Consider the following 72089-nt stretch of genomic DNA (forward strand, 5'->3'; position numbering starts at 1 on the left):
GATGTGGGAAGAACAAGCCAGTCACGTGTGGTGCTCCTCAGAGTGAGGCAATGTTCTGTGTGAGTTTGTGGCTAAGGATGGCAATGCAAGTAGAGGGCTAGGTCCACAATTCAGTTCTAAGGTCATTAATACAACACTTACCGTGTGCAGACATTGGTTAAGCTCTTTACATAGATTGTCTCATTTGATGCTCACAATGCCCCAATGAGGTGCATACTATTATTATTCCCACTTTACAGATAAGGAAACTGAAGCACAGAGAGATCAAATAACTTGTCCAAGAAGACTGGCTGAGGAAGAGACTTTTATCCCTAATTCAGAAAACTTTAGAAACCTATCTTTTGGTTGGTTCAATCTATGCAGCACTGGGACACTGCTACAGCCCCCACCTCCTTGAAAATTGCCCTTTTCTCATGCTACTGGTCACTGGCATTTTCAACTTACACAGAATCAACATTCCCTCCACATCTCAGGTAACATATGTGTATAACAAATGGCAATCAACAAAGCTCTAGTCTTTGGTATTCAATGTCAAGAATAATCGGTACTTTAGTTCTTTGAATAGGTGGCCAAACTTTCATTGTAGCCCAACTTCCTCCTGCTCTTCCTAGTGTTTACCTATTAGACTGATTTCTTGGTTTTGTACCTTAGATTCCATGTAGGTTAGGGGCTCCATCAGTTAGAAGTACATGTGGCTGTAGGTATAGAAAGCCACCTTAGGAAGGCTTAATCAAATAGAGGTTTATTTTTCTCACACAAGAAGTCTGGTGGTAGGTGGCTGCTGGCAATGGTTCACTGATGCCACTGTGATTCTCTTGGCTACCTTCTCATGGTTTCCCTAGATTTAGGCATCACGTTCACAATCAAGGCAGGCGTTAAATAGGCAGATGCAATATCAGCCAAATTTGTCCCCTTTTCTCAAAAAAGCAAAAGTTTTCACAGAAGCTTCCCAATAAACCTATGTTTGCATCTTATTTACAAAAAAATATTTCCAGTGGCCATTCTAGCTGCTGCAGGGTGGTGGGACACATGCATATTTAGGTTTTCCAGCCTCTAGAGTACAGGCAGGCAAGGGAGACTGAGGCTGGGAATGGAAGTGAAGTTAGCTAGCCAACCCAGTGTCTGCCACAGATTGCATGGTTATTTGTTTGCAATGGATAAAGAGAAAAATAATGTGATTATCTCATAATGAAGTAGATACTGAACTGACCCTGAAAGTTAATACTCCTACTTGTGCAAGCTTATGGGTGACGTTTGGGCTATGAATATGAGTCTTGACACTTAACCCCAAGATACAAGAGAAATTCCAACTCAAATGTCTAATATTGAGCTCTGACATGGAGAACCCTTTGAAGTTGTCACTCCCAGGCTTTCAACAAGAAAAATATTGAGCAAACAGTAAAGCAATGAATTTTCTTACACCCAGAGAACTGAGGTCATAGGGCAAACTATCAGCCCAAAATGTGGAGAGACAGGTGAATACAGAGAATGACAGCAGAGCTCAGATTACCTGAGGCAGAAGCTGCTGGAGCCAATTATTGGTAGAAACACCTAAATGGTGGTTTTGATGAATTACTTGACGCTGGGTGTGGACTAGGTTGAGAGTTGAAAACTCCTGGGGGACCAATCTTTGGTGGAGGCCTACACTTTCTTGGGTTTTGCCTCCAGGAACCCCACCAGGTTCTCACAGTGCAGATCAGAGAAAAATGCCTTCCTGTTTCCCCCAGAAGGAAGGGAAAAGCAACCCTTCTGAAATACACCCAGTGTTCTCCATAACAAAGGCCTGCCCTCCAAGGGAAATTACCTCACCAGAGTCCTTCCTGACCTGTTAAAGGGGCTATTCACCAGTGCTAGTTGCCTCTAACCTTCCTCTATCACCTTAAGGGGGTAAAAAAAAGCTAAGAAGTGTTTCTGAAGATCACAGCCCAGGGACTCAGGCCCACTAAAAATCTGGGATTTAGTTAATCATAAGATGATAGAATGCTTTCCCTCCCTAACACCTTGCCACCACACCAACAGGGCTCTAGTATAATGGTGGATCGGAACTAAGAGAGCTGAGACACAGACTATGTAAGAAGGAATTCTTAGGGAAACCCAAAGATCACAAAGGGGAAAAAAATAAGGATACTAGAGAAAACTAAAGCATCTGGCAACTACAGCTGCAGCAAACACTAAACACAGCTCAGCTCCTAGCCAGATTAGCATAAAACTTCAAACTAAAAGCCTAATTAACTCAGTTCCTATCACCCAATACATCATGCCAAAATTTCAAGAAAAAATTGCAAGTCATGCTAAAAAGCAAGAAAAAACATATTCTGAACAGCCAAAGCAAGCATAGAAATGAGACTTGAATATGACAGTGATTTTGGAATTATCAGATAGGGAATTTAACTATGATTAATATGTTAAAGATTCTAATGGAAAAAGCAGACAATATTCAAGAACAAATCAGTAGTCAAAATCAGATACCATACGCACAACTGGCTTCCAGCTTCCAATTGTTGCTATTGTCTCTAATCCTGTTTTTCCTGCCCTTGTACCTTAAAATTTTCAGCATTGTAGTTTTAGCGGAAATTTGAGGAGGAAAAATATTTGCATGAACATTAGCGGTAAAGGGACAAGTTGAAACAGGATGCAATAAGAAAAGCACAGCATCATTTTTCCAACATTACTGCTAAAGATGTATAAACTGAATCTAATATTGAAAAAATATAAGATAAAATCATATCCAGGGACATTTTATAAAATAACTATCCTATAATCTTGAAATATATGAAGGGCATGAAAATCAAGGTAAAATCAAGGAATTGTTTTAGATACATGGCAATTAACTGTAAAAATATTATTCTACACTGGATCCATTTGCTATAAATGGCTTTACCAGGATAATTGGGCAAACTTTACTAGAGTATCAGAATTAGAAGGTAGTATTTTATTGATCTTAATTTCCTGATTTTGATGATAGTATTGTCATTATGCAGGAGAATGTCCTTGTGTGTAGGAAATATGCACTGAAGTATTTGGAACCAATGGGCATCAAGTCAGCGACTTGCTTCCTAATAGTTCAGGGAAAAAAAACAATCTCTGTATTGTGCTTAAAATTATTCTATAAATTTGATATTGTTTAATAACAGAAATAATAAAAAATGTATATGTATAAAAAAAGAACAAATCAGTAGTGTAAGCAGAGAGATGAAATCTCTAAGAAAGAATCAAAAAGATATGATAGAAATTAATAAAACCACACTGTAACAGAAACAAAGACTGCCTTAGATAGGCTCATCAGTATACTGGACACAGCTGAGGAAATAATCAGTGAGCTGGAAGATATGTCAATGGAAACTTCCCAAACAGATATGCAAAAAGAAAAAAATAATAAAAAAAGAAAAAAATGAAAGAGAATATCCAAGAACTGTGGAACAATCACAAAAAGTGTAACAGGTGCATAACGGGAATACCAGAAGAAGACAGACATAAAGGAGCGAAGAAATATTTGAAGTATTAAAGGCCGAGAATTTTCCAAAATTAATGACAGACACCAAACCACAGCTCCAGAAACCTCAGAGGACATCAAGCATGTTACATACCAAACAATCCACACCTAGGCATATCATGTTCAACATGAAGAAAACTAAACACAAAGAGAAAACTTGGAAGTAGCCAGGGGTTGGTGGGGGAGAGTTACCCGTAGAAGAATAAGGATAAGAATTACCTCAGACTTCTCATCAGAAACCATGCAAGCAAGAAGAGAGTGGAGTAAAATATTTAAAGTGTTGAAAGGGAGGGAAAAAAAAAAACTAGAATTCTGTATCCAGTGAAATTATCCTTCAAAAGTGAAGAGGAAATAAAGACGTTCTCAGCCAAAGATTGAGAGACTTTGTAACTAGTAGATCTACCTTGCAAGAAATGTTAAAATTCTTCAGAGAGAAGGAAAATTACACAAGTCAGAAACTCAAATCTATATCAAGAAAGGAAGAGATTTTGAGAAGGAATAAAGGAAGGTAAAATAAACTCTTATTTTTCTTAATCTTCATTGATCTAATAGATATAACTGTCTTTTCAAACCAATAATAGCAACAATGTATTGGTGATTATAGTTTAGTCATGCATCACTTAATGACGGGGATACATTCTGAGAAATGCATTGTTAGGTGATTTTGTCATGTGAACGTCATAGAGTGTACTTACACAAACCTAGATGTTATAGCCTACTATACACCTAGGCTCTATGGTACTAATCTTATGGGACCACCATCACATAAGCAGTCTGTCATTGACCAAAACATCGTTATGTGGCACATGACTGTATATGGATAAACGAAATTAAATGACAGGAGGGACATGAGAGAAGAATTGAGAATACTCTATAATGAAGTACCTGTACTACTCATGAAATGGTATGGTGTTATTTGAAAGTAAACTTAAATTAGCTGTAAATATATCTTTCAAATTCTAGGGAAACCACTAAAATTTTTTTTAAAGAAGAATAATTGATGTCATAAGAGAGGAAAGAACATAGAATCATAAAATGCTCAATGAAAAAACAAAAGGCAGAAAAAAGAGAGGAAGATAAAAAAAGAGACAAAGAACAAGTGCAACGAATGGAAAACAGTTACAAACATGGTATATTAATCCAACTATATCAATAATCACTTTAAACGTGAATGGTCTAAATACATGAATTAAAAGATGGAGACTCTCAAAATGGATTAAAAAAGAAGATGCAGCTATATGTTGTCTACAAGAAACCCACTTTAAATATAAAGATGCAGCTAGACTAAAAGCAAAGGGATGGAGAGAGATATACTATGCTAACACTGATCAAAAGAAAGCTGGAGTAGCTACATTAATTTCAGATAAGGCAGACTTCAGAGCAAAGAACATTATCAGGGATAAAGAGGGGCATTACACAATGATAAAGAGGCCGATTCTCCAAGAAGACATAAAAATCCTTAATGTATATTCAGCCAACATACATGAGGCAAAAGCTGATAGAAGTACAGGAGAAATAGACAAATCCATTGTTATGTTTGGAGACGTCAACATCCCTCTGTCAGTAATTAGTAGATTGAGCAGGCAAAAAATCAGTACTGATATAGTTGAACTGAACAGCTCCATCAATCAACTTGATCCAATTAACATCTATAGACTACTTCATCTAACAACAGCAGGATAGACATTCTTCTCAAGTTCACATGGAACATTCACCATGACAGACCACACTCTCATCCATAAAACATACCTTAACAAATTTGAAAGACTAGAAATTATACAATGTCTGCTCTCAAACCACAATGGGATTAAAGTAGAAACCAATAACAGAAAGATAACTGGAAAAATCTCCAAATATTTGGAAATTAAATAATGCACTTCTAAATAACACGTGGGTCAAAGGAGAAGTTTCAAGAGAAATTTAAAAATATTTTGAACTAAATGAAAAAAATTACAACTTATCAAAATTTATGGGATGCAGCAAAAGCAGTGGTTACAAGGAGATTTATATACCAGCAATGAACAATTGGAATTTGAAATTGAAAACAATACCATTTATATCAGCACCAAAAAATGAGATACTTAGTCATAAATCTCACAAAATGTGTACAGTATCTATATGAGGAACACTACAAGACCTTGATGAAAGAAATCAAAGAAAATCTAAATGGAGAGATATTCCATGTTCATGGATAGGAAGAGTCAATATTGTTAAGATGTCAGTTCTTCCCAAATTGATCTATAGATTCAATGCAATCTCAATCAAAATCCCAGCAATTTCTTTTGTGGATATTGACAAACTAATTATAAAGTTTATATGGAAAGGCAAAAGACTCAGAATAGCCAACACAAAAGTGAAGAAGAAGAACAAAGTCAGAGGACTGACACTACCTGGCTTTGACCTACTTTAAAGCTACAGTAATCAAGATAGTGTGGTACTGATGAAAGAATAGACAAATACATCAATGAACAAAATAAAGAGACCAAAATTAGACCATACAAATACAACCAACTGTTCATTTCCAAACGAGCAAAGGCAATTCAATGTAGAAACAATAGTCTTTTCAAAAAATGGTGCTGAAATGATTGGACATCCATATGCAAAAAAAAAATGAATCTAGACACAAACCTATACCTTTTACAAAAATTAACTCGAAATGGATCAAAGACCTAAATGTAAAATGTAGAACTATAAACTTCTAGAGGATAATATAGGAGAAAATCTAGGTGAACTTAGGTTTGGTGATGACTTTTTGGATATAATGCCAAAAGCACAATCCATGAAAGAAAAATTTCATAAGTTGTACTTTTTTTTTCAATTAAAAACCTCTGCCCTGTGAAAGACACTGTTACATGAAGGAAAAGACAAGCCACAGACTGGGAGAAAATATTTGCAAAACATAATCTGATAAAGGGCTGGTATCCAAAATATAGAAAGAACTATTAAAACTCATCAATAAGAAAACACCCCAATTAAAAAATGGGCAAAAGATCTGAGCAGAGACCTTATCAAAGAAGATATACAGATGGCAAATAAGCATATAAAAAGATGCTCAATGCCATAAGTCAGTAGGGAATTGCAAATTAAAACAACACTGAGATTCCACTACACACCTGTTAGACTGGTCAAAATTCAAAACACTGATAACACCAAACGCATGTGAGGATGTGGAGTAACAGGAACACTCATTCATTGCTGGTGGGAACGCAAAACGGTACAGCCACTTTGGAAGACAGTTGCAGCTTCTTACAAAGCCAAATATAGTCACTATATGACCCAGCAATCTCACTCCTAGGTATTTACCCAAATGAGTTGAACGCTTATGTCCACACAAACCTGCAAACGAATATTTACAGCAGCTTTATTTATAATCGACAAAAACTGGAAGCAACCAAAATGTCCTTCAGTAGGTGAATGGATAAATAAATTGTGGTACATCCACACAATATAACAGAATAGACAACAGAATATTATTCAGCGCTAAAAATAAATGAGCTATCAAGCCATGAAAAGACATGGAGGAACCTTAAATGCATATTGCTAAGTGAAAGAAGTCAATCTGAAAAGGCTACATACTGTATAACTCCAACTATATGACACTCTGGAAAAGGAAAATCTATGGAGACAGTAAAAACATCAGTAGTTACCAAGGGTTAGGAGGTTGAGCTGATGAATAAAGAGGTGGAGCACAGGGGATTTTTAGAGTGGTGGAACTATTCTACATGATACTCTAATGGTGGATGCATGATATTACGCATTTGTCAAAATGCATACACAAAGAGTGAACCTTAATGTGAACTATGAACTTTAGTTAATAATAAGGTATCAATATTGGCTCATCAACGAAAGCAAATATACCCCAGTAATGTAAGATGTTAATAATAGAGGAAACTGGGAGGGAGGTATCAGGGAACTGATATGGGAACTCGCTACTATCTGCTCAATTTTCCTGTAAATCTAAAACTATCCTAAAACATAAAGACTATTAATTTTTTTTTGTAATATCTACTTCAAAGGGGAAGTCAAAGTGAGGTGAAATTGTCAGAGAAAGTGTCATGAAAGAAGTGAGGTTTTAGCTGGGTCCTAGAGGGTACACAGGATTTCTAGAATTGGAAAGGACAAAGGGCATTTCAGCTGGGATTGAGGCAGGAAAAAGACTTAAAGGGCTCAAATTGCAAAGGAGCAGGAAGCAACACAGAATAAATCGATGCAAAGACAAGAGGCAGCAATTTAATGGAAGCGAAGGGCCAAGGCAAGGCTAGAAGTGCTGAAGCATCATTCCAATATCAGGTAAATATAGGCCATGGGAGCAGACTTGACCCAAGCTGGGTCCTCAACACATTCATTCATTCAATAAATATTTAGTAAGCACCTGCTGTGTTCTAAACATTGTGGTAGGCACTGGGGACGTACAGGTAATAAAAGAAACAAAAAAACCTCTGTTCCCACTGAACTTACATTCTAGGGAGAGGAGACAGACAGAACCTGACTGGTATTTTCAAGAAGTAGCAAAGAAGCCAGTATGGCTGGAATGGAGTGAAGCAGGGAGGTAAAAGGTGAGATAGAGGAGATAACAGAGGCGAATGTGGGTAGGACAGTGAGGCCAGAATAAATAAGGACTTTGGCTTTTACCCGGAGGCATTTAGGGAACAATTGGAGGGTTCTGAGTGGAGAGTGACTTGACTGACACCTGAATAGGGTCACTCTCTCTTCTGTGTTGAGACTAGACAGAGGATAAGAGTGGCTGCAGGGAGACCAGCGAAGTTGTTGCAATAATCCAGGTGAGAGAGAATAGGGGCTTGGACCATGGTTTTAGCAGTGCAAGCGGTGAGAAATACATTATGGTCTCCGAAAGAATTTGCTGATGGATTAGATGTGTGCAAGAAAGAGAGGGTCAAAATGACTCAGTTTTAGGCTTGAGCAACTAACTCTGTGCCAGGGACACAAAGATAAATAAGACATCTTTCCTGCCTGGAAGGAACTCAAAGTCCAGTGAGGGAAACAGAAATATAAATAAGTGATTCTAGTACATTAAGCATCATAGTAGAGGTATTTAACATTTACTGAGTCCCTGCTATATGCCAAGCAGTGTGGTGAGGAAGCAGGAGGTATGTAGAAGGTTCTATAAGAGCACAAAAGAAATTCTTGCTAAGGTTCGTAAAGACATTCACAAGGGTTTTCACCACAGTGTGACAACAGGGAATTGGCAGTAACCTAGATGCCCATCAGTGGGGAAATGTATCAGTAAAATCTCTTGAATACTCAGCAGCAGTTAGAAGCCAAAAACTAGGTGTACACACAGTAATGTGGATATAGCTCAAGAACGTAGTGTTGAATGAAAACAGTGCAAAACAGATGTACAGTCCAATACCATCTCTGTAAATGTAAAAGGCATACACAAAACACTGCATGTCTTAAATTGTCAAGGATCTATATCAAACGGATTGCAGGTGTCTAGAAAGAGAATGAGAGTGAGGATTGAGAAAGACGAGGAAAATATTATAAACAATATAAAATAATATAAATAAGAGAAGGGTCTTGCAGGGACTGATGACGGCAATGTATTGAGAATTGAGGAGCAAAGTTAACTCAACTCTCTGCAGCTGAGGTAAAACAACTAGCTAATAGGAATCCAGGTGATGACCCTAAGGAGAAGGGTATTTCTGGGGGCCAGGAAGCATGTGTAGAGACATGAAGGCATGAAAGTGCATCACAGGTTCAGGGAACAGCACCAGTTTAGTGTGGCTTGTACTGGTTGTAAAGAGCTGATAATATTTGAAAGCCCTGGGTAAACTGAACAACATCCCACACGTGGAAGGTATAATCATTCTAACAAATCTGTGCCCTTTTACTACATTGGGGTTAAAGATCACGCTCTGTTCCCATCTAGCATATGGTGAAATTCTCTTTCAGCCCTATTGGGGTCTTTGTATCTTGTGACTACTCCAGAAACCCCGGTCCAATGGGTCATTCCTGTTGACTGTGGCCTCAAGGAAGGTGGCCCTTGATCCACTGCTTTAAAATTGGAGCTCCATCAGCAACAACACTGCTGCTCTGGCTAGGAGTGGGGTGGGAAGGGAACTGGAGGTCCAGGAATGCCTCACGTTCTGGGGCACCTGCCTGGGTCAGTTCACCCCACCTCCACCAACTTAGTGCTGCTAGTTAACTCATACTGGTGGCACTCCAGCTGGAGTCATTTCCCAGCTCTGACTTCTCCTCCCCTACCCCAGACTGGGTCCTGTCCTACTATCATAGCTGTACCTATTCATCACAGCTCTTACTACAGTTGCAACTCCCCATTTACTTTTCTGATAATTTATGTCCATCTATGCATCTAGGTTCCAAGTTCTATGCTGGCTGTCTTTTCTTTCTTTCTCTTTTCTTGCTTTATTTTTCTTTCCCAATGTCTCACTAGCACTTAGCACAGTGCCTGGTATCTGGTAGGGGGTCAATAAGCTTCTCAGTTGGATACAAGCCTTACAAAAGAAACCTAGGTCAAGGTGGATACAAGCACAGTGCAGAAGGAGGAATGAGCAAGAGTTGCAACTTGTTCTCCTGTGAAGAGCAAAGGGGGAGAGCTGCAAGGAAACAGGTGCAGGACCCCTGTAGATAGGTCACCGGAGTACTCTACACATGCCCACCCACGCTTTGGTAGAGGGTGGGCATACAGAAGGAGCAAAATAGTAGGGAAATAAACTGTAAAGGAACTAAAAAGTGTTTAACTTTTTTTTACGTATGTCAAGTAAAAGTATGAAACCGAATCGAAAGGGAAGTATATGGATCAGTGCTGGATCTGAGGAAAGACTAACATTTTCAGAGGTCCTGACACAATCCATTGCCCCTCAGAGGCACAGGACATGTCAAAATACAGCCCAAAATCTCTTGGGGGTGGGGGCGGTGTTACTCTCACCTCCTGCCTCTAAGGGTCACACAAACCTGGGTCACCGTGGTTGCTACTATTACTAGTTCAAAGTCTTCAATCTAATTTTTCACCTTTACTCTTGTCCCCTACTCCACCTCCAGCTCAATCAGATCCTGCCCCACTTCAAAAAAAAAAAAAAAAACCTTCCAACCCAAGCCAGCCAGCCGGACTCGGATAAGTGAATCCACTCGATCGCTACGGGAGGCTCTTTCCCACGCCTCCGATTGCCCCTTTACAGGAACGGGCGCTCTGGCGCTCGCTGGGCAACGCGAAGCAGCGCGACCTCGGCCAGCGCTGCGACCCGTCGCCGCCCTTCCTGCATTCCCGCCCTCTGCCGAGCCCGCGCGCCTTACGTTGGGCCCGGCCTCCACGGCCGGGTCCCAGCAGAGCGCATGCGCGCGCTCCTGGGCCCGCGAGGAGAAAGAGGGCGGAGCCGAGGGGGCTGAGCCCGCGGGGGGAGGGGCGGCGCCGGTCACGTGATGCGGTTTCACTGTTTACACGCGGAACGGCCAGAGCGTTCGGCCTCAGTCAGGCGCTCGGCTCCGTTTCGGTTTCACTTCCGGTGAGGGTCCGCCTCTGAGCGGGCGGTGAGCCGACGGCGAGCGCGGGCGGCGGTGACGGCGGTGCCGCTGCCGGGGGGCGTGCGGCAGCGCGGCGGCGGCGGCGGCGGCGGCGGCGGCGGCTGGGCCTCGAGCGCCCGCAGCCCACCTCTCGGGGGCGGGCTCCCGGCGCGAGCAGGGCCGACGAGAAGATGGAGGAGCTGGTGGTGGAAGTGCGGGGCTCCAATGGCGCTTTCTACAAGGTACTTGGCTCCAAGGCAGGCCCCATCTTCGCCCTTCTTTCCCTCCCTTTTCTTCTTGGCTTCGGCGGGAGGCAGGCCTGGGGCCCTCTTGCCGAGCGCCGCGCCCAGGGGCCAGGGCGCGCTCGGCGGGATGTTGTTTGGGAGGGAAGAGCGGACTTGGGGCCTGTGGGAAGCCCCTCGAGCCCCGCTGCCTCGCCTACGAGAGGCCCCGGCGCCTATAGGAATGAGAAGTGGGCAAGGAGAAGCGGGTGCCCTTTCGGGGGCCGAACCCCGCCAGGGAGAGCTGCGGATGGGCGAGGGCCGGCGGCAGGTACGAGATCCTGGCGAGAAGGGCGGGTATCCGCGCGGAGTGACGGCGACGGCTTATTTCTCTTTTCCTAAATATCCTCTCCAAGTGGGATCCGGGCCTGACGTGTGGGTAGTTGCTGAGGAGCTGGGGGCGCTTCCGTCGAGCCGCCGCCTCCTGCCTTGTAAAGAGGATTTGAGATCTCCTTTGGCTTCTCTTTTCCTGTCCAGCATTGGGACTTCGGAGAGCTCCACTGCTCTGGGCGAGGGGTGTGAAGAAAGAATAGTAAGAAGCTGTAGTCAGTACCAAATCACAATGGCAACTGATTTTTAGTGGCCTCTCTTTGTGGATTTCAGAAGAGATTTTAGATCCAAAAGTTTCAGGAATACCTTGACATATCCGAGTAATGCATTAAAGAAGTTGGTAATCTTGAATATTCGCAGCCTCCCTCCCTGTTATGAATGTGGGCAAAGTCAGGAATACAGATGCTTCAGCATCTAAAAACATTAGCAAATCTGTTGCTTGAGAAAAAAAAAAATTTTAACCCTCCAAAACCCTGAATATATGCCGTGAAACTTCAGGAAATTAACAGAGTATTTTATTACTAGGGAACTTGAAAAAGTGAGTGGAAATAATTGTTTTGTGCTCCAAATACATGACTATGTTTTCTGTGTGTAATGTTGTAGTGGACTGTATTGTTGAGGTTTTAAATAGGCATGTATGGTTTTACTGTGGGTTTTTGTTTTTTAAGTTACACCATTGCAGATCGGCTGATACCTTACATTTTCAAAAGGAGGATTGAAAATATTTTGGTGTATTGATGTACTGGTAGTGCGTCTGTTGGTACGTACTTACTGTAGCTCTAGTAATCTATAAATTCTCCTTTTCTCTTGAATGTCCCTCTATAGCTTCTGTAAGTAACATCCCACTTTACTACAGTGTTTTGGCAATAGAAGGTGGTGGGTATGGAAGCAGGCATGGAAATTAGCTATTGCCATTGTCCAACACAATTCTTCAGTTTATTATGGGATAACTTAAACGTTTCAAATGGGACTCGTTTGGCTATAGGAAAATAAACAGTTGACTTAACTATATGTGTGTTTACTAATTTTATGGAGATATTTGGAGATCGGTATATTTCATAAGTGAGTAAAGTATGTAAACTGTCCCATACTTTTAGCAAAAAGATGAAACCTTTAGCTGTAAAAGGATGAAAAAATAACCCAGCAGTTATGTTCTTAACAGTTTCAGTTGACTCTGCAGTCAGAATTTTGGTTGTATGTATTTCAGTGATGCATAATTTCTGCTGGTTTGTGTAGAATCGTTCTGGTTCCTAGATTGATAGTTTTACTCACTAGATTTGTGGCGCTAACTATAATAAATATGAGCAGAGGCTAATGGTTGAGCAGTATTCTAATAGATCTGTGATATTAGCTCAGATTGGACGCCACTCTTACTGTCTTTAGTGTAGTTTGCTTGCTATGGAGGGCAAGTAGCACATCCTGGTCTTGAAGGATTTATTGTTCTCTTCCAGCAACCTATGATTTGCTTCTGTGATTTTGCTTGCAAACTGATTGGAATATAAGAAATTCCCTCTATCTTTGCTGTTAATCCCGCCTGTTTTTGTTTTTTAACCAAGTTGCTTAATATGGAGGTGAATAAAAAGAGTGGTTGTCCCTTAGTTACTTGAGGGGAAATGTGAAACTTAAACAAATGTATGTAGAGAAATTGCTGTTATGTTTATTTAATTAAGGTTTATTTTTAAGAATATCTCAAATGGTCTGTATTGGTGGAAAAATAGTTTCTGTAATGGAAAAGCCTTAATTTTTTTTATAGGACTCAATATTGCTTTGAGTTATGAAAGTAAAGCAAAAGTAAACTGAGTTGCTTGTCCAGTGGGATGGGCAGAAAAGATGGGAAATAAAGACCAATAAAAAATGAACTATTATGGAGAAATGTTACATTTATGAAAAAATCAGACGCTGGTTCATCAAATTGATAGAAAAACCTTTACAAACTAAACAACTCAAACGACTTCAGTATAATTGAATTCAGACTTTGATTTGCCTAACAGAACCACCATATTACAAGGGACAGTTCTCCATCTTCTGAGTGCATGGTCCAAGTTTGCAATATAAACTGGATAGAGTATATGCTGTGAACATTTGGATTCTTTCTCTATAAAGTAACTCAAAATTACTTTACAAAGTCTGTGTAAAGTAACTCTCAGGATTCAGAATTTACAGAACCATGAAACCTAAACCCTGAGATTGTAACAGCTCATTTCTATTTTTCCCTTTGGTGTTTATTCTTAAACACTTGACAATTAGATTTAGTAGTTGTCAGAGCCACTACTTTTATGCTTAGGTATTTCTTTGACTTAGAAATAAGTCACATGTGCAATTTATAGAGCCTAATGTTATTTAAGACATGAAGACACTTGAATTATACCTCACAAGATCTTTACAAAACATTTCCTAAACGAATAATGTTGAAATAAGGTGTTTTTTCTAGGGACATCTGCCTAAAATAGTATAGTAAATTTTTTTCTGACTAAAGAGTTTTGATTTATTGAGAATGGAAATGAATTAACTCCATTTTAGATGTAGAATGTATGTCATGCCAATATGAATGTATGTACTAATGTATCCTAAGATTCCTAGGTTTTGTATACTAGTATGAATTACCAAAGATGGATAAATTGTATGTTGGAAACATAAGATACAACACCTTTTCGTTTTCTGAAAATATAGTGACTGTTATCTGATTCATTATTGTAATATGGTGTAAATATGCTAAATTGCATTCTTATTGTTAGATTATACTTTATTATATCTTACGTTGTTAAGTTTGGTATCTGAGGACAGACTTTGTTGAGTAGTGTTATGGAGCTAGCAGCTAAATATGACAAAATGTACAGTCAAGAGGAAATTTTTTTAATGACATTAGTAGCCTAACATGTCATATTACCTACATAGCCTGTTAGAAATCACTGTTCTACTACAAATAAACTTGCATAAGGCACTTTTTATGTTTTCTCTGAAGTCTCTAGATCTAACTTTGTGTACAGGTGTTATTCTCTACTTCGAGGAAGTGTAGTATTCAGGTCAACCACATTTTTTTTTTCTTTACAGGGTCTAAATAACCTTTTTAGCGTTTAGTATCTTTGTGGTAGCATCGTTTTCCCCCTTTTGAACTGTGCGTTTTCCGACTTCGTACTCACACATTCTGAAAACTTCCAAATTATTAATTAAATGCAGAAATCAGTGGTATAATAATTGGGTTTCTGATTCCTGCCCACTATGGGAATGTGCTTCCTGCTATGACTGCGATCGTGGTTATGATAACTGTTAATAGGTGCTGAGAGCTTTCCAGGGGCCAGGCATTGTTCTAGGTGCTTTACCTCTGTTAATTTATTTCATCCTCTCCCACAATCCTGAGGTACTGTTGTTATTCTCATTTTATAGATGAGGACATAGCTGTACAGAGAGAGATTAGGTAAGTGACTTACTACTAAGTGTTAGAGCTAGTAAGGGTCTGATCTGGGATTTGAGATAAGGTAGTCTGACTTCCTGAAGTGATGAAATTTAGCTTGAGGAAATGACTTGGATTCGATTTTCTGCTTATTTTTCAGTTTCGTTGTCATCTTTGATTGTGTTTGTTACTATAACACTGCCTTAGCATTCTATAAGTACAGTTGTAAGGTTATGTTAACCATTTTTTACTGTTGATGCAAAGATGTCATAAAATATTCAGCTTATGTATGGGCTTCCTTTTTATTAACTCTTGTACCTTGATGTATCACACTGTAATTCTTCATATGAAAGCCTACTAAGGAAAGGTAAATAAAATTAGAAATCTTTGACCCTGCTATGAAATTTGCTGTTGTTAATTGGGAACACATAAGAACTGAAGTCAAAAGTTAGAATACATGCACACAGGAAAATTAATAGCTCATTTAATACTATTCTTTCTGTACCTGTGTGTTGTCTTTGGGTCAGGGTGAACCAGAAAGAATGCATTTTTCTCAGAATTTGTGGAAAATGCCCAAGTGAAGTCTAATATTCCTAGATATGCACTGTGGTTGGCAGGGCTGTTGATGAGGTGTGTTGTACTTTTCCCTTTCCGTTGTTCATTCCCTTATGTTGTTAGTGCCCACATACAAAGGGTGACAAAGCAGTAACTCGCTTTATATATGAAGCCTTGAATCATATTTTATCACAATTCATATGTCCCTATCCTCTATCTCCTACAGGTTTTCTTTAAGAGGGGTATTTTGCAATGCTCTTAAGTTTTCTCTGATGAGGATTATCATTGCACTATATTTGCTGTCTTCAATAATGTAGTAGTTGTGTTCAGTGGATTACATTGAAATTTCTCTACACAATAACCTGTATATAGGTTAGCGACTCAGATTTGTGAGAGAGTTTACTAAGTTAAGGGGTGTGAGGTGTAGTGGGGGAGTAAGAGTTCACTCAGATAGGGATGGACTTTCTTCTTACTTAGATCAATCCTGGTAATGTAAAGTTTGAATTGGATATCTCTAGTCATTACATACTTGGGTAAGTATGTAATGATTGCCTCTTTGGCCCAGTTGCTGCTAAGTTGGGGATCCCATAATGATTTTTTGATTTCCTGTTTATTCCCCCTGATGAGGAGTCTGTGTCTGTCTTTAACTGCACTTTAGCACCTTTCTCAAACCCCAAAGATTTTCATCACATTTTTTTCTTCTCAGAGTCTAAATAACCTTTTAGTATTTAGTATCTTTGAGGAAACAACCTTTTCTTTTTCTGTCCCAATTTTTAAATCTTTTTTTAAGTGTGCTTTTGTTGAGATGTAACTTTCTCAAATGCAAGAGCATTTATGATTCTGCATCTTTTTAAAATATGCCCCTCTCTGCTTTACCTCTCATTTATTTAGTGCCAGTTATGTGTCAGGCATTGTGCTAGGCACTAAACATGTGTAATTTCATTATTCTCAACAACCTTAGAAGGCAGGTCCAGTTCCCATGTATCCGTTCCTTCCTAAGACCCAGAGACCACTTCTTGGAGAGTCCCACAGCTGTAATGTGGTAGCACAAAGATTTTGAACCTAGGTCTCACTCACAACAAAATTCTTGACCACTAAGGTTACTGGCTCTTATAAGATCCCTAGCTCTCATTCAGTACACTGCAGTTCCCTTTGTGTATTCGTTCAAACCCATTCAGTCTGCCTTCTTTGTCAACCTCTCAGGAATCCCTGAACCTCTCTCCCCAAACACTGGCTTTGCTTGATGTAGATAGGTAGGGATCACAACAAAGTGTAGTTTTCCAAGTTGGTGGTGGGTGGGGTGATGGTGCTCTAGAGGTGACCAGGGAAGGAGGAGATGAGTGTTGGGGTGAGGGAGGGGCAGGGCCAAAAGGAAGGTTATTGGAGAAAGTGTGATGAGAAGCAGGAAGATGGGACCCTCATTGGAAGTGACAGTTTAGTAAAAGGCCTTAGATAGAAGTCACAGGAGGTGTTTGTACTGGGTGTGAGTGCAGGCCAGAGGCAACCAATGAGTTTCTTTTATTGCACTTATTATAGCAGCAACGAAGAAGGTATTGTATGCCTTCTGTATTCATTTAATATGCAAACAGTGACAAAAACTGAGTGGTTTTGGAACAATCATGCAAACATCCATATACAGATAAGCCTCATTAATGAAGGCAGTGGCCCTGGTGTAGGCTGTGATGATTACTCAAACCGTTTCTGACACTCTACATCCGGAATTTCTCTCAGAGCCTTTAAAAGCTTTTTTTTTTTTTTTTAATAGCCACAACAGTTGCAGATCTTTTGAGGGAGAGCTTGATTTTAGGAAATAGGCAAATGTGGTGAATGAGTATGATTAAACTGTGCAATGACTTTTTGGCAAATAGAAAAAAATCAAAATATAACAATGAAGTAATGATACAGACTTTTAGAGTGCTTTTAAGGTGAGTTTGAAAACAGTCTCCAACATTGTTAACTGTTTTAAATTGGCACCATCCAATGAAACTTTCTGTGATGATGGAAATGGTTTCTACCTCTGCTGTCCGCTACAGTAGGCACTAAGCTCTGTGTGACTATTGAGCACTTTCGGAAATGTGGCAAGTGTGACTGGGAGACGGATTTTTAATTTTATTTAATTGTAAGTAATATAAATAGTCACATAAGACCAGTGGCTGCTATGGTGGACAGCACAGTTTTAGACACGGCCAGTAGTATTGGAAAGACACCTGATTTAGTGAGGACAGTTCTTCACCCAGCTGTGACAAGATTCTCTTAGCTGATTAAAGGACTTAACATTTTCAGCATATAATATATAGTAAGGAACTAATATTACTGCCAAGACATGCTAACATAAAACTTTTTAGACAAGGATGAAGACAGAAGCAATGGCCCTTCTGGGTAAATAAGAGATCACCTCCTAATAGGAGTCTTGATTTTAGTCCTTAATCTAATCCCACCCCCAAAAAGCAGATTGTTAATTGGATATTAGCCATCATGTAGAGACTAGGGAGAAATAAGGTGGGGTCTGCGGTGGGGCCCAGGTCCCATGCTCCATAATTTTGGGGACTTACTTTGTAAAACTAAGCGTGACCAATTCTTGCAACTTTAACTCAAAATCAAGCCTTTCTGTTTCTGAAATAATAGTGAGGCAAACAACCCCTTAGCACACTGATGGCATGCGCCCTTATGAAATCTAGTATATTCTAAAATATTGTGATCAGTATTAAGCTAGAGTTCTTAAAATATGCTGTAGAAAATGTTCATGATTTAAATATAGCTGAGGACAGATAAGCAAGAGCAAAATGATAGGAAGAAAATATGGGATTTCTCCCTTTTAAACCAGCAACTATGCAGCTATAGACACATGCTTAACTTAGAAATCATGATTTAGCCATCTTGGGTATAGGAGAACACCTGGATTCCATTATAGTCCACCTTGATCTTACAAGGAAACTTTTAGTATAGCTTTGCTTTTGTTTTTCTAAGCGTAATTGCAGAAGTTTGGCGTCTTTGTTTATGTAGCTTCCAAATAAATGTTTACCAGGGCCCTGCCTCACCTGCCATTGTTTTTCTTAGGAACAGCTAATTAATACTTGACTGATATGTTTTAATTTGATATTTTGAGGAGTTCCAGTTTTTAAAAAATCCTGTAACTTCAGGCCTTTAAAGGCATATTCATTTACAAATACATTTGCATTGAATCATTTGTTTGTTTAAGACATTTATTGGGCGCCTACTATATACCAGATTGTGCCAGTTACTGAGGATACAGGAGTTAAAGAATAGTCTTAATCTGAACTAGTTATCTTTCCAATATCCAAAGTCATGAGGCTTTACTACTATGTTTTCTTCTAAGAGTTTTATAGTTCTAGCTCTTACATTTAGGTCTCTGACGCATTTTCAGTTGATTTTTATATATGGTATGAGGCGAGGGTCAAAATTTATTCTTTTGCACATGGATATCCAGTTGTCTCAGCACCAGTTGTTGAAAACACAATTCTTTTTCTCCATTGAATTGTCTTGGCTTCCTATCCACAAAGCTTTTATTTCTACCACACCTCAAGTGTTTCTCCAGGTTTAAAGCCTTTGTTCCTGCTGCCCCTTAAGCCTGGCGTGCCTCCCCATCCTCCACTCCCTTTTGTTTGGCTAATTCTTCCTCAACCTTTCAAGTTTGATAGGAACCTCACCTTCTTCCGTATGTCTTCCCTGATCAACATTCCACCTCCCTCACCACCCACATACTTTTCCTCCAAGGCTAGGATAGGAACCCCTTAGGCAATGATCCACTTAACTATTCATTGAGTTCTTTGTAGGTACTCTGAAGTCCAACAGTAAATAAAATAAGACCTATCACCCACCCTCAGGAAGCTTACTGGTAGTGGAAAATGGGCAATAATACTATAGTGAGGTAAGCTTATGGTAGGGATAAGTATAGGATGCTATAGGAATGCAGAGGATGAAATTTAACCTAGTCTTCTGGGTTTTCCCATACGAGGTAACATCTGAACTGAAACTTAAAAGACCATAGAAGGTAGCTAGGTGAAACGAGGGGAAGGGCAGTAGGAAAGAAGGAACAACATTTATGGAGAGAGGCCCAGGTAGATTAGGGTTGCTGAATCACAACCTCCAAGGATGTGAGAGATGAAGCTTGGAGAGGTGAGCAGCGGGGCCAGGTCATGAAGGGCCTTTTACAGCCGTAGAAGGAGTTTGGCCGTAACCCTGCAGGCAGGGAGAAACCACAGGAGAGAAACATGTATAGAACAAATTTGAGTAGGAAGCTTAAATCTCTCAAGCCATTTTAAAATGAATTAAGATAGAAAGCCCCTTGGGTTTCTTTATGCTTTATCCTACTCCGCTAATTGTCAAAACAAAAACAAAACCTCCTTTCCTACACCTATTAAAAACCTAATTTTATAAAATTATAGACAGCATGCTGATTAAAGAATTCTTGATAATTAGTTAGCTATTACTTTTATGTCACTTTATAGAATTACAGACAGCATGCTGATTAAAGAATTCTTGATAATTAGTTAGCTATTTTGTTATGTCTTTCTGCAGATTACTAGCAATTGCGTCATCAGATTTAAAAGATTTAAACCTCTGTACTTCATATTACTGTTGTTTTCTCCAAGTGCCTGTGAGATTCAGAATTTAATTAAACTCTGGTAATTGGACTTTTTAGTGGTATTAGCCGCATATTGTTGTTAAGGAAAATTAAGTGTACTTGCGTGTACATAGATTTGAGATTATATTTATTTATTATTGTTTTCCTAAAATTTTATTAAGGAGAAAAAGATTGGTTGCAACAGATCTATACTGGCTGGCATATGGCTCTGGAACAAGTTTTAGTTTCCAATAGTTCTAGCCTAAAATATACCTCTGGCTTTGCGCTTACCACCTGCGTTGTAATTTTCAATTTACTTCTCTTTCTCCCTCTCTCTGTCTCTCTCTCTCCTATTAGATGCTGAATTCTAGAGCAATTTTTTCATGTTTCGCTTTAACTAATCCGTATTCCTAGGGCCTAGCACATAGCAGGTGGCTAAATATACATGTGGTTCATGAATGAGTGATCCTCACAAACTGACAAACTTTCCTTTGAAGCTCCATTTTATTCTTAAACATAAAATGTTTTGGTATGTTTGTAAAATGTAACTAAAAACAAACCTGATATTTAAGCTTAGAAGTTAATTTAACTGTGGTGTTTTTCTTACAGGCATTTGTAAAGGATGTTCATGAAGATTCAATAACAGTTGCATTTGAAAACAAGTAAGTGTCTTGATATAATTTTAATGTTCAGGTTCCTTATTATTTTATGCTAATTATTATTTTTACTCCTCGTTTTAAAAATTCAATCTAGTTTGAGTGTTTTTCAGGAATGGATCTTCATGTTACTGACCACAAAGTTCCTGAACAACTCAGTATTAAACCAATGGAATGACTGTTCCTGCTCATGCCCTTAGAGATCCCTTTTACATAATCTTGATACTTACATCTATCTCAGTCCCCTTGAATGTGAAGAAAGAAACCAAATTTTTCTGTATTAGTAACTGAGAGTTTGGATAGGAATATTTGTAATTGTTAAAAGATGAAAATGAATGAATTCGTGGGTATTGGTAAAATCAATGTGAGTTTTGTAATGTTAAATCTAAAATCGATGGTGTTAGTTGTCTAGTTATTGGAAATAGTCATGTTTACCCATTAACTTAATTTTTATCTGTTTCCTATATTTATAATCAATAATAGTGGTAACTGATCTTTTCTGCTTTCTTCTGCTGGATGAGTAGATAAAATTACTTACAGGCCCAGGAATATTAGCTTTATGAAGGCATCAATAGCACAGATGTTAACATTTTATTGGGGGAGACAAGTCTCTTGACTAAATTTTCTGAATGCTAATAAAGGCATTTTTCAGAGTAGCTGTTCCAGATTCTAAAGTATGTGTGAACTCCTTAGCCAAAGTGTAGGTGTGGTCGTGATCTTAGGATTTTACTAAACTCTGAAGAGTGGTCAACAACTATAACGTATTGGCTTTTATGTACCAAGAGGATTAACAGTATCTCAAAAGCAGATTGCTAATCTATAGAGAGAAGAAATAGATTAGTGGTTGTTTAGGGAAGAGTACAAGATTTCATTTTGAGGTGATGAAAATGTTCTAAAATTGACTGGTAATGGTTGCACATATCTGTGAATATACTAAAAACCACTGAATTGTACATACACTTAAGTGGATGGCTTATATGGTATGTGAAGTATATCTCAATAAGTCTGTTAAAATATAGTATCTGACCCAGACATACTGTAATGAGACTGTCAGCAAATTCTTTTAGCTAACAACAGGACATAGTATTCTCGGATACCTGAAACACATTTAGGGTGACAGAGATAAAAGGATTTAGAGTATCTGACCCTATTCTCAGCTCTAGACTAATAATCTCAGTCCAAAATACAAGTTTGAATAATAGAATACCATTCTCTGAATACATAGAACCACAAGTTCCAGAATCTGCCTCTTTGCTGTTTCAAATATCCATGGTTATACACTAGACAACAGTGTTACACCTCTAACGGAGGAATCTTTGATAACTTGGAGAGTAACTTTTTTCTTATAATTACACTGTTATCTGCTTGCTCCCATCACTACGTAAACACAATTTCCCATAAAAGGAGAGTTATCTTTATTTGCCACTCTTTTAGTTTCTTCCGTAGTCCTTAATCTAAAATATTAAGCAAACACTCGTTTCCTCTATGCATTTTAGAATGTGTCTAGTTTATACATGAATTTATCAGATTAGTTCTCTTTTGTTTTCAATCAGATTTCTACTATAAACTTAAAAACTATTCTATCTTTGGACCTCCTAATTCCCTCCTGTACCATAGCTGCATAAAAGTTTCTCTTCAAGCTGTCTGTCATGCTGGGAATTTGAAATAGATCAACTGTTGTTCCTGTGTTTGCGATTCAGCACGGGGTTTGAGCACATCACCAGGATTTGATAGGCCCCTCCCATAGTAGTCTTTTTGCCCATCCTTCTGTGTTTCTTTTTTGTTTTTCTGTTAAAAAAAAAAACAACTGATGTTTCATAGAACTTCAGACTATATATACCTTTTCTTTCCTTTCAATCATAAAGAAACTCCTATTACTATGATACCAGGTTATTTTAGATGCTTTGTTTTTACCTTCCATATTTCACGTTTTTGAATGAAGAATTTGAATTTTTATCTCTACACACTTAAGACTTAATTCTTCCTTCTTTGGAACCAAGAAAATTATGTATTTTTGTTACGCTTTACAAATCAAATTTAGCAATGAATTTGTAACGTGTTAAAAGTCACTAATTTTCGGTAAGTATAAAAAGGCTTTTCTGAAGTAAAGACAATTTTTTTAAGTTGTATAATTTTTAAATGTGTATAATAATTCGGAGAAAGGGTTTGGTCTACTATAGGCCCTAATCACATTTCCACAAATTCTGACTTAATTACCTACCCTCCTATCTTATATAATAGCTCTTCTTTTAAAAAAGCAGTTTTATCAATAAGATTTTACTAAGAAAGCCCTTTAGCAAAAAACCCAGAAATGACTGCTCCAGCAGTTGAACCCTCCAGTGTTTTTGCAAAGTTTGTCTTTTAATATTTTATATCATGTGGATATAAAATAATAATTTGGTGTTTTTCAAAGTTGTTCCATATCGTTTTAAATTAAAAAAACATAGGCAACTTACTGAACTCCTATAGGCTGTCTCCATCGGGTTTCTGTGGTTTAGGAGACCCCACCAGGCCAGTGCATGCTGGTACGTCATTCTGATCAGCAGCCAGCTATCCATGGCAAGAATTGACCACCTCGCGGGATCTAAAATTTAAAGGGGGAAAAGTGAGTTATGAATTGCTAATGTGCTGACTGCCCCATTTTGCTTGGGATTTAGAGGGCATTTAGGACCAGTTTCTGTGGTCATTGGAATGTGGTTAAAATTCCTTTGCAAGTATAAATATGGTGATGATATTACTAACACTTACTGATACTAACATTTAATTTAAGCATCAAAGGAAATTGCTGTTGTGGCCTTATGTTTAGAATTCTTAGAGGTTGAAATTATTGGAGGAAAGACTTGTTTGGAAATTATAATGTTGATCTATTGTGTTTAGAGAAGTATTCCAAAGAGGACTACAAGGGTGCTGTGCTGCATGCAGACTTTGTTGAAATGTCTCTGTAGTGCCATTATGCCCCACTCAGCAAAACACTGACAGTTTTAAAGCATTTGCTTCTTTCAACTAGGGAAAGAGAGTCACACTTAACCAAAAGTTGATGGCAGTGTGGTCATTGTGGTCATTGTTTCTGTTAAACTGAAAAGCATGTTAAATAATTGTGTGTGTGCTTATTTTCAGCTGGCAGCCAGAGAGGCAGATTCCATTCCATGATGTGAGATTCCCACCACCTGTAGGTTATAATAAAGATATAAATGAAAGTGATGAAGTTGAGGTAAGTTTTCCTGCCATCAAGTTATTTAGCACTGAAGGAGTGGGAGCATTTAATTTGCCTCTGCCTTTTGTACCCATTGTCTTTAACACTGTTTATACTACCTTGAGAATTATAGCTGTGATGGACATGTGCTTTTGACTGAGCTGTCTTAATAATGATTTGAAATAATACATGCTGCTTAAATGTGGTTGCCTCGGGGCACATCTTTGAAAGTTACCACTGATTTCTTTTGCCCACTAGTACTTCTTTTCCCCCTTCCCTGAATCTCTGAATCTTTGTTTGAATAATATATTGTTAGTTTACAACTGTGTCCCCATTTTAAGCGAAATGGATTAGAAAAATTAGTCTTACAAATGAAAAAAATCATGCCTTAAAATAGAGCAGCATCCTAGAATTTTTTTAAGTAGCAGTGAATCCTCCTGGTATATTTTTAAAAACCTGTCTACGAGTTTCAGTATATACACATATAGGTAAAACATCCTTTCACAGGGCGTGCTGTAAACTGCCTGCTCATGTGCCATTGATGTCAGTGACCAAAAGGTGCTGTGGAGATGTAACACATTAACGTTGTGTTTGCGATTTCTCTAACCACCGAAATTGTTTTGAGACTTAAGGCATTTGGAGTCGGCTTTGTGTTTCAGTTTGTCTGTGTAGTATCCTCTCCTTCCTGCCCTTTTACACACTCCGTTTTAAGCTTCTCTTCTTTCTCTACAATGCCTTGTTCATAGTTGCAACGTCATGAATATTTGTGGTATGAAGGAAGCAGCTAAGTAGACGTTTGTACAGGTAAAGTGTAGTAGGTCCTTGAATTCTTATTTTCTGTGCTAGGTACAGATGGTGCAGTGCAACAGAAGAGTCCCTTGCCTTTGATGAGGTCTCATTCTAGTGAGGGTAGCTAATACTATGGCAAGTGTGAGTGTAAGTCCTAGGAAGAGAAAAAGTAAGAGGATGGAAGGGATGTAGGGGCAGGAGTGCTCTTTTAGAGAGTGCTCAGGAAAGGTCTCTGAATGTCCAGGCCTGTGTTCTTTTCTCTACCGTTTTAAAGTAGAGATAGGATAAAGTACTATTTGTTTACCAAAAATGTACTCAGTACCTACTAGGTGTAAGGAACTGGGCTTGGTTTTGTGAGAGATCCCATTAGGGAACACACACACACTGTCTGGACTTGAGGACTGTTAGCTGTCGACTTCCCTAGGAGACTGCAAGCTTCCTGAAGGCAAGGGCCAGGACTTTTGGTCTGTCTATATCAGGAGTGTTCATAATAGTGTTTGGATGGGTAAAGGGGACTTTTTTACGACTAAATTACAGGACAGGTGGTGACCAATGAGATACTGTTGCTAAGGTGACCTCACTGTATTGCTTAACAGTAATACATAACTGAAGTTACTGCTCTGGCCAGAGCGGAGTTGAAAGGGATTAATGGTGGCAAGAGGGAAAGGTAGGTTAAATTAAGTTGTATTTAGTCACGGTATTGTATAACTATTAACGTAACGTTGTAAAAGGGAGGCAAGATACCAGGTCTTTTGGTCTGTCTATATTAGGAATGCTCATAATAGTGATGGATAAAGGGGACTTTTTTCCCAGCTTACTCATGTGACAGGGACCAATGAGACGCTGTTGGCGGGATGACCTCATTGTGTTACATAACAGTTAACTGAGGTTATTTCTCTGGCTATAGCGAAGTTGGGAGGAAGTGATGGGGGCAAGAGGGAAAGGTAGGTTGAGTTACGTTGTATTTGGTCGCTGTATTGTATAACTGTTACCTTCAGTTGTAAAAGGGAGACAAGAGTTGGAGCCTTGAGTTGCTTGTCAGCCTTAGGCTCTGTACCTCTCTCTCATCTCCTATCCTCTCCGTCCCCCTCGTCTTCCCTGCTGCTGCTTTCTGCTTCTGAGTGTCTCTGTCACTCTCTCCATGTGTATTGTGTTGTCTGTTTTCCTATTAACCTTGATTTGCTACTGTCTTCACAAAAGGTTCCGTGCTGCACATCGTAAGTGAACTTTGAAGTGGTCACCAGAGAGATCAGTTAGAAGAACTGATCCACAATGTGTGAGAGCAGGAAGGTAGTATCCAGAGGATTGCCAGCGTGGAGTTGTCCATTTTAGTGGAGAGGGGACAGGAGACCAGAGAGATCAAGGATCTGTTCATTTAGTCTCCAAGAGACATGGATACCAGGGTGGTATCCTTAGTGGGCTGAGTAGTCAGCAGCCTTACCCATTTAGTAACCATGCAGCCAGGCAGTAGGCCAGGGTCAGTAAGTTCCAATCAGTTATTTGCTTATTAGAGTAAAACAAAAACAAGTTTGCTTGTACGTTTTTAGATACATTTTCATAACTCACAAAGTACCCAAGGAAAGTATGCCCCGGTTTATGAACAATCAGCTTTTCTTGAGCCATTCATATTCAGAATATTGATTATTACTGAAGTAAAACAGAAGAAGTAAGAAAGCATTTTCTATAGGACTTTCCCAGGTAATCAGGTAATGTATCTATGTCTAGCTGTAGGAGTGTACTCTGGTTTAAGGTATACGGCATATGGGTTTGGAAGACACCTAGGGTCATTTTAAGAAATTTTCCTCAATGTCTGATAATCTATAGATTTCTGAATGATGTTAATCATGAAATATTCTGTGTTGTAATTTTTGTATAGGTTTATTCCAGAGCAAATGAAAAAGAGCCTTGCTGTTGGTGGTTAGCTAAAGTGAGGATGATAAAGGGTGAGGTAGGAAAATGCATATTTAAAACTTTTTTTATACTATCTCCCTTTTCTAAACCCAGGTACTACGTTTCAGTCTGGATTTCTATTTTAAAGTAATATCTAACTTGAGTCATTTTATTAAAATGTTTTCTCTACATGTTCAGTATGTTTCATGTTTCATATGTTGATCAAATCCAGTTTTTTTTCCCTCTAGAGAATTTAAAAATAACTGAATAGTTATAACTTACTGCTCTTACTTTAAACATTGTGACCAGGAGTGACTTTTATTTATTTCTCTCAGTTTTACGTGATAGAATATGCAGCATGTGATGCTACGTACAATGAAATTGTCACAATTGAACGTTTACGATCAGTTAATCCCAACAAGCCTGCCACAAAAGATACTTTCCATAAAATCAAACTGGACGTGCCAGAAGACTTACGACAAATGTAAGTTGGTATGCGAGAATCACTGAGAACTTACAGGTGATATGCCATTAATTTAAAAGAATATAATTTTAAAATAATAGAAATCACTTTTTAAATTCAGTGAACTTTGGCAAAAATGATTTGCACAAGTAGTGAAAAAAACGTATTTAGCTTTTTCTAGTTATATAATCAAGCCAGCACTGCACTTGTTAAACTTACTTTGCTAGATACATGGCTAATGTACATTTGTTGTCTAAAATTAACTTTTTCATAGAATTTTAAGATTTTGAAAGTGATTAATACAGATTTTCTGTCATAAGTCACAAATCAAATTCTAGACAAGATTTTTCCAGGTTTTTTCCCTTTTAGCTAATATTTTCAGATAACTATGTAAAAGTAGAGCTAAAGAAGCTTCAAAAGGTCATCTCTATCTTACAATCCTTGATCTGGAGTAATACTTAGAGACTTTTTAGATAAGAGGTTCCTTTCTGAGGATTTCATCCAGGGGATATAAGAAGTTTGATTTGGACATGTCACACTTTTGACAGACATTAACTTGCAGTTCAAAATTATATACATAGGGCCGGCCCCGTGGCTTAGCGGTTAAGTGCGCGCGCTCCGCTGCTGGCGGCCCGGGTTCGGATCCCGGGCGCGCACAGACGCACCGCTTCTCCGGCCATGCTGGGGCCGCGTCCCACATACAGCAACTAGAAGGCTGTGCAACTATGACATACAACTATCTACTGGGGCTTTGGGGGGAAAATAAATAAATAAATAAAATCTTTGAAAAAAAAAGAATTAAAAAAAAATTATATACATAGAAATTCTGCTTTTTGATTGTAGGAATTGCATACATCTGTGAATTTTTGTGCCTTCTCGTTCATATACATCTCCTTCTCTCCCTTAAATTGGTCCGCAGTTTTTCTTTAGAAAAGAAACAACAAAACAAAATCGGGTAACCTGTAGCTATCCCCAAAAGTTTTCAACAGTTGATTCAAGAAAATTACTGACTTGTCATATGTAACTGAAATGAGGAAACCTGCAGAGGAGAGTAGCTCACCTAAATATGTCACCTTGATGATCTAAGACCACCAGTAATCTCTTAAGAGCATAACTGGTTTTTTCCTCTGGTAATCTCAAATTCTTACTTGGGCTGAGTATTTCAGAGATATACAGCCAAGGAACTAAACTTTTAAATGGATAGAACATATTTTGCATGTCAGGTTTAATAGGAATTCACAATTCTACTAAGTGCAAATCTCTCTGCATATATTTATGCCAGTAGTTGGTATCATTCATCTTAACTTCATAATGGATATTCTATTTATTTCTAGGTGCGCCAAAGAGTCGGCACATAAGGACTTTAAAAAGGCAGTTGGCGCTTTTTCTGTAACTTATGATCCAGAAAATTATCAGCTTGTCATTTTGGTGAGTGTTTTTGAGTTGTCTATTTTGATGTATTTCATTTGGGGCATTTGCTTTAATAATAATGGTGTGAATTTATATCCTTTAGTCTATCAATGAAGTCACCTCAAAGCGAGCACACATGCTGATTGACATGCACTTTCGGAGTCTGCGCACTAAACTGTCTCTGATACTGAGAAATGAAGAAGCCAGTAAGCAGCTAGAGGTATGTGGCTTTCCCTAGCGCTGTTTGTAAGGCTGTCTAGAAATAAGGTGCAGTTACGAAACTTGAGCATGGGCAGCTTGTCCTTTATTTACTATTTCTTAGCAATTCCTTATTTTCTATATTTTGAAAAATTGTACAAAACATAATCATACTAAAGTTTTCGTGCCTGAGGTTTCAGAATTAAGTAGCAGTTTATGTGTATTGAGGAACTTCTGGTCAACTCACTTTTCCTAGAAGTTCATCAAAGCTGCTAGTAAAATGAGGCAATGGTTCTTCCATATAACGTGTTATCATTAAAGTACTAGAGAGTATTTAAATATCTAATCATATTCCTCTCATTATGTATGTTTATCTCTGTTTAAAAGGGTATAGAACTTCTTCATTCTAATTGGTTGTCACTCTTTAAAACTCCTGTCTTCAGATTCCTGCCAGAGGCTATTTCCCTAACTTACTATTTCGTCTCTTAAGGTGCATTTTATCTACTTTTAATCCTCCAATAATTTCCATCACCATACATTTAGTTTCATTGATAACTATCTAGTACTTCCATCCATTACCATAGAAACTAAATGGATTTTAGTTTAATGTGCCAACTCAAGTATATTACTGTCAGATTCCAGAGTTCCTCATCATTACTCATTTCATTAGAGGGAAAACACCATGCAGTTGAGATAGTAAAGAAAAAGAGGGCCAAACTGCATTTTAACAGAGAAGGTATAGTAAAGGCCAGCTTCTTGTAAAACTCTGTGAAACTTGCCACTTTCCAACTTGATGTGTGATTGCTGAACCCTTAGCGGGAGAAGAGACAGTCATATCTCCTTTTGCTACTTTGTTTTCCTTGTGAGCAAGGAGGTCTGTTTAATTGGTTTTTACTCTCATTCTTTCTTGATGTCCCTATGTTCACAAGTTTGTGGTTTCTTTAGCTATTCTCTCATAACTTTTAGGCCAGAACAGCCTCCTTACTGTCATTGTGAGTATTATGGAAATATATCTCTCTTCTGAAACATCTAATTCTTCTTAAATGATCTGTTATCATACCTTTGGCTTATCATTTATCCGTGAATTATCAATGAAAAGAGTGAACCAAGTGAATGAACCAGGACTCAAAAAACATAACTTCTTGAAAAGTCCTAGGAATATTTGATACATTTTGTTACTCTAATCTACTTTTAAAATTGTTTATAGTAGTTAGACTCATTCATTCAAATTATCAGATATGTTGAATAATGAGAAACTATTGTGCATGCCTATCTTTCCTCACTACTAATATTAAAGAGATCCACATATTCAGATAAGAAATTTCCATTTTTCAACATGAGCCACTAATATGTTTGGTTTTCATTAATGGCATGCTGGAACTAAACATTAAATTTTGATGATACTATTTAAAGAAAGCAATTATCCACAAGTTTGGGGTGTCAGTATAACTTAGTTCAGTCATCACTGAATATTTGAAAGAATTGATCATACTTGTGGATCCAGATCACAAGGTCTTACAGACTCTGATCTCATTTTATGTTGCAGGCACATATGTAAGATAAGTTATAAATCTTTGATATTTGTTGATAATTCAGTTAAATTACTGTACCAACAGTTTTTATGGTTCCTGTCCTTAGGTTGGGGGATGTGGTGGGAGGGTGTTGTTTTAATGTCATCACTTCATCAGGGGGATGTCTAGACCACAGTATCTAGTCGTAAGTTATATAAATAGCACTGTTTCCAGAAAAAAATATTTATATACTGATATCCTTTAGTAAAAATGAAGTGAATACAATTTTCTGTAAAGATGGTATTTAAGAATATTTTTACTTAAATAACATTGAGTCTGTCAGATCCAGTGAGCTGGTTTTTATTTGGGAACATTTGATCTGCTTCTTAATTATTACATTGTTGATGTCATTGGCTAACTAAGGCAGCCTTGCAAATAGGTTTTCAAAAGTTACCTTGGAAAATTGTCAAGAAGCCCTTTCCTATTAACAAAAATATATCAAATGACATAGACCTTCAGTAACCTAATAAGTACTTATGCCATGGGAGGTATTTTCTAAAACCTGTTAGTTTCCAACTGAAATTAATTTATAGGCCCCTGATATACAGGGTCAAGATAATTTACATGGCTGACCTAAATACAGTTGTCTTAATAGTTGATAAAGCGTATTAATCAGATGTGCATTTCTCTTCAGAGTTCAAGGCAACTTGCCTCAAGGTTTCATGAGCAATTTATCGTACGAGAAGATCTGATGGGTCTAGCTATTGGTACTCATGGTGCTAATATTCAGCAAGCTAGAAAAGTACCAGGGGTCACTGCTATCGATCTAGACGAAGACACCTGCACATTTCATATTTATGGAGAGGTAAATAGTTTACTAAATAGTTTTTTTCCTAAAATAAAAACCAGTATTTCGGATGACTCATCTTTTTGTCTTAAATCTTTTCCCTCTTTTTATTAGGATCAAGATGCTGTGAAAAAGGCTAGAAGCTTCCTTGAATTTGCTGAAGATGTCATACAAGTTCCAAGGAACTTAGTAGGTGAGTCAAAAATTGTTGACATAACACTACAAAAACAAAAGTTAGGTAAACAATTTATTTATACTGATAGAATTCCATTTTCACTCGCTCGAGGGGTCATTTAATTGAAGCTTAATCTTTGAAATATGGTCTGTTGCTATGGTGTACAGAAAATATTTGGTAAATGTGATACTCAAAAGATTACATTTTCAGAAGGTATGCAAATGACACTGCTTTGCTAGTTCAAACCTACTAGTGCCTGTAAGGATAAATTTTGTGCAGCCTCTTTACTGTGTATTTTATGTATCTTAAAATTAAATATACATTTTCAAAATGAATGACATTTGGGGGCTTTATAATTTGGAGTAGATTTGTATATGATCTCTCTAATAGGGCTGTAAAATGATAGCATTCTTAATTATCTTGAAGTTGAAGGTCTGAATGTAAGTTACTTAAATCTAATAAATTCTGAAGCTAGAGGTAACACCGAATGTCTCTAGGGCTTTCTGCAACATCAAGAGTAGTTCTTCATTTTGACTTGAGTACTGTTGTTTCACAACCATCACCATCACGAGTACCAGAAAATACCTAGAAACTCTTGACCAATACTCTCAAATGCTGCAGATATCTTTAGTAGAACATATCAAAGCAATGTGCAGTTTTATCAAGAACACTACATGTTTTTAATTTATAAATAAAATTGGGACATACTGCCTATACATTTTATTTTTTCAACTTGATATCATGATTGACTATAAAAAGTAATGCATGCCCTTTGGAAAGTTTGAAGAGCAAGAAAATAAGGACTTCCTATGCATTTTGTTTGCGTAGTTTCAGTCCTACTTAGCCTGTTTTGTTTTGTCAGCATAGAATTATAAACATCTTTCTATGCCATTAAGAAGTACTTGGAATAATATTTTTCTCCCAAAGAAAATTAGTTTGATTGAAGATAAAGTATAAATAGTAGTGAAATAATGCAGAATTATTCACCCGACTGTATACTACAGACAACTAAAGAACATGACTAATGTTATTGAAGTAACTTGCACACCAGTTGTATGTATAGAAAATGTAAGTATGGCACTATCATGATTACCTCAGGATAAGTAGGATTCTGAATGATATTTATTTTCCTCTTATTTACAGTTTGTCAAGCAATTGCATACATTTTATAGTTAGAAAAGTTATTGTAAATTTAGAAGTTCTTATAAAATATAGTCAATAGACAGTTTTTTCAAAAATTACCAAATGGAAACTTAGGTTCAGATTCATTAAAATTCATTTTGGAGGTGGCGTGATGGTTGGGGAAAGTTCTTGAATGTTGGAATTGGATCTAGATTTCAGTCCTACTTCACTTTTTGGTAGCTGTTTGACCTTGGGCAACTGACTTAGCCCTCCTCAGTCTTACTTTCCTCATCTCTAAAACAAATGTGATAATAGTGTTCACCTCACAAGGTTGTTGTGATAATTAAATAGGGAGATACAGATAGATAGGTATAGATATTACCTAAGCTCTGGACGTAGTGTGGGACTCTGTATATGTTAGTTCTCTTTCCTTACCCTTATTCAAAACAGTTTCATCCAGTTCAATAGAGCAAAACTATAGTAAGCTGTCAGTTGGGATTTGGAAATAACTGTGTAATGTAGAATTGGATTATTTGCCATTAAAAGATTCTACCTGTGGTCTTACCTGGGGAAAAGAGGATCCCAGAAGTGACCTTTCACCAGAAAGCCTGTTGAAGTATGGTCAGCCTGATTTTTGTTTTGTTTCTAGTTAGTAAAATAAAACAGTTCTGTTTTAGAGATTGTCTACTCCAACAATGGGAATGTTGGGAGTTCTCAGAAAGTGTTTTTGTATAATAAGATTTGGCAAGGCAGATCTTTAGGGAGATGTCTAATCAGTACTGCATGAGTTTGAGTCCCACAATATGATTTATGATCTCTTTATTTTTCACAAACTCTTTAGTATGTACATTGATTTATTTTTCTTTTCTAAAAATTTGCTCGTTTTTCACCCACTTTCACAGTGAATTGGTTTAATTATTTAATCAGCTATAGTTAACACACAGTACTTAGGATAATTAACTTAAATATGTTAAAGATAATAAGTTAAACATGTGCCAAAATCTCATTTTTCTTTTTGCTAAATCATTTAGACCTTTATTAAAATCAGCATTAATTCATGAAAATAAAATGTTAGAGATTAAAAACAAACTGTGGGAAGACTCCATGTAACTTCTCTCCTGCCTCCACCCCTTTTCATTTGAAGAGAAGAGCAGAACTAATTGACGAAGCAACCTAGATCAGGATTCCTGCTTTAGTGATGTCACTTCTGTTCCCTGACCACTGACCAGTCAAAAGAGGTTATGGGAGTGAGTGAGGCTGCCACACAGAGCAAGAGTGCCAAGGCTGTGCTGATTAGAAGAACCACCAGATGCTGTTGTGAGAAGGCTTTCCTGGGCTTCTTCTCTAGGATTGGCTCAAAGCAAATTTTGGATTCCAGTTTTTTCCCCATCCCTGCCTTAGATGAGATGATGGGGCAAGCACATATGGATGTGGTCAGTGCAAAGGTGCTTTAAGGTACCTTGGGAGAGCCCTTGGAATCAGATGTAATTCGCATGTAGATTTCTAGAATCAGTAGTTCTTAAATTTGTAATGGTGAGCTTTACGCTAAGGCATGACGATGGCTATGAAAGCAGTCATTTCTCAGTTAAGTGTATGACTGAATTGTATAAAATGAGGGAAAGAATCGAGTGCCTATTCATTACTGGTACTTGAAGTCTTTGGAGTTTTAACATGTTATTAAATAATACTTAATCTTGAACTGGTTTTAAGTTTTTTTGTTGTGGTTTTGAGTTAATCTTAAAGTATGATTCCTTAATCTTTTACTCTGTAACTAATCCCTTCACCTTTTAATATACTGATATAATTGGTGAGTAATGCACAGGAGTAATATTCTGTTAACACACTTGCCTGAAGAGTGTGCACTTCTTTTAGATGTATGTATAGCTGTTTAAGCCACTTTTAAACTTAGAATCTTTTATAAATGTACCATATAAAATTCTAAAAATATTTACCATGGGCAAAGAAGCAGATTTAAATCAGGTACAGATAGAATTGAAATTGTCGAGTAAATAAGCAAATGTATTTTCTATTATCTATCATTTTTCTTAATTCTTTTCATAGAACTTTGCAGAAAGAGGGATACACACCACTGTACCAGCAAGTTCGAAGTGTACCCTTTTATGCAAAATAAGAGCCTATCTTTGAACTGCTTTAAAAATTCAAAATTACCCAATAAGTTCATGAGTATTAATCAACTGATACCTGACCAAAAAAGTTTAAACAATGATAACCTAATAAACCGGGAAGCCGGTTTAACTCTGTATTTTTGAAAAGAGTCTGTTTTGGTTTTGAAATTTTATAATTATATGTGTGCATATATATATAAAATAAGGTGATAGTTTACAGTGAGGTGTGCTTACTGGTTTGAGGTATGTGTTTTTAAAACCAAACATGAATTATTCCTTTCTTAACATAGGCAAAGTAATAGGGAAAAATGGAAAACTGATTCAGGAGATTGTGGACAAGTCAGGAGTTGTGAGGGTGAGAATTGAGGCCGAAAATGAGAAAAATGTTCCACAAGAAGAGGTATGTTCTAGTGCATTTGTTTCTAGTTTGTCTAATAAAAGTTAAAGTTCTTTCTTGTTTTCTTTGACCTGTTAATTTATGGGCCTCTGTAACATGCACATTGTGTGAGTGTAAAAATTCTGATTAGGAGGCATGCCAGTTGATGGTATAGTTGTAGATAGCGGCCTCTGTCTGTTTTTCAGTGCTGTGACTTTGGATTAGTAACTTTAACCCCTTTAAGTCTTATTTCTCAGTCTTTAAAATGGATAGTCATAAATGTAAAAAAGTGTAAAGCACTTTTCAAATATTACTTAACCTTGCTGACAGACCAAAAATTGGGACACTGGTTAGGTTGTCTAGCTTTCATCCTTTGGCTTTTTAGTTTATGTGCATGTGTGTTTATTTTGTGTGCTTTAAATTTTTATCTGGGCATAACATCTCTTTCCAATCTTTAAATTTTATAACCCTCACTTTTATATTCATGAATATGGTCGGAACTTTTAAAGTATTTGTGTGGAGTTGAGGAGGTGAGGGCGTGCTCTTCTATAGAAGGGTACTAAGAGAAAATCACCCCAAATTGCCGTAATTTTCACATATTGTTTAGCCTTCTTTTCTTCCGTGAAAGATTCTTTTGGCTGAAGTTAAATCTTTGGGGTTTTTTACTGTGTAATTTTTGTATTCTGTAATTTTGTTTACCAAAACTTTATAATAATATATATTCTTAAAATATGATCATTGATAGACTATATGGAGCTAAATAAAATATTTAAAATTGGTCCTTTTTTCTCTTCTGTGTTTTGTGTTTTTTACCAAGGAAATTATGCCACCAAATTCCCTACCTTCCAGTAACTCAAGGGTTGGACCTACTCCCTCGGAAGAAAAAAAACATATAGATATAAAGGAAAACAGCGCTCATTTTTCTCAACCTAACAGTACAAAAGTCCAGAGGGTAAGAAATATTTGTCACTTTGCATTATACTAAAAGTAATTTCTTCAACCCAGATGTCACAGTTGGCGTTTCGGGTGTTCTCTCTGGTTAGGCTCACAGGCTACTCATGTTGTGTTTTTTTTCAAATCTGATTGCCAGCTTATGAGATATTACAAACCAAAGTGCTGCCTGCTTTTCAGTTTATTCACAGTGACAAATCTTGTGCTATAAACATAAAATACGGGGTTGCGTTTAATGGTCACATTTTTCTTTTGAGGGTGGACTTTTCATTTTTTCATACTGTATCTCTTGAAATTTTGCAGGTTGTAGTAGCTCAAAATGTACCTTCTGTTAGATGCGTTAGTTACTACTTGAAACCGTATTTTAGAAACTGGTTTTCACTATTTGAACTAACCTAACTGTTTAGAAATGGGTTTAGAAGTCCTGCAGTGAAAGTCCTGCGTTCAGGCTTCTGTGTATCATTTGTTATAGTTAATGACATCACTTGCATTCCTTATACTGCTTTAGGTGTTAGTGGTTTCATCAATTGTAGCAGGGGAATCCCAGAAACCTGAACTCAAGGCTTGGCAGGTAGGAAAATATTCCTTGAAAAATACGTTTTAATTTTATATTTTAATGTTAATTCCCCTCGTTAAGAAAGACTACAAATGATCATCAGGGTTGGGGGATGGTGGAGGAGTATTTGTGGGTATGTGAATCCATTGCCCTGGGGAGAAAGCTCAGATTCCTTCCTGTTGCTTATAAGGCCTTTCTTTCACAGTCACCTGTCCAGTATCATCTCTTACCAGTCCTCCTCCTTGCATTCTAGAGAGGCTTGAGCCATACTGAAGTACTTCGAGTTCTCTGAACGTGTTATACTCTGTTGCTGCTTGACATGTGCATGTGTTTCCTCCGCCTGGAGTGCTCTGTCTTCCTCCAACTTGCCACCTTGCTTCGACCTTACTCCTTGTGCAGCTTTCCTTGTGTGCTTGCCACAGATCCCCTCTCCCTGACTGCCTCAAGAGCCTTTCCCCCTTCCGTGCTCCAATGTGCTCACCCCTATGGTAGCACTTACTGCATAGACATTACTTGTTGATCTCCTCAGCCACATTATGCGCTCGTTGAGGGCAGGGCCCCCTACTTGGCCCATGAGAATTATATATGGGAAAAATGTTAGGAATCGCAAGAGATTAAAAGCAAAAATGCCATTTTATAAAGAGGAAAATAGCTGCAAGTGGACATGTTGAAAGAGAAAATGTTTTAAAATTATTTACTCCAATGTCGATCAAACTAAATGTGTCACATAGGGTTTTAAAGTTTATTTAGTCCGATATGATCCAGAGGGAGAGGAGTAGCATTTCATCATATGACATTTTTGAAAATAATATGGTTAACTGCTTTGGAACAAAGTCAGTTGGGGAAAATACTCAATAGTCAAAAATGTTTTTGAGAAGAAGAGATCTGATTCATAGGCATGATTATTTCCATAGTTCATATATTATTTGATGCAAAAAAAAAATCCTTATGAAGCCCACGGATTTTCAGTGGCACCTGATTCTTCAGGTGGTCATTGCTACTAGGAAGCAGTGCCTTACCTACCAGATGAAGGTCGGTCTTCAAGCAGTATTTCCTAATTATTTAGTTATTTTCCCTATCAACAGCCACGTTCATGTGGAAGGAAAAAGAAAAAAACTGTTCTAGCCACACATACATTTAAGATGCTATGTACTGAATGCAAGCCAGCGGAAGCAGCCCAGCAGTAGCCACACCGATCAAATGAATGCTCTTTAGAAGAGTGATACTTGCTAAAAGGACAGCATCTTGGCTTTTCACACCTAGAAATTTTGCCTAGGAAATTATAATATGTCCACATCAAAGCCACTGTATGCTTTTCTTTAGTCACTTGTGAATATCAGTAACCACGTGTAATCTTTCAGTAGCAAGATATTGAACTGTTCTCAAACTTCGAATGTCATAATTGCCAGCTATTAGCTTGTACAACTGGCCTAGGCTTCCCTATAACTTGTGACAAGAAATAGTTTTTTCCTCATTTGTAATGATGGGCTAGAAGTGTACATTTTTAGTGTACTCCTTTTTAAAAATCTATCCTTACATTAAAGTAGTACTATAGAGAGAAGATCAAACTTTTCTTAGGATTCAGCCTTTTACAATTTTCAGAATACATTATTGAAATGCGAAATTTTATATTCATGGATGTGCCTAGTTTTTTTTTTTCTGACAGAATAATTACTCAGTGCATTTTAATTTATCCTAATTCTTTTTGTTTGTGTTTTGTTTGTATTCTGTTGACTTGGTTAGCAAAATTGATTTTAGTTGTCATTTTTGTACCCTACTGTCTAATTCTGAATTACTTTTTAAAGAATTTGATCTAGATAAAACCTGTAGTAAATGAATTAGAGTATTTTAAAGTATTCATTTTGTGTGTGCATCTCTTGTTAAAGCTTGTGTAAGTTTGAGTTATGTAATTTGTGACTTTGCCAACATTTAATAGTAGTGTTTAAAACATAATAACCTGATGCATTTAAGGGGTTGTTGTATTGATCGGTCCTTATTCACAGTAGATGTATAAAATTTACCAACTACTTTTGTTTTCATGCATTGATTTATATTTTCAATAAACATTTGTGTACCTACTGTTTGTCAGACCCCGTGCTAGGGATTTAGTCATCTGCATTTTTTCAGAATAATCCATCATTAATTTTATAGGATCATTGTTGCCATTTCTTTTTCAGGGTATGGTACCATTTGTTTTTGTGGGAACAAAGGACAGCATCGCTAATGCCACTGTTCTTTTGGATTATCACCTGAACTATTTAAAGGTGAGAATAGGAAGAAATTTAATTTCTTATCCTTTTGCACTAAAATATAAAAACTCCATACTAAATCTTTCAGCAGTTAAGATTCATTCTAGCCTGTACATTACAATGATTGACCTGTAAAAGATAATAGAGAAAATACTCACTTTGTTTAGCTTATTATATTCCTTCTGAAAACACAAGTCAGTTTTCCATCATTATAAATTTAAGGACCAACATTCCAGTTCTCAATAAATTCCCCTATTTCCCATTATTCTTCTTTTAAACCTTTACGCTTAATTTAGGTAATCTTTTCCATAGCCTCGTCATCCAGTTGATCCTTTCTAGCCTTCGTGAGTTTTTTCCAGGCCAAATTTTGTGTCTGTAACACTTGTCTCTTTTATGTCATTTATCAAGGAAATCCCAGTGTTTCATGAAGTCCTCTGTTTAAATGTTTACCCTTCTTATTTTTCTCTATACTCTGTTATAAAAAATATAAACAATTTGTGTCTTCTTGTAAATGCTCATTTTAACTAGTGTTTGTATGGTTATGCGTCCTCTCGATTGCAAACTGGAAAGCAGGAACCAGGAGGCTACAAAGTATAGTGGAAAGAGTACTGGATTGGCAATCCAACAGTTTCCTTGTAGTTTCTCTTCTGCCATGAACTAGCTATGTGACTTGAGACAAGTCACTTCCCTAGGCCGGATGCTTTTTAAAATTCCTTTTGGCCAAAATGTTCTATAGTTCAGTGAAATGGAATCATATCCTTGTCACATTTATAATTTCTTTATATCCATATGTATCAAAATTATAATATAACTGGTACTAAATAGTATTTGAAAAGTAATCCAATTTTCTATTTTATTTATGATGCTATCTTAAGAATTTTTTTGCTGAAATAAATTAAACAATTTTACTTGTATGCAAATAAGGAAGAAAAGTACAATAGCTAGGCATTTCATTCATTCTTATGGTGCTCAGTTAATCATTGAAAGGGTGAAGGCTTCATCCAGCAAGGTTTGCATTGGTAGGATACCTCATTGATTTGCTTATCTGTCTGTGTTTTAAAGTGTGTTTTATGTGTAATCTGTTGTATGTGTTTTTCTTCATATCCTTCGCTTAAATAATTACAAAGACCTGGAGAGTTAGGGTTGCACTATATCAATCCCTTGTTCTTTTGACTAATGTTCTCTCTTAGATCTTTTGATTTATTCTTCACACTTGAGTATCTTTTTTGGTTATCAGCAGCTGTCCTGTTGCCATTCTTTCCATCACCAGATCTTCCCTTGATTGGGCCTGGCATCTCTCACCAGAAGGTGACTGCTTTGCCCCACTGGGATAACCTGGACTACCATTCTGTTTTGCAAGATATACCCATTCCATGAGCTATAACTATACTTTTGGAGTAATCCACTCACTTAGCTAGTCTCTCCTTTGCTCAAGTGCTTTGTAAAACAGAAGTTCTGACTCAGAGCACCAATGAAACTCATCTAGATCTTCACCTGCCCTTTCTTTTCCAGAAGCTGCCACAACCAAGATTTTAGGAACTTAGCTTTGCAGGGATTTCTCCAGTGACTGTTCATGTAGACAGTCCCTATGATGGCCTCTGTTTGTCTAAGACACCCAGTACTACTGTAGTTATGGATCCAGTTTCCCTCTAGCCAGTAAATGAGATGTTTATGGGTAGATCGGAAGAACAAGGGTTAGAATTGACACTTCATCTGGATTTGACAGAACCCAACATATTGGAAGCACTGTATGTAAGGGTCTGTCAGTTGACCTCAGGTGTATCTTTGATGAGCTGAATTTATACTGTTTGTCATACTTATTCTAGCAGAGTTGTAGTCTTTAAGAGGTTTTCAAGGCATGATGGATGACCTAATGTTTTTAGTCAGCTATTAAATAGTTCCCCTGCCCCATATAAAGAATATGAGCATTTTGAGTTTGTTAAAAATAATTGTTCCTTAATTGCATAATCACATCCAAAGACCAGCCGTAGTGTATGTTCCTTGAAAACAGAAGATGGCCCAAACTGTAATGCTTTGTAAATTAAGATATTAACTGGCAAATCTATTTCAGTAAGTTTATTTACAATGTGTAATTTTTAAGGTTAGCTGGTTAAACCTTAAATGTCATTTATCTGTATTCATACATTTTTTAGAGTTGTTTTATTCAATATCCTATCATCAAGAAGTCCCCAAATGAGTATTTCTGTGCTTTAGCAGATGCTATTGAATAATATTACCAAATCAAACAACTTTAAATTCTATTCAATATAATTTTCATGCTGAGTATTTTTATTGTATCTCTAATTCTGGGCATCAATAATCTGTTATCTATAGTAATTTTCTTTTTAAGAAGACCATTTAGTTTCCTGATAATTCTGTTTAACAGTGTTTACTGTAAATTTAGAACTGAAATTGAAATATTTCCAGTATACTTTTTATCTGATGAAAAGGAGAAAGGTATTATTAAGTAAAATGTCAAATTATTTTTACTGTTATCTTGTATATTTTAAATAGGAAGTAGACCAGTTGCGTTTGGAGAGATTACAAATTGATGAGCAGTTGCGACAGATTGGAGCTAGTTCTAGACCACCACCAAATCGTACAGATAAGGAAAAAGGCTATGTGACTGATGATGGTCAAGGAATGGGTCGAGGTAGTAGACCTTACAGAAATAGGGGGCACGGCAGACGCGGTCCTGGATATACTTCAGGTACAAACTAAGCATTTTACTCAGTAACTTTATCTGTTCCTAGACTTAATAGCTGCTAATCTCTAATATTCATTAGAACCCCGTTATAACAATTTCTCACTACATGGTTTCTGATTCACAGTGGGTCAAATTGTGTTGCAAGAGACATATAGAGTAAAAACCTGATAATAACACATAGAGTTCACAGGGCAGGTGTGAGTTCTGTCCACATTCTGACTGGGGGTAAATCTGCTTAAGCCCTTGTGCGTTGATGACTTTCTTAAGGTCTTTCCTGATTTTATTACTATATAGCCAAAACTTTTTTCACTTGTGTACTGTGGCTCATTTTTTGTCAGGCATGTGCTGGTCATACTTGCTGGAGGGACTGTGTAAATCAGGGGTCTGCACCCTCTAGCTCATAAGGTGATTTCGAGTGGCATGGCCAAAGTCAGCCCTAGGCACAGTCAAGAAGTAGGCGAAGTTTCTCTTTGCCTCCCCAGCTCTTCTGTCAGTGCTTCTTTCTTCTCTCCCAGTACCTTTCACTGAACTCTATTCCCACCTGCCAGTAACCTACTGTCTTTCTTACTCAACTGTATATCTACTATGTAACTTGCTAATGATGGTATAAGGTATAATCCATCTCACAAATATTTGCATTTCAAAAAGGAACTCTTTAAGATGGAAAAGCCTTCAAGATCCACAGGAATGAAGCTATAATGGTGAAGCTATAATTGGTCATTAGCTCCAACAGAGGAAGAGAGAGGTAGTAGAGTTGATATTCTGGAGTGGGGGAGAGACACACCTACTCCTAAGGCCAACCTTGAACCTAACCCTAACCCCTCTTGCAACAGTCAGTTACACCTCACCATGGAGCTCTTTTTCCCACTCCCATCCCATACATCATTAACCCAACCCTCAGGCATAACGAATTTATTATGATTCCTTTGTTAATGATAAATTATTCCAGTGGGAGTGGGAGGGAAGGTTGTGGACCAAGCATCAGGCAAGCATATCCCCCTTCAGCTAGGTCCAGTCCCTGATCCCACAGGAGATCCTTCCCTGAGACAGTTGCCATGGTGGCCCTCTCTACCACCCTCTCAAAGATGACCAAAATGTGTGCAGTCCCCTCTGTCCCTGGGCCAAACCTTGTTAAAAGGAGCTCTCTTTATAGAGGTTTTATTTATCAAGGTATTGTATTTAACTGTTGTAGACAACTTTTCCTCCAGAGAGCACAGATGTTTAAAGGAGCACAGCTGTTTAATGATGTGGCATACTCAGGTTTGAATTTAGATGGCTAATAAAATACGTTTTACTTTTTTAAATGAGAACCAAACATGTTTAAAACCAAAATTACTTCAAATATTATGAAACCCTTTATTTTGAATTTAAGATAATTTGTTTTACAAAATGGAAGGTAATAATACTCTTTGGTGGGCTTATAAATTGGGAAGAGTGTTGGATTACCCCTGAAACATCTCTGGAAGCTTCTGTTAACCTAACTTTTTTTTTAAGTCGGACAATGGTATATAACTTTTAACTCTCGATAGGAACTAATTCTGAAGCATCAAATGCTTCTGAAACAGAATCTGACCACAGAGACGAACTCAGTGATTGGTCATTAGCTCCAACAGAGGAAGAGAGGGAGAACTTCCTGCGCAGAGGAGACGGACGACGGCGTGGCGGTGGAGGAAGAGGACAGGGAGGAAGAGGACGCGGAGGCGGCTTCAAAGGTACAGAGGTTTTCATTTGTTTAGAAATAAAGGTGAATTGTGACAATTGTCCGAAGTTCTGTGAAACATCTTGGTGATTCAATGACCTGTTACTAAGACCCCTTTTCTTCTGTTTTATACTGGTCACCATAGGAAAGGCTGAGCCTTTCATTCATATAGTGATTGACAGAATATTAGCCATCCTTATGGTTCGTGTAGAATATGTGAATAAACACTGATAACTAGTTCAGCTTCTTTGGGGATTTTAAACATAACATCTGATCATTAGCTCAGGTTGATCTGTAACACAGTTGATGCAGAATTGTAATGTCTTCTTGGTAGCATGCTAGATTGTTAACCATTATGTAACTGGAATCACTAGGTTGTTGATTATATTTTAGATTCTGTGATTGGTCTAAATAGATTGAGGGTGTGGGAATAAAGAACTTCCAATAAGTATGTCAGAATCAGTGACTGTTGAACCTTTTAAAAATGTCCTTATAGGAAATGACGATCACTCCCGAACAGATAATCGTCCACGTAATCCAAGAGAGGCTAAAGCAAGAGCGGCAGATGGATCCCTCCAGGTAAACCTGTGCGCCTCATTTTATCTAAATTGTTTGAATTACGGTGGTTTGAGATTTATGAGTTTATTTTATTTTAAAACATGTTCAGAGGTTCTGAATTTGGTATACATGAAATATTTTCCTTTCAGCATTACAGCTGTGGGCAATCTTAGTCCTTCATGACAAGTATACAGGGAAGATTTCTATAGAGAATATGAAGTTTAAATATTTGTGAAGACTTGGACAGTCACATTATGGCTTCAGTACCACATCAGTGGTTGCCCTGATTCCCCAAGAAAAAGAACATCCTGGAGTGTACTGAGAGAGAGATCTAAGTATGCTCTGTGGGTACCTCCTTCCCTGAGTTACAGCGATAGGGCATGCTCTTTGAGTGGAAAGCAAGGAAAAGAAAGTATCTATCTCACGGGTAATAATCGTGATAAACAGGGCTGATGATACTCAGCTAGTACATGCTGAATCAGTCAGCTGCTTGTTTACAGCCAGCCTCTGTTCTGGGAATCCCATCTCAGTTGGTCATCACCTGTGCTGAACCCATTGTTAAATAATTTTAAAATTACCCCTGAGCACATCCAGACACCTTTGCTAAGTGCTTTGTGTGTGTGTTATCTCATTTAATCCTACAATAACTCCGAGGTAAGTAGTTTTATTTTTCTATTTTATAGATGAGTGAACTGAAGCTTAGAAACATTCAGTTCTTTGTCCATAGTCTTTTGGCTATGTGCTCACATAGTTAGCATATGGTGGAGTGATGTTGGAACCCTGGTGTCTGATTCCCAGAATTCATGTTCTCTTCTTCTTCTTCTTTACCTCTTAATTCTTAATACAAGTATTCAGGGTTCCTTCTTGGTGTGGAATGGTGTGGAACCAACACCCAAGATTAGTGAGAGAGACTTTTTAAGCAGAAACTTCATGATGGTATATTCCTTAGAATTCATAGCAGTTTTAAGTAGGAGTTAACTATTGACGGGTTCTTAAGGACCAGCATAGAAAAGACCTTAGACCTAGATAAAGAGATTGATGAAATAGTGTACATACATGTGCTTTACAAAGCTGTAAGGCGTTTATGTCCCAGTTTTGTAATTCCCCACTTAAGCTGACATGTTTGATGAACTTGGCAATCTGATCACATTGGTTAAAAAGATGCATATTTATAATTATAATTAAAATGGAATGCCGAATAAAAAGGTAGTGTGTTCTATGTGAGTATGAAAATAGATCCAAATCAAAGCACTCAACCCTTGACAACCAAACATTTAAAACTCACACCCAGACCCAACGCTTAAACACTGTTTGAAATTACAGTGAACCATTTTGGGATATATGTAGCATTTGTACTTGAAGCAGATCAGTATTTGTAGTTGTTTTAGGCTGATTGGTCAACACTATTTTTCTTTTGTATAGCATCTGGAATTCTGTTAGCAGTGTTTAAGTGTTGGCACTTAAAATATTGTATAAATATTAGAATATTATTTTTTAAGTTGCATTCATCTTTATGCTCTTCCTGGGATTCCAGTCCATCCACACATTAGTGTCTTCAGATTTCCCTCTACCATTTTTATTCTTCAGAGTTCAAGTTGTATGATCATTTGACTTGCCTTACTGAAATGCAAACTACTGGAAACTAATGCTCATATTTTTCTGCTGTAAGACAATGAGACCTCTCATAGAGAAAATCATACCCACAATAGATATAAAGGTGTAAAGTAAAGGCTAGTTAATAAGTGAGTTAGTTGAGTTCTTATCCTGGTAAAGTCAGAATAGGAGGACATTAATTTGTGTCTCTCCTCCTTGGTGTCACAGTCTTTGAAGAATAACCCATTTTTTTGAACTCTAGTTTTATAAGGATGTATATCTTGTAATCAGTAATAGTAATTCGTTTTAACTATTTGTTTCTCACTGTTTTATTCTGCTTAGAAGAAGACACAGTAGGATTGTGAGTTTTTGTCTAACTTGGGACGCAGTGAGATGACCAATGTGCTCCAGTTAAAGAAGAAGAGTGTTTTAAAATCATAAACCCAATAAAGATCCTACCTGACCTTAATTTCTTGCACTCCTTCTATTCTCACCCCCATTTCCCCTTTTAACATGTGGAATTTACACTTCAGGCTTAAGTTTCTTGTCAGGCCAATTACAGATTACAATAGGATATGGTCTGTGTATATAACAACTATAACTTGTTTTAGATCAGAGTTGACTGCAATAATGAAAGGAGTGTCCACACTAAAACATTGCAGAATACCTCCAGTGAAGGTAATCGGCTGCGCACGGGTAAAGATCGTAACCAGAAGAAGGAAAAGCCAGACAGCGTGGATGGTCAGCAACCACTTGTGAATGGAGTACCCTAAACTGCGTAATTGTGAAGTTATGTTTCCTATACCATTTCCACAATTCTTAGTCCATATTAGAAAACTTTGTTAGGCCAAAGACAAATAGTAGGCAAGATGGCACAGGGCATGAAATGAACACAAATTCTGTTAAGAATTTTTTTTTTTTGGTATTGACCATAAGCAGCAATTTTCAGATTTGCACAAAAAGATATCCTGAAATTTTGAAACATTACTTTTATGTATACTTAGCACTTCAGGACAGGATTTTAGTTTGGTTTATTTTTTAAAGTACTGAGCAGTGATATTTTTTGTTAATTTGGACCATTTTCCTGCGTTGGGTGATAACTCACTGGTACATTTCAGTTTTTCTGAATAAATAGCATCTATGGTAATCATGTTAGACTTCTGTTTTCAATATCATGTAAAAGTCCATAAAATACTATGTCATTTCATGTCCTGTGTCAGTTTATGTTTTGGTCCACTTTTCCAGTATTTTAGTGGACCCTGAGATGTGTGTGATGTGACATTTGTCATTTTCATTAGCAAAAAAAAAAGTTGTATGATCTGTGCCTTTTTTATATCTTGGCAGGTAGGAATATTATATTTGGATGCAGAGTTCAGGGAAGATAAGTTGGAAACACTAAATGTTAAAGATGTAGCAAACCCTGTCAAACATTAGTACTTTATAGAGGAATGCATGCTTTCCATATTTTTTTCCTTACATAAACATCAGGTTAGGCAGTATAAAGAATAGGACTTGTTTTTGTTTCTGATTTGTTGCACTGAAGTTTGACAAATAGTGCTATTGAGAGGGATGTGTAATGTTTCTGTATAGACAGGAGAAGAAATAACTATCTTTTCATTTGAGAGAGGCTAAAATGTTTTCAGCTAGGAACAAATCTTCCTGGTCGAAAGTTAGTAGGATATGCCTGCTCTTTGGCCTGATGACCAATTTTAACTTAGAGCCTTTTTTATTTTGTCCTCCCCGAGTTTTGTGAAATTTTTCATATTTTAATTTCAAGCTTATTTTGGGGAGATAGGAAGGTCATTTCCATGTGTGCATAATAATCCTGTGAAGTACAGGTACTTTGTCTAAGAAACATTTGAAGCAGGTTAAATGTTTTGTAAACTTTGAAATGTTAGGTCTAATGTATAATCAGAATTGGAAAGCAGACTAGGATTGGTTAACAAATAATACTTTTTTCTTTTTTTTTTCTTTTGTTTTTTGACGTGTTGGGTTTTGGTTTTGGTTTTGTCTTTTTTTTTTTTATGAATGAAATTTACCGAGGAAAAATATGTGAAGGACCTTCACTCTAAGATGTTATATTTTTCTTAAAAAATAACTCCAAGTAGGGGTACCACTGAATCTGTACAGAGCCGTACAAACCGAAGTTCTGCCTCTGATGTATTTTGTGAGTTTGTTTCTTTGAATTTTCATTTTACAGTTACTTTTCCTTGCATACAAATAAGCATATAAAAATGGCAACAAGCTGCACATGATTTCAAGAATATTAAAAAGTCTTTTAAAAGTATTGCCAAACATTAATGTTAATTTCTAGTTATTTATTCTGGGAATGTATAGTATTTGAAAACAGAAATTGGTACCTTGCACACATCATCTGTAAGCTGTTTGGTTTAAAATACTGTAGATAATTAACCAAGGTAGAATGACCTTGTAATGTAACTGCTCTTGGGCAATATTCTCTGTACATATTAGCGACAACAGATTGGATTTTATGTTGACATTTGTTTGGTTATAGTGCAATATATTTTGTATGCAAGCAGTTTCAATAAAGTTTGATCTTCCTCTGCTAAATTGATGTTGATGCAATCCTTACAAATGATTGCTTTTAAAATTTTAAGATAGGAAAAGAAATCTATAGAAAATGTTCTGTTACAAAATGTAACTGTTACCATTGGAAATTTCACGTGTCATAGGAAGTTAGCCGCTATCTACCAACTTTCAAGAACTTGATCTTGTTTAATAAGGTGAAAAAAAATCAACAAAATGGTACAAAAGCACTTTGTGCCATTACAATATGCACTAAGTCTCTTTTTTTACAAAGGCTGAATTCAGCAAGGCGCTAACTTGCTTAAATGTGAATTACTAACTTCTAAAACTGTAATTTGATTCACATGTTTTCAAATGGAGTTGGAGTTGATTCATATTACAATATTTGTGTGCTAAACGTGTATGTTTTTCAGTTGGAAGTCATGATGTTTTTAAAATCTTATTAAAGTTTCAAAAATCTGAAGATTGTTTATCTAGATGTAAATTTTTATTAAAAAGTTGCACTTATGAAAAAGCAAAAAATTAGTCTGACAGATGTTTGCTCCTGGTCTTAAATTTCTAAATATAACAAAAATTAATGATATGTGGGGGAAAAGTTATTTATCATGCAAAGCATATAGGCCTTGCAAATAATCTTTTATGTACCCTTAAAAGGCAAAACCTTAGATATTTGAAAATAATTGTCCATGTTCCCAGTTATAAAATTTCAACACATTTATTACATAGGATGCCACTAAACCATATTAAACACATACTCCTGTCTGTGCACACATAAACATACCCTGCTGTTTGGAAAATATTGTGTGTCCATGTACTTAAGAAAAAAACACTTGATGTCGGTATCTCAGTAATAAAATAAATGACAGGTTTGTAGGTAGAATGCACCTGAATTAGCTGTTGTGGTCACTTCAAGGAACTTGGGCACAGCCTGGAAATAAAGGGTAGAAATGGAGAGGTCACAGTGTCAAAGTTCTACCCAGTGTTAGAATCCAAAATGATCCAATGATTCAGTACATTCTGCTCTACATTGATGGGTGTTTTTTTTCCAGAAAAATTCATCTTTGTCTTCTGCTTTTCTGGTTTTTCGTGCTGCTACTTTTCTGGTTCTCTGCTACCCATTCTGCCTAGTTCTGGGCTCTTCCAGAACCCAAAGAGCTGAGCAGAGTCCGTTAGAGGTGGTAGGTAGAAGCGAGTAATGTGGTTGGGTTTTCCTAGTTTTATGGTAGTTTTCAGTGCTGCACACGCACATTCTGTTGGCAGCAAGTGAACTTGAGACTCGCTGTGGCTCACCCAGGCATTTCTCTCATGGTCATGATCTTAGAGCTCCTGGTGATTAGGAATATAGTGTCTTAGAGTCAGTATACTGATTTGATCCCTATTGAGCCAGTTTGTTTCATGATCATAAACAGAATCTTTGCCTCATGACCCTCTGATGCCTCTGATAACTAGTTGTTCTGAGATAGCCATTATCAGGTGCTGGTCTTGATTGCTCAGAAGGCTTAACAGTTACCAGTATTTAAATCTTGGGCATCTTTTCCTCTGTGTGTTTATTTAGGGCTGTTTACAAATTTTATTTGAGACTGTTTAGAAATTTTCTTTGCATGTCTCTCTCAGAAGTTTCCATGAATAAACAGGGAGAAATCCATTTTTTTATGCTAAAGAGTTTTGTGTTAGTGGGAGAGGCACTAAAAGTCTTTTCAAGTTGCACTTGGTAAATGATTAAAGGCTAAGCTTCAAAATTGAGTGCTTCAAGGTCTTCCCACCAATTTATATATATGTATACCATACACTTGATTACAAGGGTAGGTTGAAAATGGGAAGGAAGATTAAGTGTCAACAGAAGATGGTTACATGGAATCCGGGGAATTGGGGTATATTATCATCATTCAGTATCATACAGAACTTACGTGGCTTATGCTAAGAGGAAAAAAGAATTCTGGTGTTATTTTTTCAAGTATAAAGTTCTTTTGGTAAATACTAAGACGTCTTTGTCAGATTTCCCTGAAGATTAAAATCTGTAAGATATTGCAGCAAAGAACAGAGTACTGGTGCTCAAGGAATATACATCATTAAAAGTTGCAAGTGCAACATAGATACTACACGATAGGAAGGGACATGAGGAGTTACGCTGTGGAAAAGGGGGAATTGGGAGGTAGATTCTACACTTGACCAGGGCATAGAGTATCTCTGTGATAACTGGATAAGTCGTCTCACCTCTCCAGGTTTCGGTTTCTTCATGGGTTACATAAATGGTTGCTAAGGTATCCTAACTCCAAACCTGTATATGCATTAATAAGATATTCATGTTTTATGTGGAGAAAGCTACAGAGTAAGTGCTAACGCACCAGCCACCTGATTTCGTCTGGTTCTCGTTAAATATTTACTGAACATTCACTGTATAGCAGGCACTTCACAAGCTTCTTGGCGCTACAAAGATAATATTTCAGTCCTTCAAGAAGCTCAGTGTTGAGTGGGAGAGCTGGATGAGTCAATGGGCAGTTCCAGTATATGGTATGGTCAGTACTAAGATGCTCGGGGTGAGGTGGAGCACAAAGGAGAAACACAATCCAAATCGGTGGCGTGGAGTCAGTCAAGGGCTTCTCAGGTGAAGTGAAATCTTGCCTAAGATGGAGGACAGATTAGAGGAGTTAGCCAAGAGAAAAGGGGCTGGGGGCATTGATTTAGGCATGAAAAAGTATATTTGGGAAACTTGGGAGAGTTCAGTGAGGCTAGGACATGGCATCTGAGGCAGAGACGTGAAACGAGATACTGTCAAGGAGGGCCTACGGCGCCACGTTAGAGGTTGGACTTTAGGGAGCCTTTGAAAGATGTTAAACAATCAGATTTACACTTAAAGAAGTGTGGAGGGAGAGACAAGATTACCCCATGACTCCAGGGGTCACTGTCAAGTTGCCTGGTAACCAGCTAGCAGGAGCGAGTGCACCCAAATCCAGCTTCCCACAAGGTCACAGGTGCTAGTAGCCTGTGTTCCCAGACAGCTCCCCTGACAGCTGGCATTTAAGCCCTGACTTGATCCTTCGCATGCAAGGCCGCTGTCGGGCTTGCCCTGTGGAAAGGCACACTCCCGGCGAAGGAATACCCTTCCCCTGGCCTACAGCTCCAAGGTGCAGCCAGAGTGCCCTGGCCTTTGCATCGCTCCCTGCATGCGAGAATGGGCATCCGTGTGCATCCTGTTGCTGACCCTTGCTGGCAGTTTTCCCTCATTAAAACCTTTACCTTTTGCATGGTGTGCTGTTGTGTTTCACCCACTGCTTCACAGATGGTGCCCAACATGAGGCAAACTCCACTTACTCCAGCTCTCGCCTTTTGGAAACTACAAAAAGGGTCAACTAAGCCAGACCAGGGATGGACGACATCCCCCCTAGGGCTGGCGGTGGGAAACCTGGCTGAGCTGAAACCACTGGTTGAATATATAGTTGTGATGCTTAGTTATGGCCATGACGTGTGCCACAAAGGCCCCGGAAGTCCTCATAAGGCCAGTTGAGACAGTTTGATCCCTTGACACTCCCTTTCAAGTCAGCCAGCCACGTGACCTCTAAGGAAAACGAAGTTTGGAGAAAAGAGCCCTTGGTCCCAAGTGCCATTGGAACAGTAGATGCAACCTAATCTCTTAGATTTGAAACCTGTCCTTGTGCAGTGTGCCACCCAGGGGGCTTGGTGGGGGTGAGAAACGGGTTACAGCCTGAGCAGCTTCAGTACTTACAGGGAGTTGGACTTCCAGCAAGGGTCACGGGAGTCCCTTGAGGCGGGAACTGCTTACATGAAGAAGCTACACCCATGAGGTAAGTGACACTGAATGGCCAACCTTTGCGGTTTACTGCCATATTCCCTTTTGCTGAATGAATGGCTAGTCTGACCAATGGGGAGAGAGCAAATGTGCCTGCCCTGTGGTTGACTTGGATGCTCAGGAAATCAGATTCACATAGCCACAAAGAGACTTCCTCGAGACACTGAATGTAAAGTGGAACATCCCTACTGAGGTCACAGCTGCTTTGAGGCACTTTGGCATTATAGCATGGTTGTATGAAAATCCTGGGCATCAGGGTTAACTCGTGACCAAATGACCTTAATTCAGAGAATGCTGGAAAAGTTGATGGGATCTTACATGAGGGGGGCATCCTTAACTTAGCTGCTTCTGCCAGGGAGTAAGGGATGGGTTAATCCTCTGAGACTGATTTAGGCCCCACCCAAAAGGGTCTTCCCTGCAAGGTGCCCTGGGTCTCAGCATAAATGAAAGGGCGGAAGAGCACCACTGTCTACTTCCTTCTTAGGTTCCCTTGGGCAGTACATTATGGCTCTGGGTCTTGAACAAAGAGATTGCTAGGTAAGGAGATACATGAGAAAAGCAGAGAGGCTGGTGGGCTGATAAGCAATCCAAATCACTAAGGAGGTTGCAGAGAGAACATAGGGGTGCAGGAAACAAAAATAACTGATTTTAGAGCATGCATTAAGGAGACCCCTGTAGAGAGCTAATGCAAGGAGGTCCTGGGTGGGAGGATTCCTTTTGGAGATGGAGACCAGTAATTTTCCCCACTGCCTGGCCAGCAAATCTCCACAGCCCCCTGTGTCCTTGGAGAAGGGTCCAGAGGAGGAAGCTAAGTAGTTAGCCACATCTTAATGCTGCTGAAACGACTCTCAAAGACACTCCTCTTCCCCACAGGCCTCTGCACTACCTGGGAGACTGAGTTTCTAGTCTGACTACTAGAGGGCCCTTCAATCCAGGATTGAGTCTGTTCAAAACTCAACTTGGCCTGGATCCCAGTCCTCCACCAGTCCTCCACCCTGTACAAGGGGATTGCTGACTTGCTTCCCTAGTCCGTGTAGCGCACAACATACGTGCAGGGAGGGTTCAGCGGACCTGGGTCTACCAGACAGTGGAGCAGAGGCGTTGTTCTTGGATCTGATAAGTCCACAGTAAATGATTTCCTGGGCAGTATTTGGGACTGCTTTTACTTACCAGAGTAAGAAACTCGGCATAATTACTGAAAATGCCATTGCCCTCCTCCCCCCCACCCTATTTTTTTGATGAGGAAGATTAGCCCTGAGCTAACATCTGTTGCCAACCTTTCTATTTTTCCTTGAGGAAGATTGTCCCTGAGCTAACATCTGTGCCAATCTTCCTCTATTTTGTATGTGGGACACTGCCACAGCATGGCTTGATGAGTGGTGTGTGGGTCTGTGCCCAGGATATGAACCTGTGAACCCCAGGCCGCCGAAGTAGAACGCATGAACTTAACCACTACGCCACTGGGCCGGCCCCAACCATTGGCCCCTTTGATGAGACCATGCTCACAGTCCCTTTGTCAGGCTACATAATTGGTACAGACATGCTGGATTCCCTCAACCCAGAATAGTACACTGACCTGCTGGTGGGTGTGGGCATTACCATCCCTCCAGCTGAATGCAGAGCTTCTTGTATTTCCAAAGCCTGCCAGGATTGTGCAGTTGAAACAGTAGGTGAGAAAGAAAACATACAGGGCTTATTCCATTGCCAGGTGGGAGTGGTAGGCCACACTATCTTCCAATTCCAAGCCCTGTTTAGCCAGTGAGTAAACCCAGTGTCTGTGGCCCCTGATTGCAGACCACTGTGGCTTTAATAGTGGCCACCATGGCGCTCAAAGCACCTGATATACCAACAGGTGACTGAACTGATTGCAGCCATTGCTGGCACTCAGTATGTGGCCCTAGAGCTGCACTGTCCAGTTCTTCAGCCACTAGCCACATGGGGCTGTTGAGACATGCTGTAAGTGTAGAATACATAATGGATTTTGAAGACTTAGTTTGAAAAAAAGAATTAAAATATCTTACTGTTTGTATATTTAAATGTTGAAATGTTAATATTTTGGATCTATTGGGTTAACTAAACTATGTCTCTTTTTTATTTTTTTATAGTGACTACTAGAGAATTCAAAATCACATATGTGGCTCACATTATATTACTCTTGGACAGAATTTCCCTAGACGTTGCTAATGTCCTCTTCTCCAGATTTCTCTAGGAAGAAATAAAATTGTTTTGTTTTCACCTGGTAGAGAAGGTGTCTGGCCTCAGTCGTTTTGAACTTCCCCAGCAATACTTAATAACTGCAATATGTCAGTAATGAGTTGGGCAAGCCCAATCCATTATTTTGATGACATTTGGATAGTGGCCCTCACAGAGGAAACTGTTCTCACCATAATGCATGCTCTCTCTAAGCACAGCTGTCCAGAGGTGACAGGGCCTTAAATGAGGATAGAGACCAGGACCAGGCCACTTGAGTGCATATCTTGAGGGCTAGATGAACCGCAGTCCAAAGAGATATTCCACAGCCTAATAAGGAAAAACTATACGAAAGGAGCCCTTATCACCTGTTTGGCCTCTTTGGGTTTTAGAGGCAGCATATCCTGCACCTATGAATGTTATTCAAGAATCTGTACTAAGTCAACATACTGGTAGCCAAATTCAATTGGGGACCCCTGCAGTAAGAAGCCACAGAAGCCATACATGCAACAATAAAACAATACCTGCCCCTCCCCCACCAACACGTTCTGATCCCATGGAGTTTTAAGTATCTGTGACCAGTATCACATCTGATGCCTCTGGCCACAAGACTCTGCCAATATTGGGGGTGGGTCATTTCTCCACTACTGAATGGTACATGCCTTTTGAATGGAAATTATTTGCCCTGGTGGGGACAGATTGTCTCATTGAAGGAAACAGTGTGACCCTCAGATCCAATATTCCCATCCTGCAATGAGTTGTCACTGAACCAAATTCCATCAGATGGGTGTATCAGTGATGGTCTAGTCGAGAAAACAGAAATCACACCAGTGATTTTAACAGAGAATTTAATATAGGGATTTGTTAAACAGATATTAAAGGACTGAAAATGGAAAACAGGAACATTAAGATAACACAGAAGTGGAGTCTGTAGGAAGCGTCTACCATCCTGAGGCCTGGAGGAATGAACAGATGAGGCTGGGATGATGGGAACCCAAAAGTTCAAAGGAGAGGCTCACAGAATTAGAACCCAGACCTCTAGGAAAGGGGCACTATTGATCGGTACTGGTACCTTGGTAACTCACAGGTAGACCCCAATGGCGCTGGGACTTAGACCACTGAGGAGGAGATGCCAGCCAACTGGCTGGTGCTGGTGTCTCTGAGGAAACGTGCTGATGCTAGTTCTGAGAGAGTGAGGGATGGGAGATCTGGAAATTGGATTCAACTGCTGCTACTGGAGCAAACTGTTCCTGCCAGAGTGAAGAACCGTGGTCTTCCATGGTCTCTTATCAGCAGAACCTAATAGGCAGCACTGGCAAAGCAGAAATGTGGTGTGCAGAGTCCAAGCCCCAACCTCACAGAGCAGAGTATAGAAGGATGGTTTGGAATCGAGAGACAGTAGCTTAATAATTGACAAAGTGCAGCAAGTGAAAAAAAATGAAATGGAAATTGTACATCCAATTGAGGTTCAAGCCAACTGCAAAAATAAGTGGCTGCCTACCCAGTGGGTATTGAGATGGCCCCATTGCCTGCTTTGCCTGAGCTACTGGCTCAATGGGGGCCTCAATTTTGAGACTTGGTACCATACAAGGAAGCCTGTTTCACTGAGTGAGCAAGTGCAGTGGAATATTAAGCCATCTGTTATTATGACGATAAGTGCTGATAACCCGTGGCATTGGCTGCTCTGCACAGTAGGTAGAACTTCCAAGTGATACGTTTGGTAATAAAGCATTCTGCTCCTCAATGAATGAAATACACTTTTACATAGACTCATGGGCTGCTTCTATTGGCCTAACTCTTTAGTCAGGCCATTAGGCCACCCAGGATGAGACTATTAAAGTCATACCCTATGGAAGCAAATATGACTCACCGACAAGCTCAGTTAATAAGTCACATAGGTATTTGTCTCCTAGAAAGGACCACATCCTGAGAAAAGCAAAGCATCTGCAGCGAGAAAGTCAGTTGAGCTTGTGAGCCATCATATTCTTGGTGACCTACTGGATCCATGTCCAGACACACCACAGTAACAAAACCACCATGAAGGGCTGTCATTTGACATACGAAGAAGATACTCACACCCCTAGAGCCTGCACTCATTGGTTGCTTCACGAGCATGTAATTCAGGGTAAACTTGGTCGTACCACAGAAGACAGGACTGGCTCATACTGGCAGATATACTTCATAGGCCTCCTGCCCTTATGTGGTTTGTACATGCTCTCTAGGTATGGAGTTGCTGTCCACCTCCCCCAATCAGATAGCACACAATGATATAAGGCTCTGATGGACTACCTTTGCCACATGCCAGAGAAGTTCAGCAGAGACTTCAGACCATGATGCAGATCTGACATTTATGAAGGAAAAGGAAAGAAGGAGGATTGGGTAGAAAGGATCTTAGACTATAGCGCAGTTCCAAGCAAGTTTCAACCAGGCTGATGGTGAGTTCTAGAGCCAAAGTCACCTGTTAAAGGAGTTCTTGTACTCACAAGAGTGGATCTGCATTAGTACCTCTACTGTGCTCAATTATTGGCTGAAAGCAGCCCGCAGGAAACGTGACCTTGGCACAAACACAGTGGTGGATCCAGAACGGCAACAACTGGGGCTGTCAGGCAATTATGCTCTCCACAACAGATTGGAGTGGCATGCTTCTGTGGCTGCCACGCTGCATAATAATAATTCCCCTCCTTTTTTGGACCTGCACTGACCATGGTGAGTAGCTGGAAAGTTTTTACTGCATGGATCACAGAAATGTGGATGAATACAAATTTGAAGTGACATCTGGTGTCCTTTCCCACTGGACAGACAACTCTGACACTGGGTTTGCCACATACCTCCTCTGTAAGTTGGGGACACTCCTGTGGTTCTTATGCTTATGCAGTAAGTAACCTTTGCACTTTAGCCACCTTCCTCAATCTCAAGAGCTTGCCTTTAGTAAAGGAATTGTTAGCCCTAGGTCTCTGTGGAGCTTTTCATTCCAGGATACAAAATAAGGTCTGGTTCATTCCTGAAGGGTGCTCACAGACCCCAGCTGCTTGGGCATGGACAGATCCAACCCTGGGAAGCAAAGAGAGGATCAAGGGGGCAAATAACTTCTCTGTTTTCCTGGTCTGGATGTGGACAGACTGTACCTGTCCCTGGCAGTGACCAAGAGTACTATCACAACGCTAGATATGTCACCCTCAACTTGATTTGGCTATGAGGGGTCTTATCAGCATTCCACTATCAAACAATGCCTCAGGTATCGCTTCTACCAGGCAGTAGCCCCAAGCACTCTTTGCCCTGACCTTCCGCACTTATATGTCCATCCTCTGTGATGTCCATGCTAAATGGAGGCAGAGAATCACCTTGGACCCAACTCAAAGCAGCATTTGTGTGCTTCCCACCCACTCCAGGACTAGTTTTTCTGTGTGGTAAGATAGCCTTCTTTGCCTTCACTGCCTCCCCCTTGAACACAGTGTTATCCACTTCCTGAGAGTAGCCATACAACTCTTCTGTAATCAAAGATCCAGTTGGCACAGGGTATATATCCACAGTCTCTGGCACCATCAGCAGGATCTCCCTGGGGGCATTAGGACACCATTTATCACCATTTTACATGAGATTTACCCCCATCAAGAGGTGTTTCTAAGGCTCACCTAGGGAGATTACCAATGAGAGAGCTCGGAGTTTCACTACCAAAGATATTCTTGACTCCCCACCTCTGATTGTGTTGGACATCTGCATAGTTTGGGGTTATTTACTGTCTAGGCAGTGTGCACTGTGGCCAACAGCTCTTCCTGCTTCTGGCTGAATACCTCACTGCAAGAGGAGCTATCCAACAGCAACTATAGTAGCTAGCCACGTGGCTCTAAACTACCCCTTATTAAGCTCTGGGATCTTTTTCTCATGGCTTTGTCTGCATTAAATGATTAGAGGTTTCAGAGAACTCTAGTTTTCATGATGAATTTTGTACTCTTATTTAGAACCCTTCTAATTTTACAATGTCTTCTTTGCCATTGTCACCAACTCCAGAAACCCCATTAAAAAATCCAATTAATTTCTGGACCCAATGGGAAGGCAGGCCTCAGTGTGGGAAAATGACAGAACACAAGACCATGTGCCTCTTCTTACTAACACTTAGGCTTGTAAGTTACCCCACTTAAACCTATTCTACATGTGCCCATTCTATGTGACATAGTGGTGTTTTCTTTCACTCACCTTCCAAAGATAGATTAAATGTGGCAATACTAGAGGCAAGGAGGCCAAGTTATTGTAATAATGAGCCAATGAAATGGCAGTGAGAATGGAGAAGAAGGGTGGGATTGCTGTATTTAGGAGATAGTATCAGTAGGACTTCGTGATTTTTCCACGTGGGGAAAAGGAGAGGGAAGAAACCAGGGTTATGATTCACAGATTTTTGGCTTGAGTAATAGTTTTCTTTTAGAGGAACAGAGATTTATTCATTCAACTAATGTTTATTAAACATATATCATGAGCTCTTTAGAGTGGTGATGTCAGCAATGTGGCAGAGTGAACTGATCCCTTCATCTCTCCTCATTTGAACTACAACTAAATGGACATTCAGTGACCAGCAGAAGATACACAAACAGCACAACAGGATGCCTGAGAGACCCACGCAGCTATACATCTGAAGGTGGATGGACTAGGTCCACGGGGTGTAGTGGAGATAGGTGAGCACTCCCCTACCCTTCCCTAGAAGCCCTGTGCATGTGCATGAATGCTTTCCTGGCCAGGGGGAGCACCCATAGTGCTGCAGCAGCCCCACAAGTGGGAACGTGCCTTGGCACAACTGTAAAAAGAGGCAGTGGCAGCCCCGAGCCTGTGTGTGAATGCTTTCATGGCTGGTGCGAGCACTGACCATGCCGCTGCAGTCCTAATGAATGGCCCTGGCTCAGACCCCACACAGAAGACCCACCCACCAAGCACAGCAGCTGGCGTGACCGTGAGAAGAGGCAGTGGTTGATTCACATGCATGTACGAACACTTTCCCATCTGGTGGGAAGGCCCATAGTGCTGATGTGGCCCCACAAGTGGTAATGTGCCTCAGCACGACTGCAAGAAGAGGTGGTGGCAGCCTTGAGCCCACACATGAACACTTTCTGGAATGGCGGGAGTGCCCACCATACCTGCACAACTTCCAGCAGATGGAGTGGGATCAGAAACACAGCTCCTGCTTCCCCCAGCCATAGCAAGTAGAATCTGTGACCTGATACTACCACACATGCACTGGCAAAGGATTAGTTCATCAAACACTGTGAGAAACTACAGTAACAATTCAGATCAGAAGGAAAATGACAAGACTCCAGAAACCAACCTTGAAGTCACAGAAATTTACGATCTAAATGATAGAGAATTCAAATTAGCTGTCATAAAGAAACTCAGCAAGTTACAAGAAAACTCATAAAGACAGTTTAATGTGCTCAGGAATAAAATTAATGAGAAGAAGGAATACTTCACCAAAGAGATTGAGACTATAAAAAAAAAACAAGCAGAAATTCTGGAGATGAAGAACACAATTAATGAGATAAAAAGTAATCTAGAATCCTTAAAAAATAGACCTGACATTATGGAGGAAAGAATTAGTGATTTAGAGGATAGAAATGCTTCAGGTGGAGGAGGAGAGAGAAACTAAGATTTTTTAAAAAATGAGGGGATTCTTTGAGAAATATCTGACTCAATTAGGAAAAGCAATGCAAGGATTATAGGTACTCCAGAGGGCGAAAAGAGCAGAGAGCTTGTTCAAAGAAATAATAGCTGAGAACTTCCCAAACCTGGCAAAGGAACCAGACTTAGAAATACATGAAGCCACTAGAACTCGTAATTACATCAATGCTAAAAGACCTTCTCCAAGGCATATAATAGTAAAACTGGCAAAAGTCAACAACCAAGAAAAAATATAAAGGGCAGCAAGGCAGAAGAAAATAACCTACAAAGGAACCCCTATCAGACTTTCAGCAGATTTCTTGGCAGAAAGCTTACAGGCTAGGAGAGAGTGGAATGATATATTCAAAATACTGAAAGACAAAAACTTTCAGCCAAGAAACTCTTTCGGATATGATGGAGAAATAAAAGCTTTCCAAGATAAACAAAAGCTGAGGGAGTTCGTCGCCACAAGACCTCCCCTACAAGAAATGATCAAGGATGCCCTCACACCTGAAATAAAAAGGCAAAGATATACAAAGCTTTGAGCAAGGAGATAAACAGACAAAATCAGAAAACTGCAACTCTCTTTCAGAACAGGGTAGCAAATACTTAATTATGACTTAAAAGATAAAGGGAAAGAAAGCATCAAAGTAACTATAAACACTTCAGCTTAGTCACAAGCTCACAGCACAAAACAGAATAATTTGTGACAACAATAACTCAGAAGGGGAAGAGGAGAGGGATGGAACCAGCTTAGGCTAATGGAGATAAGAGGCTATTAGAAAATGGACTACCTCATCTTCGAGTTAGTTTATACAAACCTCACAGTAACCACTAAACAAGAGATCAGAGCAGAGCCACAATTCATAAATAAAGAGAAAAATGGGAAAACCACTGCAAAAAACCACCAAACTGAAATGGCAGTCAGAAAGGCAGAGGAAGAAAAACAATGGAAATATAGAACAACTGGAAAAAAAGAGATAAAATGTCAGTATTAAGCCCTTATATATCAATAATCTCTGTAAATATAAATGACTGGAATTCTCCAGTCAAAAGACACAGAATAGCTGGCTGGATTGAAAAACAAGACTTAACAATATGCAGCCTCCAGGAAACACATCTCAGCTCTAAAGACAAACACAGACTCAGAGTGAAGGAATGGAAGACAATACTCTAAGCAAATGGCAAACAAAAGAAAGCAGGTGTTGGGGCTGGCACGGTGGCACAAGTGGTTAAGTGCACGCGCTCTGCTGCAGCGGCCCGGGGTTCGCAGGTTCAGATCCCGGGTGCACACCGACACACGGCTTGTCAAGCCATGCTGTGGCGGCCTCCCATATAAAGTAGAGGAAGATGGGCATGGATGTTAGCCCAGGGCCAGTCTTCCTCAGCAAAAAGAGGAGGATTGGCAGATGTTAGCTCAGGGCCGATCTTCCTCACAAAAAAAAAAAGAAAGAAAGCAGGTGTTCCCATACTTATATCAGATGAAGCAGACTTCAAAATAAAAAAGACAATGAGAGACAAAGACGGGTAGTATATAATGATAAAAGGGACATTCCACCAAGAGGAAATAACACTTGTGAATATATAAGCACCTAACAGATGAGCACCAATGTACGTAAAGCAACTATTAACAGACCTAAAGGGAGAAGTTAACAGCAACACAATAATATTAGGGGACCTCAACACCCCACTTACATCAATAGATATCATCCAGACAGAAAGTCAACAAGAAATAGTGGATTTAAATGAAACATTTGATCAGATGGACTTAATAGATATATAGAGAGCATTCTACCCAAAAACAGCAGAGCACACATTCTTCTTTAAGTAATCTTAAACTACACCTAACAGAACTAGAAAAAGAACAAAGCCCAAAGTCAGCATAAGGAGGGAATTAATAAAAATTATAGCAGAAAAAATAGAAATAGAGACTAAAAAAGCAGTAGAAAGGATCAATGAAACTAAGAGCTGAATCTTTGAGAAGACAAACAAAATTGACAATCCTTTAGCCAGACTTACTAAGAAAAAAAGAGAGAAGGCTCAAATAAATAAAATTAGAAATGAAAGAGGAGAAATTACAATTGATACCGTAGAAATGCAAATGATTATAAGAGAATACTATGAAAGACTATATGCCACAAACTGGATAACCCAGAAGAATCAGATAAATTCTTAGACTCATACAACCTCCCAAAACTGAATCAAGAAGAAACAGAGAATCTGAATAGACCAATCACAAGTAAAGAGATTGAAACAGTAATAAAAAACCTTCCAAAAAATAAAAGTCCAGGACCAGATGGCTTCTCCATGGAATTCTACCAAAGATTCAAAGAAGATTTAATATCTATCCTTCTCCAACTCTTCCAAAAAATTCAAGACGGAATGCTTCCTAAGTCATTCCATGAGGCCAACATTACTCTGATACCAAAACTAGGCAAGGACAGCACAAAGAAGGAAAATTACAGGCCAACATCACTGATGAACATAGATGCAAAAATCCTTGACAAAATATTGGCGAACTGAATACAGCATTACATTAAAAGTATCATACACCATGATCATGTGGGATTTATCCCAGGAACGCAGAGATGTTTCAACACCCGCAAATCAATCAATGTGTACAACACGTTAACAAAATGAGGAATAAAAATCACATGATCATCTCAATAGATGCAGAGAAAGCATTTGACAAGATCCAACATCTATTTATGATAAAAACTCTCGATGAAATGGGTATAGAAAGAAAGGACTTCAACATACTAAAGGCCATATATGACAAATGCACAGCCAACATCATACGTTATAGTGAAACTAAAAGCCATCCCTTTCAGAACAGGAGCAAGACAAAGGTGCCCACCCTCACCACTCCTATTTAACATATTACTGGACGTTTTTGCCAGAGCAATTAGACAAGAAAAAGAAATAAAAGGAATCCAAATTGGAAAGGAAGAAATGAAACTGTTTGCAGATGACCAAATCCATATATAGAAAACCCTAAAGAATCCATCAGAGAACTATTAAAAAAATCAACAGCTACAGCAAGGTGCAGGGTACAAAATCAACTTACAAAACTCAGCTGTATTTCTATATGCTAATAATGAAGCAGCAGAAAGAGAAGTCAAGAATACAATCCCATTTACAATCGCAGCAAAAGGAATAAAATATCTAGGAATAAGTTTAACCAAAGATGTGAAAGACCTATACACTGAAAACTATAAGACATTATTGAAAGAAATTGAAGAAGATATAAAGAAATGGAAAGATATTCCATGCTCATGGATTGAAAGAATAAACATAGTTAAAATGTTCAAATTACCTAAAGCAATCTACAGAATCAATGCAATCCCAATCAGAATCCCAATGACATTCTTCACGGAAATAGAACAAAGAATCCTAAAATTTATATGGAACAAAAAAAGACCTCAAATAGCCAAAGCAATCCTGAGACAAAAGAAGAAAGCTGGAGGCATCACAATCCCTGACTTCAAAATATGCTACAAAGCTATAGTAATCAAAACAGCATGGTACTGGCACAAAAACAGACACACAGATCAATGGAACAGATTTGAAAGCCCAGAAATAAACGCACACATCTATGGACAATTAGTCTTCAACAAAGGAGCCAAGAATATACAATGGAGAAAGGAAAGTCTCTTCAATAAATCGTGTTGGGAAAACTGGACAGCCACGTGCAAAAGAATGAAAGTAGATCATTATCTTGCACCATCCACAAAAATTAACTCAAACTGGATTAAAGACTTGAATGTAACACCTGAAACCATAATACTCCTAGAAGAAAATACAGACAGTATACTCTTTGACATTGGTCTTAGCAACATCTTTTTGAATACCATGTCTACTCAGGCAAGGGAAACAAAAGAAAACATTAACAAATGGTACTGCATCAGACCAAAAAGCTTCAGCAGGGCAAAGGAAACCATGAACAAAATGAGAAGACAACCCACCAACTGGGAGAAAATACTTGCAATATTTGGTTATGTCCAAAAAGGGGTTAATCTCCAAAATATATAAAGAACTCATACAACTCAACAACAAAAAAAACTAACAACCCAATCAGAAAATGGGCAGAGGGTGTGAACAGACACTTTTCCAAAGAACGTATACAGATGGCCAACAGACACATGAAAAGATGTTCAACATCACTAATTATTAGGAAAATGCAAATCAAAACTACAATGAGATATCACCTTACACCTGTAAGAATGGCTGTAATTACCAAGACAGAAAATAACAAATATTGGAGAGGATGTGGAGAAAAGGGAACCCTCTGCATTGCTGGTGGGAATGCAAACTGGTGCAGCCACTATGGAAAACAGTATGGAGATTTCTCAAAAAATTTAAAATAGAAATATCATACGAGCCAGCTCTCCCACAACTGGGCCTTTATACAAAGAACTTGAAATCAACAGTTCAAAGAGATTCATGCACCCGTATGTTCATTGCAGCATTATTCACAATAGCCAAGACATGGAAGCAACCCAAGTGCCCTTCTATGGAAGACTGGATAAAGAAGATACACACACACACACACACACACACACACACACACACACACACAATGGAATACTGCTCAGCCATAAAAAAAGACAAAATCATCCCATTTGCAGCAACATGGATTGACCTTGAGGGTGTGATATTAAGTGAAATAAGTTAGACAGAGAAAGGCAAATACTGCATGATTGCACTCATATGTGGAAGATAAACAAACACATGGATAAAGCGAACAGATTAGTGGTTACCAGAGGGGAAGGGGGCTGGGGGGTGGACGAAAGGGGTAAAGGGGCATGTATGTATGGTGACGGATAAAAATTAGACTACTGGTGGTGAGCATGACACAGTCTATACAGAAACTGATAGATAATAATGTACCCCTGAAATTACACAATGTTATAAACCATTATGACCTCAATAAAATAATTGAAAAAAAAACATATATCATGAGTCAGGCAGTATAGTTGATGCTGGAGATGCAGAAGAAAAAAATACTGGGAGACAGGAAAATTAGCATAAAATAAAAATTACAGTGACAAAGATATTCCGTGCCTCCTCATATGACGCACTGAGAAAGACACAACACACTTCCGTACTGCTCCTGCTAAAAAAATTAATAAGCTGAATCTAATTATCAGACAAGCTCAAATTGATGGGCATTTTACAAAATAAATGGCTAGTACTTTTCACAATATTCGAGGTCATGAAAAGAAAAGAAATATAGTCATGCACTGCACAACAAGGTTTCAGTCAATGATGGACCACATATACAACAGTGGTCCCATAAGATTTGTACCATACAGCCTAGGTGTGTAGTAGGCTATACCATCTAGGTTTGTGTAAGTACACTCTATGATGTTTGCACAACGACGAAATCACCTAACAACGCATTTCTCAGAACGTATCCCTGTCGTTAAGCGACGTATGAGTGTACTGAGGAAATGTTTCTGATCAAGGAATACTAAAAAGATATGATGGTAAAATGCAACATGTGATCCTGGATTGGATCATTTTTTTTTTTTTAAAGCAACTATATGTTTTCTACAAGAGACATACTTTATAATTTTATTTTATTTATTTATTTTTCCCCCAAAGCCCCAATAGATAGTTGTATGTCATAGCTGCACATCCTTCTAGTTGCTGTACATGGGACGCGGCCTCAGCATGGCCGGAGAAGCGGTGTGTCTGTGCGTGCCCGGGATCTGAACCCAGACCGCCAGCAGCTGAGCGTGCGCACTTAACCGCTAAGCCACGGGGCCAGCCCCTGGACTGGATCTTGAACCAAAAAATATTGTTGTTGTTGTTTGTTATAAAGGACATTATTGGGAGAATTGGCTATGAACAAGGTCCATAGATTACATAATAGGACAATGATAATTTCCCAATTTTGATAATTGTACTGTGATTATATAAGAGAATTTCCTTGTTTTCAGGAAATGCACAAAGTATTTAGATGTGAAGGGCTGAGCCGGAAGAAGTTTTGAGCAGTAGCATAGTGGCTAAGCATGCTTAGGCCCTGGGGTTAGACTGCCTGCGTGCTAATCCCAGCACAGCTGTTTACTACTTATGAGACTTCGGGGAAGTTATTTAAACATTCTGTAGATTAAATTTCCTCATCAGTAAAATGGATGATGTTAATAAAAGCATCTACCTCATAAAAATGGGAGTGAAATTAGTGAGCACGTGTAAAGCGCTTAGACCTGTGTCTGGCATGTATGTATAATCAATGTCGGCTGTATTTAAGCTATTCTGCCTCTGTCCTGTGAATACAGAGAGAAATGAGACATGGCTCTCTTGTTCAAGGAGCCACAGTCTAACGAAATAAATAAAAAGTTAACAGATAATAATAAAACCATGTGATGAGTGCCCTGCTAGGGATTTGAGCTGAGTGCACCTGAAGCTGGGGCAATGAATTCTGCAGGAGGAAGTCAGAAGTTTCATGGAGGGCTTATGGTTTGAATTGGATCAGAAGGGGTGAACAGGAGATTTCCAAAAATGAACTTGTCCCATATTTGCCAGGCCAAGGGCATCACAGGTGCAAAAGCACAGAGTTCTGGAAAAGGTATTGAGTACTAGAGCGTAGCATAGGAAATGCAGCAGTGGGTGGCAGAAGTTCCAGACTCACCTGCCAGGTGTGTGTGGGGAGAAGGGCTGCATTGACTGCCAGTCAGTTGACACAGAGTCATATTCCAGCTTAAATATCACCTATAGCCTCAAGCAAGTCACACAATCTCTCTGAACTTCAGTTTCTCCTAAAAATGGAGATATTAACACTTACTTCAGGCCTGTTAGGAGGATTAATATAATGTGCTTAGCACAGCGCCCAGCACATGGCTCATCTTAATAAAGGATAGCTGTTAGTAATAATGCTGGTGTTAGACATTTCTAGGGCTCACCAAATTTCCTGGTTCTCCTTTTCTTCCAGGCACATGCCTCCCTCGAGTGAAGCATGGCCCTGTAACTTCCTTTGGCCAATGAGAAGGACATAAAATGGATATGTGTCCTTTCTGGGCTGAAGCATTGAAGAGCCAGGGTAGTGTGATTCTCTACATTCTCTTCCCCTGACACAGCAATTTGGAAGCTAAAATTGAGATGGCAGTATCATAAGACAGTGGCACTTCTGTCAGCCCAGGTCTCAGTGATGACAATGATCAGAGTGCCCCTGCCAACCTGCGTTGGCTATGTAGCATGAGCAAGCAATAAACCTTCCTTGTTTTAAGGTACCAAGATTGGGCATTTTTATTATTTTTAGCCACCCTCATAAACCCTGAATAATTAGGGACTTTTCTAGATACTTTGGTGTCCCATGCCAATTCCAGATAGGAGAAAACAGGAATTCTTCACTCTCACACCTTGTTGATGGGGTCATAAAATTGAATATAAGGTCCAACAAAGAAAACAAAGAAAAGCCCCCTGGAAGATGTATGGCCACTTCAAGCCATCCTGTCTTGAGAAAGCTCCCAAGCAGGGAATGGAGGAGGTGGTAAACATGGAGCAGATCTTTCTCTCTTTCTCTGAATTGACTGCGTATTCTATTTCTCACGTTCAAGCACCATAGAATTAATGATGTTATAACTTAATCTTATAGGAAAGTACAAGAAGGGGACCTAACCTGGTCTGGGGATCAGGGAAGGTCTCCTGGAGGAGTGATATTTAAGCTGAGTCCCAAAGGAGGAGGAGAGGAGTTAGCTAGGGGGAAAGGAGGGGAAAACGTGCAAAGGCAGAAGAGAGCGTCCTGAGTCTGTGCAAGTTTGGTATGGCCAGAACATATGAATGAGGGAGAGGTGCAAGAGCTTAGGCTGAGGTGATAAGCAAGGTACTGAGCAGGTGAGCTCTCATGAACCATGAACCAGGGAAAGGAATTTGGGTTGTCAGGATAATCATCAGCTGTTGAGGGTGTTGATCAGGAGAGTGACACAATCATATTTACGTCTTTACAAGTATACAGTGATCACAGTGTGGTGAATGGATTGGAGTGGGCGGGACTACAGGGAAGAGACGAGTTGAGATACTATTTCAGGGGTTCATAGATAATGAGGGGGGAGGCAGTGGCAATAGGGAGAAGTGGGTGGACTAGAGACATCATATATCAGCCAGGGTTTTCCAGAGAAATGAAACCAGTAGGATATATAAAATAGATATAGATTTATTTCAAGGAATTGGCTTATGCAATTTTGGGTGCTGACAAGTTTAAAATTCATAGGGCAGGCTGGCAGGGTGAAAACTCAGGCTGGAACGGATGCTGCCATCTTGAGGCGGAATTTCTTCTTCAGAAAAACTAGTTTTGCTCTTAAATCTTCCCATTAATTAGATAAGGCCTACCCAGATTATTGAGGGTAATGTCCTTTACTTAAAGTCGACTAATTGTAGATGTTACTCACAGCTATAAAATACTTTCACAGTGACATCTAGACTAGCATTTGATTAAACAACTAGGCTTTATAGCCTGTCCAAATGGACACATGAAACTAACCATCACACATATTTTCAGAGGTAGAATAGAGAGCTTTTGCTGATTGGATTAGTAAGGATTGAAGAATATGGAGGAATGAAGGAAGACTCTCAGATATCTCACTTGAGCAACTGGATGAAAAGTGGGCCACGGACTGAGATAGAGAACAGCGGAGAAAGTGCAGGTTGGTGGTGGATAATCATTCACTTTTGGATGCGAGCAGTTTTAAGTCCTTGTGACTTACCCAAGCAGAGACGCTTAAGTGGGGTTCAGAAGAGGGATCAAAACTGTAATTTTCTAAATAATCAGGATATAATGGCAAGTCAGCTGCAGGAGTGCATGTGATCATTTGTGGAGATAGTGTAGAGTGAGAGAGGATAGAGAAGAAGGTCTAGAAGAGGGCCTTGCAGAGGGCCTAGAAGAGGAGAACCCAGCAGAGTAACTGAAAAACAGCTGTCAGACACATAGAAAACCAGGAGGTGGAGATCTAAAAACGCCAAAGAGAGAGACTGCTTCCTGAAGGAGGGAGCAGATTTATTATCATCATTTATTCTGTAGATTTCAGGGAGCCAGCAGAGGTATTTAAGTAGGAAGAATCATTTGACTTTAGTGAGTAGTATGGATTAGAACTGTGGGAACCAATTGGTCAGATCACTTAGGAAACTTTTTCTAGTCAAGGGAAGAAGTAACAAGGGTATAAGCTATGACTGTTGAAGTAGGAATAGAAGGGAGGAACGGGACTGAGGAGTATTTTGAAGCAAAATCAACAGACATCTAGTTGCATATGAGGGATAAAGAATCCAAGATGATCCAGATGTCTGAAGTTAAAGGGATCAGGAGAAGGATGAGGGCATTGACAAGGAAAGGGAAATCAGGAGGAGGGATTGGTTTGGGAGGAAAAGATTGAAAGGTCAGGTTTGGAAATACTTTTAGGTGTGGCATAATATTTATCCCTGATTCCCAAACATACCATATCTATCATATCCTCTCATTCCTCTGAGTGTCTGTTCAGCCTCTTCCATCAAAAATACCTTTCCCCTTGTTTACCTGGACGTTTTCTATTCAATCTTCAAAACCCAAATTAAATGTCACTTCTCAGTAGCTTTCACTGACAACTTTAAGCTGAATTATTTGCCTTCTTTTCTGTGTTCCTACTGCATTGTGTTCATAGCTTCGTTTTTAAGAGCACTCATCACGTTACGTTATAATTGTATTTTACATGGCTGCTTCCCACACTAGACTGGATCTGTCAGAGCCCAGGGCCTCTGACTTATTCCATCTGGTTCTCCCAGGAGCAAGAACATGAAACTTGCTTGGTTGATCTCCAGCTTGGAGCTCAGGACAGGAGTGAGGCTAGATATATAAAGATGAAAGCATCAGTGACATAGAGGCGATCTCTGAAGAAATGGAAGTAAATATATCACTCGGGAAAAAAACTAGAGAGCGCCAAGAAGAGGTGGCAGTGGGCTAAATCTTAGGGAATACCTACATTTAGCCAGTGGGATGAGGATTAGAAGGACATGAGAATTGTTCTTTGTCATAACAATTATTCATTAAAATATATTTATTTGGTGGATACTATGCGCCACTCACTGTTTAGGCACTAAAAATACATCAATAAACAACACAAACAAAAACATGATCCCTGCTCTCATAAAGGTTACAGTCCAGTAGGGACAAATAGCTTCTCTCAGGGAAAGAGTGAAGTTAACAGTTTCAAATGCTGCAAAGAGTTTGAGGAGGATAAATACTTCAGTGGCCTTCGGATTTGAAAATTGGAAGACAAAGGAGCCACGTAGCCAGTTTCATTCCAAGGATAATGGCCAAGAGTTGTGATGAAAAGGAAGTCAGTGATTCAAGTCCTAAAATATAAAAGTAGAGAATAGAATTTTCTAGAATTTAGTAGACCTTTGAGATGCAGAAAATGGAGCAGGTGGTATAATCAGATAATGTGAGCTCCAAAAGAGAGGAGATTGACCACAGCACTGAGACCATGGTCTGGGGTAGCAAAGGGGTCTGAGGAGTTTATTGACCCCTTCTCTTCACCTGGAAGTAGAAGAAGGAGCAGCATCCTTCAAAGGGGGCTTCCAGGGCAGTAATAAACCCAGGAAGGGTTAATCAGTAGGAAGCTAAACTTCAGCTAATTCAAGGGGAAGGAAAGCAGGGAAAAGGAAGTGTGAGGACATAGAGTAGTTTCTTAACATTCGAATGGAGATTTTCAAAGACACAGCGGAAGGAGCTGGTAGAGTGGCAGTCAGAAATGGAGTGTGCCTGGGAGGTAGTAGCCGTGATCTGGATGGGTGTGAGGCTACTGAAGATGGTAGGGGCTTGCTCAACATCCAACTTCTTTGGGTATGCCTTCCTGTACTGCAGAAGCTAGAAAACTAAAAACTACATTTCCCAGATTACCTGGCACTCGGGGTTTTGGATGTGATTTAGGTATAACCAATCAGATGCAGTTGCATTATGCTTGAATTACAAACTGACCCCAATGGAGCGAAAAGGCATGCAAGGCATCCATTTTGCTGGTGAGGATCTGGAGCCAACAGTTCTGGCAGCAAGTTCCTAATCCCCAGATCCCAGCTAAAGTAGGGTTTTCCTAGCACCAACAATTCTGGAAGTGATACTCAGCCTCTCAACTATAGCAAAGGTAGACGTTCTTTTTACTGGATGCCAACCATATCCCACACCAGATACACTGGATTGGATCATTTTTTAACACCTCTTTCTTCTATGTGACACAATTATTTTCAGTAATAAACATTAAATGAAACAAATAAAAATGAACGGCCAGAAAGGAAATGCTGGCAGTTTGAAAATTTTCTTTTATTAAACATTATATATATAATCATATCAGAAAAATAAATAAATAATAAGTATTACAGTGCAAAAAAAGAGAAAAAGCAATGATTTACTACTTCTTAATTAAATTAATATATATTTTGGAAAAAAGGGGGAACACATCTGTATATTGATCTGTTGCTATAATGAATGATAACATTCCAATTTAATAAAAATTAAATAACAAGAAGAATAACAATTTACAAAGAAGGATCAATCTTAATTTTAAAGAGTTTTAAATTCAGTAAAATAATTCATAAATGAAATATTATTTCATGTATGAGCTAACATTTACACTTACTAAACAACCACATTATACCTCATAGTTGACACTCTTTCAGTTTTGCAAATCTCAAACACAATTAATAACTCCAAGTGGTATAAAGGACAGAACAGAAGAAACTCAAGTGTTGTGTCTTCGTCTTTACAATCACTGTGCTATCCTTATTTAAACACAGGAACATGTAGCACCACCAGTGTTGGAGACATGTTGAATGATTTTAAACTGTCATGAATTTATTTTCAAAATGGACATATGTTGTTGGGTCCATGGCTGTTGGAGATCACTTGTATAACTGGAAGTGCTCTGAAAATAAAATGTTGATTAAAGGATATGTAATTTAAATGTGCTGGATTGAAGCTTGCATATATCATTACAACTCAACAGTAGTCACAGTAATTTGTTTAGAACATAGCCCAAGAAACGATTTTTTCAGAGAAGAGTGTTTTATCACTGACATTGTTTAGAATTGTTGACATATTATGATAATAAAAAAGCACATCAGGGTCCGGCCCTATGGCATAGTGGTTAAAGTTCGGCACACTCCACTGTGGTGGCCCGGGTTCATGGGTTTGGATCCCAGGTGTTGACCTTACCACTCATCAGCCATGCTGTGGCAGTGACCTACGTACAAAACAGAGGAAGATTGGCACAGTTGTTAGCTCAGGCCTAATCTTCCTCAGGCAAAAAAGAAAAAGAGAGAGAGAAAGATTGGCAACAGATGTTAGCTCAGGGCCAGTCTTCCTCAGCAAAAAAAAAAAAAAAAGAGGACACCAGCTTTTCATTGGTTTTATTATTATTTTTACTTTCCTGGAGATGGTGTACCCCCTCATTGCCTACACCCAGACTAGACTGTTCTCACTGCCCCAGCCTTGGTATGCCACTGGTTTCCTCAGGGAGTCAGTTTACAGTGTTGTTCTAGAAATTTTTCCTGGAGGCCCAGCTGAGAGCCTCCTCCTCCAGCCCTTCCTACAATTTTGTAATCACCTATCTCCCTGTATTAAATTCCTTTTTGCTTAAACTAACTTTCTAATTGTCTGCAACTAAACCCTGACTGATACAGATAATAAGGAACAGAGGGGGACGGCCAGGTGGCATAGTGGTTAAGTTTGCACACTCTGCTTTGGCGGTCC

At 38.8% G+C, this 72089-nt stretch overlaps 1 protein-coding gene across 10 annotated transcripts; it reads left to right on the forward strand.

Moving 5' to 3' along the window:
• Positions 1–10931: 10931 nt before the first annotated feature.
• FMR1 (fragile X messenger ribonucleoprotein 1) lies at positions 10932–48196 on the forward strand. Of its 10 annotated transcripts, none has more exons than XM_058534855.1 (17): positions 10933–11217; positions 20727–20779; positions 23891–23984; positions 26632–26703; positions 26981–27129; positions 28443–28536; positions 28622–28738; positions 30922–31092; positions 31189–31267; positions 34788–34897; positions 35691–35825; positions 36333–36395; positions 38558–38644; positions 41144–41339; positions 42866–43048; positions 43532–43614; positions 45849–48196. In XM_058534855.1, exons 1-17 carry the CDS (start codon positions 11167–11169, stop codon positions 45957–45959), a joined length of 1848 nt encoding a protein of 615 aa, XP_058390838.1. In that variant the 5' UTR covers positions 10933–11166; the 3' UTR covers positions 45960–48196. The 10 variants fall into 10 exon arrangements, with proteins under 10 accessions (XP_058390845.1, XP_058390838.1, XP_058390841.1 ...); XM_058534858.1 differs by having other exon boundaries at positions 42902–43048; XM_058534859.1 differs by having other exon boundaries at positions 42941–43048.
• The last annotated feature ends 23893 nt before the right edge of the window (positions 48197–72089 follow it).

Source organism: Diceros bicornis, chromosome X (assembly GCF_020826845.1).
Source record: "Diceros bicornis minor isolate mBicDic1 chromosome X, mDicBic1.mat.cur, whole genome shotgun sequence".
NCBI classification, from domain to species: Eukaryota; Metazoa; Chordata; class Mammalia; order Perissodactyla; family Rhinocerotidae; genus Diceros; species Diceros bicornis.

What these genes read in the sequence shown, in the direction of transcription:
- FMR1 (XM_058534853.1), top strand. Translation starts at nt 11,167, where the DNA reads ATGGAGGAGCTGGTGGTGGAAGTGCGGGGCTCCAATGGCGCTTTCTAC. An exon ending in AAGCCAGTAAGCAGCTAGAG is followed by an intron (nt 28,739 to 30,921) that starts GTATGTGGCTTT and finishes ATTTCTCTTCAG; the next exon opens with AGTTCAAGGCAACTTGCCTC. An exon ending in AAAATGTTCCACAAGAAGAG is followed by an intron (nt 34,898 to 35,690) that starts GTATGTTCTAGT and finishes TTTTTTACCAAG; the next exon opens with GAAATTATGCCACCAAATTC.